The sequence below is a fragment of the Dama dama genome, chromosome 24, assembly GCF_033118175.1.
Source record: "Dama dama isolate Ldn47 chromosome 24, ASM3311817v1, whole genome shotgun sequence".
NCBI classification, from domain to species: Eukaryota; Metazoa; Chordata; class Mammalia; order Artiodactyla; family Cervidae; genus Dama; species Dama dama.
The window spans coordinates 27,711,059-27,783,147 of NC_083704.1; the positions used below are offsets into that span (position 1 = coordinate 27,711,059).

Below are 72,089 nucleotides of genomic sequence, written 5' to 3' on the forward strand. Positions count from 1 at the left end.
ATTCAAGGGATTAGATCTGATAGACAGAGTGCCTGAAAAACTATGGACAGAGGTTCCTGACATTGTACAGGAGGCAGTGAACAAGACCATCCCCAAGAAAAAGAAATGCAAAAAGGCAAAATGCATGTCTGAGGAGGCCTTACAAGTAGCTGTGAAAAGAAGAGAAGTGAAAGGCAAAGGAGAAAAGGAAAGATATGTCTATTTGAATGCAGAGTTCCAAAAAATAGCAAGGAGAGACAAGAAAGCCTTCCTCAGTGATCGATGAAAGAAGTAGAAGAAAACAATAGAATGGGAAAGACGAGAGATCTCTTCAAAAAAATTAGAGCTATCAAGGGAACTTTTCATGCAAAGATGGGCACAAAAAGGACAGAAATGGTATGGACCTAACAGAAGCAGAAGATATTAAGAAGAGGTGACAAGAATACATAGAAGATGTATTATATGTATTATATACTTATTATATAATACATAATTATATTATATATATTATTATATAATATATTACATATATTACTATATGTAATACATATAAAAAATATCTTCATGACCCAGATAATCACGATGGTATGATCACTCACCTAGAGTCAGACATCCTGGAATGCAAAGTCAAGTGGACCTTAGGAAGCATCACTACGAACAAAGCTAGTGGAGGTGATGGAATTCCAGTTGAGCTATCTCAAATCCTGAAAGATGATGCTGTGAAAGTGCTGCACTCAATATGCCAGCAAATTTGGAAAACTCAGCAGTGGCCACAGGACTGGAAAAGGTCAGTTTTCATTCCAATCCCAAGGAAAGGCAATGTCAAAGAACGCTCAAACTACCGCACAATTGCACTCATCTCACACGCTAGTACAGTAATGCTCAAAATTCTCCAAGCCAGGCTTCAGCAATATGTGAACCATGAACTTCCAGATGTTCAAGCTTGTTTTAGAAAAGGCAGAGGAGCCAGAGATCAAATTGCCAACACCCGTTGGATAATTGAAAAGGCAAGAGAGTTTCAGAAAAACATCTATTTCTGCTTTATTGACTATGCCAAAGCCTTTGACTGTGTGGATCACAACAAACTGTGGAAAATTCTTAAAGAGATGGGAATACCAGACCTCCTGACCTGCCTCCTGAGAAATCTGTATGCAGGTCAAGAAGCAACAGTTAGAACTGGACATGGAACAACAGACTGCTTCCAAATAGGAAAAGGAGTATGTCAAGGTTGTATATTGTCACCCTGCTTATTTAACTTATATGCAGAGTACATCATTAGAAACACTGGGCTGGATGTAGCACAAGCTGATATCAAGATTGCTGGGAGAAATATCAATAACCTCAGATACGCAGATGACACCACCCTTATGGCAGAAAGTGAGGAAGAACTAAAGAGCCTCTTGAAAGTGAAAGAGAGTGAAAATGTTGGCTTAAAACTCAACATTCAGAAAAATAAGATCATGGCATATGGTCCCAACACTTCATGGCAAAATAGATGGCGAAACAGTGAGAGACTTTATTTTGGGGGGGCTCCAAAATTACTGGAGATGGTGACTGCAGCCAAGAAAATAAGACACTTGCTACTTGGAAGAAAAGTTGTGACCAACCTAGACTGCATAGTAAAAAGCAGAGACATTACTTTACCAACAAAGGCCTGTCTAATCAAAGCTGGACCTACTCTTCTAGGTCCAAGTAGAAGTTCTCTTCACTCCCCAAGGGAAAACCCAAGTGAAAGAGGGGGTTAGGAGTGATTGTAGAAATGTCAGACCACTTTGCCTAGAGAAAATGAGGAAAATGGGAGGGGAAAGGAGACTGACTCACAAAAGATCCATTTAAAAGGCTCTTTTTTTTCCAGCTAACTTTGTCCTTTGTCTGCTCCTACCATGGTTGCATGGTACAGAGCTTTCAGGGAGGTGGATTGCTCTCTGCTCTCTGTCCTTAGATGCTGTCTGTCCACATTGTCTCTATTTTTTGGCATTTCTACAGTGGCTGCATTACAAGGCTTTTTTTCCATTTCTCCTCTAGTGGCATTATTCTCCCCAAAACTCTTCTCCAGCCCCTTGCTATTGGTAGTTGTGAAACATGAGATACATTGAATATTAATTTCTGTTTGCCTTCAAAGCACAAGGTTTAATGAGAAAAACAAAAACAAAAGGGTGGTTGTGCTATTTTGAATGAAGCTTCCATAACTGCGGAATTAGTAAGGTGTACTCCAGCGAACTAAACAGAATATGTATTCATCTGCATGGAGAGTGTCTGCAGCTCTCAAATCCACGGATAGTTGCTCTATGCCCAGATAGTGTAAGCTGCTGTGTGGTGTGTTCAGGAAATCCCAACAATTCTGGGTCACCACAAGTGGCTCAGTCCAAGCAGGTGTTTTAGGTTGCATGATACCCACAGACTTGAGTTGAAGTTAAGACAAAATTTCCCAGACCTCAATACAGGAAAAAAAAAAACAAACAAACCAGGAAGAGCAGTCTGTTCCCCAAATCAACCAAATGCACAGCTTGCTCCCTCCAGCAGTCCAAAAATGTATTACCAGACAAAAGAAAATCTAACTAGGAAGATGAATCTGTTTCTAGCAAAAACTTATTATTCACTCCAAAGTCAAAGTTGTGAATGAATTCATTCATTCAACAAACCACTATTGACTTCTGGATTGCCCAGTGTTTTTCCTTGTCTTCAAAACTGCTTGTCTCAATTTATATACCTAATAGGAGACTAACTATAACTTATACTGTCTGTCTGGGGAATGAAGATGATTCCCAATGATTGGAATGAAGATATCTGTAGAATGGTTATTTGAATCTTTCTCCAGAGAGAGACCAATACTTCAGAGACTGAGTTGATGGGAAGGTATAAACAGTCTTGGACAGATCTCCCAATAGGGGGGAAAAAAACCTACTAAATATTATAGCCACTAATATCCTTTTTAAGAGCAGAATTAGGAAAAAGAAACTTCTCTCCCAGTCTCTTCTTGCTGCCATGAATTTCTATTCTCAGGAATTAATCAAATTAAGAATCCAAAGGAGATTTTGTAAGAATAGATTCTAGATTCAGAAGTATTTTATATTAGGTTACACTACAGTGTCTCTGATCTGTTTTACTTTGGGGATCAAAGAGTGGTGCAGTGTGTGAGTTTGGAGGTAGATGTGCCAAGGTACAGCTTGTTCTTTATTGCTATTGCCAGCCCAAGGCCTAGTTTATTACATTTAAAAAAATCAGATTTTTTTGGAACCAGAAATGTTTGTATTTAGTGGGTTAAGAGCAAGTCGAACAGAGAATTTTTGTGCTTTATAATCCCACATAATCCGTTTCCGTTTTCCAAACATGCACTTCCTATTTCCTTGACACCAGGATCACTGAAGGAAACGTGAACTAATTGCAGGCCTCTGATGGTGGCAATTAGGGCAATCTCTCATCTGTGTAATGCTTGGGTTTTACCTATCTCCACAGTTGAGACTCCACGTTGCCAGCCCCAGGGATTGGGAGGTTTATCAGGTTGCTCCTGCAAGCTTCTCTTACCTCCCCAGGAAGGCCCTCCTCCAGGGATTCACACAAAGGCTAAAAGGAATTAAACTGGGGACAAAACTCCTGAAGCCCGTACCCTCCTTGTATTACTCAGCCTCATCTTCTCATCCTTGCACAAAAACTATTCTCCTACCTCAGCTTCCTGTTGAGCTACTCTGTACTTTCAGTAGCCCTTTCCTCATCACCAAAGTGCCTCCAGAACCCCCAGCTTCTCAGAGAAGCCTTCTTCCAGGCCTTGGGACTCTGTGATCATGGAGCTTCGCTCCCTTCACCCAGGCTGCCTCTCTCTGATTGTTGGCTTGTTGAATGCTCACCTCATCTTCTAAATCTGAGCTTAGGTAGTGAGATTTGAAGTCTGAGTTCCTCAGCTGACCTGTGTTCTTTTTTCCTGAGCTTTCATGCCACCATTTGACCCTTTTGGTGGTCGAGCTCATACTGGGTAGTCGCGTGTGTGGATGTTCGTCTTCCTTTGTGACTGTGCCCTGGAGAGCATGGGCACAGGATGCTTATTTCTACGCCCCTCGTGCTTGAGAGAGGCGAAATGCTCCCAAGAGAAGGAATGCTTCAGTCACCGGATATCCGTAATCACTGGGTGATACAGACTTTAACAAGAGGCTTTCCATGAGAATTTAATAAATAATATGAGAAGATGCTCATTGTTTTTGCATGAAGGGAAAAAATATACAAGACCATATATACCAGGATTCCAAATTCTATATTCATAAAGATGTATATTTTTATAGTTGTTGTATATATACATATATAAATATACACACAGAGGGGAAAAAAGACTAGAAGAAAGTATACCAAAATCTCACTTGGTTATTTTGATGAACACTATTTTTTATTACTATTTTTCTCCAGATACTCTATAATGAATGTATTTATATGTTACTGTATGTTACTGTTATAATTGAAGGAAAAAAATTACCATTAAAAATGAATGGCAAGTAGGACTATCTTAAGATGTGGGCACACCTAAGCCAGTTAGAATAAAATTTGGTGAAACAGAACATTGTTATGTGTCATATTCTAATCAGAGGAAAAATAATACAGGAGCATACATTTTTAGTTACTGTTCATAGTGGCCCTTTTTTTATAGTTTCATCAGTAGAACAGAAGGTATTTAAACCAATTTGCTTTCTATAAGATAGAAAGTAATGTATTTTTAAATTAAAGGCTGTTGAGATCACAAAGATACGGGATTTAGTATAGAACGCTTCACTTAACAGGTCCCCTGGGAGTTTATCTTCCCTTTCCTCCCCCTATGGTCTCCCTTCCCCCACGCCCTGAATGATTTACAAGAAAGTTAAGATTAGATTATGCAAGCACCTCTGTGCTGTGAATGATGTGGTGTAGCTTTAAAAGGCAGATCAGAGAAATGATTAAACTGTGAGACTAACCTTAACGGTTACAAAAGAAAAAGAATGAGGCAGCGTTTTTCTTCTTACCAGAAGTCTGTGGCATTAATCCATACCTTTTGTGGGAAGGTCCTTTCAAGATCCTCACAAGGTCATGAAACCTACCCCTTTTCTTGCTCCTCACTCTCAGAGAAGAACCAAATCAAGCAAAGGAGCTGGCCAGCCCAGTCTTCTGGGTGTGTTTTAGCTACAAAAACAGTTCAGGGGTCAGTCTTGGCTGAAATCAGCCAGGGCTGAAATCTTCGCTTCAGATCTAATTTCAAATTAAGACTGATGAACTGAGGCTCAGTTTCTCCATGTGAAAAATAAGGATATATGCATTTCAAAAAAAAATAACCACTTCATCAAACTGTTAAAGATTACATGAGATAATATGGGTCAAGTGATTAATACAACATCTGGAGCATAAGTGCTCAAGTATATGGCAAAATATGGCATCTACTCCAAGTTCTACCCCTACCCATCGCCCCCTGCCTTTCTTTTTTTTCACTGTTTTTTTCTTCTTCGGCTTCAGTGTCTTCCATCTGATTGTATGGATTTACTATCACAAATAGTCCTTTCCTTTTTCCTCTCTCTGGCTTACTGTTATTTCTGTACACTGATCTCAAGTTTGGGTCTTCAATTAGATCCCTGCACTCTGAGGCCTCACTGCTGGGCAGTGCCTCCTTTTGCTACATTTCCCTTCTGTCTCAAGTGCCAAATTGGCTTTTGGGCTCAGTGTTCTACACTCCTGGTCCAGATTTAGCTTGCAGACCATTTTATAATGGAAACACTGCAAGTTTTATTTATATACATCTTGAGTTTAAGTTCTCCTTCTTAGAAGCTGTATGATTTCAGGTAAATTGCTTGCATCTTTGAGGTTGAGTATTCATTTTTCTCCTCTCTAGTGGAGGGACAATGCTACCTGCCCTGTACCCACTCCCTGGGGGAGGAGGGTCAATTAAAAGGATTAAACGTAAATAATCCACGTGAAGCTCCTAGCAGAGGGCTACATACAGAGAAAAAAATGTTTTTCCTTCCTTCTTTCTTTGTAAGTCACCACTGTAAGTTTGGTTTTCTTCCCTCCAGGACCATCCTGTCTTGTTTGTATTAGTGAGACATGCTAAGGTGCAGACTGACGCATTAAAATGCTGCTTAATTCAGGGCAGTCCGCTAATTAGGAATTCATTACCATTTTATCAGGGCCCAGGCTGAATTTATTTACCTTGTCAGTTTAATCTTATGGGAGAGAGAAAGGAAGGCCAAGGTGGAAAGAGGAGGACTACATGGTCTGACCCACTCTGTACCCAGAGCTACTTTCATGAAGGGAGTGAAAAAATATGAAGGCTTTGCTTCATATTAAGTAGTATACCACTGACAAAACTCAAGTATGTCAAGAGTGCTATCACATTTATTAAAAATAAGAAATCAAGACATCCTTTTAATGTCTTTCAGCCTCTGGATACTTGTTTTCCCTGGGGAACAGAGAGATTCCCTGAATAAAAAGATCTCACCAACTCCATAAACTTGGTGGTTATACAAAACCCATTTTTTTCCAAGTATGTCAGACACACCCTTCTAGTTATAGGAATTCCACATTTCCCTCTTTAAGCTTCAGAGCTAAAGACTGAGTTTGTTACTAACTTTACATACACCTTCCATGATCTTCTGCTAAAGAAAGGAGGAGCTTGGAATTTCCTCCACAAAATCTTTAAAATTTTCTGAGCATGTAACAGATTATAGGAGAATTGAAGGTTAGAATTAAAGTTAAGCCTCATGTGAACATAGTTTTGATGGGTATCTCAGAAATTCCTAGCACAAAGCTTTAAAGGGGAAGAGAGAAGAACTTTAAGATACAAAGTTTGCAGAGTCATCTCCCGTGAATTCTCCAGCATGTGCTTTCTCTGCCTCCTCCACATGCTTGTGACCTCCAGCCTCTCACCTTTGGTAGATGCTCCCCCCTCCACCTTAGAAGGGTGCCAGGTGGATGTGGAGGAGACTGGAAGTGAAGGGCCCCATCCTGGTCACCCACTTACAGAACTGGATAGCGTCAGGCAAAAGGGGAAGGCAACAGCAGAGGAGGAGCTGGTTAGACAGCATCACCAGATCAATGGATATGAATCTGCGCAAACTCCAGGAGATAGTGGCGGACAGAGGAGCCTGGCATTCTGCAGTCCATGGGGTTGCAAAGACTTGGACACGAGTTAGTGACTGAACAATAGCAACAAATGAGCCTTGACTGTCTTTTCTATAAAATTGTGAAGAATAAATACCCAGTTTATCAGGACTATTTTGGAGATTAAATTAAATCCTCAAATTCTCAGGATCTGTAATGCAGAATAATAGTAGCCTGAAATATCCTAATGGTGAAATGACAGGGAAATGCTATGTACTTCATATTAGTACCATCAAGTGTCTGAGGAACTCTACAATACTAGACATCCATTTAGTTCTCTTAACCTGTGCTGGGCAATGCTGAATAAGCAGGTACAAAAATAAAGCATCTTATTCTTACCATGTACCCTAAGTTCCTGACTTGGAGTACAGAGTGAAGGAGCTGGTATCACTGCAAGGGAGGCAGGGCAGAGAGATCTTGCCCACACCAGATTAGATCAAGTCCTGCAGGGATTCTAGGTCAAAATCATTCCAGAGCTCTGGATGAATGGTGATTGTCAAAGTCTTTTAAGAAACGTTTTCCCTGTAGGTAATCCCTTATGAATAACAATTTTAAAAAGTCTATTTGCCAGCAGGGTGAGAGTGACGGAATTTAGGTGAAGAAAGCATTTTTCAGTTGTATTTAGAATGCATTAGAAGTAGTTAAACTCCTCTTTTCAGTGAATAGAAAGTCAGAAAGTACGGTTTTCCTGGGAAAATGTTAGGGATGTGAAAAATTTTCCCCTAGTAATGAAGAAAAGAAAATGCCCTGGAACATGACTATACAGATAGAAAGCAAACACCAAGTAAAGGACTGATCATGGTGTCCTTAGCAAATAAATGAATGAATAAATAGAAAACCACATGAGAGAAGATAATAGACTTCAGTATTGTTTGTTTGTGAAAGAATGGATATAATTCCTTTTGGCCAATCACACAGGCAAATTAGAAAATTTGATAATCAAGCATTGCATTTGTTTTTATATTCATGGCATCAGTTCAATTAGGCAAATTTGGGAATGCCTGTTTTAAGAAACTGATCCAAAAATAACCTTGTGAAATAAAGTTAGAGATACATTATATGCCCTGAGGGCAGCAGGAAGTGGAAGGGAAAAATATGAATTAGAAAATGACCTATAATAGTCCCTTCATTGGTAAAGGTGATATAACTTCCATTACCAATCAGGACCTCGTTTGAGGTCTAATTTCACTGGCTGTCTAACGGATCAAATTAAATTAAGTACAAATGAGAAAATACTTGGTTGGGTAAAAAAAAAAATACTATGCCGTTTTGCTTTCTCTCGACTGAAAACCAAACCAAGTGGCATGGACAAGGAACAAGAAGCTCGAATATTTTATTGGAGAAGGAGTTAAAGGGTTTTACCCCCAAACTGACCTGGCAGAAGATAGTTGGCAAAAAAAACACTGGATTTCCTGCTGCTTGGTGGTGGTGGTGGTGGTTTAGTCGCTAAGTCGCGTCCGACTCTTGCGATCCCTTATTACATACCCAGAATAGGAAAGTGGTTTCGTTGTTGTTGTTTTCGTTTATGCCACTAATAGTTGAGTGCTGATTATGTGCCAGGTTCAGGTCAGTGCTGTATGGGATAAACAATGCCTCCTCCCTGCTCTGGGCCTAATGCTTTGGCATCATTCTCCTTTCACAGTTTGCAGAATTAGCGGAAGAGTTTGTTGGATAGTCCATTACTCTCTGTAGATATTTGAAGACAAGAGTCCCCGGCAGGAAACCCTCCCCCACCAAGGCTGCATCCAAAGCATCTCTAGTCCCCGGTGTATCCCACATGTAACTGGCAAATAACCATGAGGCAGAAGCTTTCCAGACCCTTTGGTTTGCCCTTGTGCTAAAATATGTCCTGAATAAATGAGAACTTGAAGATACAAGGCAGTTGTGAAGCAAGGGCACCAGAGGTTGTGAGAACCGTAAAAGAGAAGCTCTGCACCGCAGTCTAGAAGGCTGCTGGTCCCAGAGCAACAGATGGAGGCAGCCTTCTCCATGGATAAAAGTCTGACCAGGGCAAGTTACAATCCTTCTCTGGGCCCCAGTTTTTCTGCCAACAAATGAAGGCTGTGGAGAGAGATGCTTCTTATTCGGATGCTCTTTGTTTTTCTATGCAGCTCACTTGCTTCAGCTTTCAAACTTCTCTTCTACACAGTAGACACTATGGGAAGGAAGGTGATGATTTTTTCCCAAGAGATTCACACACACAGAAAAGGAATTTTACAAAGAAATCCTTCATCCTTCCTCACTTGCACTTCGTTCTCCCTTTCCTTTGCTTTTGCTCAGCTGGCACCCGCTTGCTCTCAATTTCTTTTTACAATCTCATCGTTCCTGGTGTGACAGCATGTCTCTGGGAGCAGGTGCCAGCTGGAACAGTCTTTTAAAAACATTTCTCTGCTGTATCAGTCTTCATCTTCAAGTGGGTCCTCTTTCCTCTAACTATACCTTTAAATCTTCCCCCTCCCCTACTTTGTGGATTTGGCCTCACACCTAAATCTGGGTCCTTCTGTTCTAAATTTCACACACATTATTCGGGAAACACATTATTCTGCAAAACTGCTTCTATATCTTATTTGGATGTAAAATGCTAGTTGTAGAGAAGTTGTTCTCTCTTCTATTAATCATTTACTTTTCTTAGTAGATATCTCCCCACTGATATGTGGATTATTATGTATCTAGGCATAATGACAGCTGTTAGAGGAATAACATGTAATACATTTCGGAACTTATGTTTTAGACTGATGGGGAATATGGATACTACTTTAAAAAAATCAGATTTTAACAAGACCCTTACAGAGAAGGAATGTGACACATCCAATGTATCTATGTCTTTTGCTACATTTAGCTCTACATGGGATACAGTAATACACCTTTTTTCTTCATATGAACTTTTCCTTCCATTAGGTCTTATCAGTAATATTTAAAATATAGAAATCCTCTTCATTAAAATATTCATTTCTTCCCTTAGAAAAAGAAATCAAAAATTTTTAGGCCTAGTTTTAAAAAGCAACATGCTCTCGGTAATTTATTTTGGTGGTTGTTTTTAGGGATGTGAAAAATATCACCACTGCAACTAGCAAGAACTATAAATGATACATTATTGCAAGTGTTCTAAAAAATCAGAACAAAACTAATTTATTATAGTTCTGTCTTCATTATACACCACATGTTGGTGAGTTAAACACAACAAAATTATTGTCTTTTTTTTAAAAGTGTCTACTAAAGATAAAAAGAATAAGGTATCAATTAACATGTAGTCTGTTACATAAAAAATCTGATATACATATTTCTATTGCCTGTTAGCTTGTTCTAAGCCTTTTAACTATTACAAAAAGAAAAGTTGTTGTTCAAAAGCAAACATTCAATTCAGTTGATACAACATTACAGTACAGTCAACTAACATCATTCAACAAAGGTAACAAGTCTAGCCTTAGCTTCTTGAGTTAAAAGTCTATAGACCAGATTGCTACAAAAGTTTCAATGCTGCTTCACAACCAGTGTTAGCTTTTTGGAGGACATGGTACTGTCTGCTGATGGCTTCAGAAGAAGGGGTCATGCTACTGGTAAAAGCACATGGGAACCCCAACCTGTCATTAGTCATTTTATTGAGCATTGTAGTTAGAACAGCATTATTGAGTTTAGCACAACAACTAAAACAAAATAATAATAATAATAATATAATAATAATAATCATAATAATGATAAGAATAAAAACCAAACACAAACCGGAAGCCTAGAGACGCTGCCAGTTGTGTCAAACCCTTGCGATACGCTATACTAAAAAAATCTGAAATATCCACCCGTCCTCTCCACTCTGCCACAAACTAGCAAAGTCAAAAATACAAAAGTCTTCAACTTGTTACTTTTGCAGAATAAAGCAAAAACGTCTTTGTGCTCCTTACTACCAGAAGCAAAATATCCACTGAGTTACCACATGTAATAGCTTCTGGATGTGTCAACTTGGGTTGGCTTGGAATCTGCAATAACATCTTTGTCTTTCTCGCTGTCACCTTCCCAGAGATTAATGAGCGGTGGGTACAGCTCATTTAGTGGGATGGAAGAGGTTTTTTGCATATACTTTTTTAACGAATGATGGTAGTTTTTCCTCTTAAATCTTTTGGCAATATACACAGCAATGGACGCAAGGCTAATGACGGCAAACATGGACCCCATTACTGCAGCAAGGGCTGTACTGGTTTCTTGATCAGAAATGTCCAGCGCGAAGGCAGCATTTTTGGTTGTGACGTTGACACATGACTTTTGAGTCTGCTGATGAATATTGGACACTGTGAGACACACTTCATAATCTGTGGAAGGCTGCAGATGTGTTAGGTTGTATTCGTGAACATCTACCGGGACCCTGGCAGTATATGTTATGTGGGGGTTGTCAATCTTCATGGTGGCAGATGACCATTTTAAGTTTGACGTCATGACATTGGAATTGACTTTCCAGGACACTAAAATGGAATGAGATTCTGTCTGCTTGACATATATTTTCAGCACCTGGGTACCATCCAGAAGGGTTCCATTAACCTTAATCATCACCACTCGAGTGTCTGCCCCTTCCACATTCTGGGCAACACAAGTGTATCTTCCTGAGTCTTCAATCTGTATTTTAGATATTTCCAATGTACCTTCACTACTTAGCTTATATTTATCTGAAAGGGTTTCCACAGTTATCTTATCCCCGAGGGGAGTGACCCAGTATATTTCAGGTTCCGGCTCAGCCATGGCCCGACAGTCTAGGAAAACCGTTGTGCCGATGTCCATGTTTAAATGATTTGGAAATGTGTCATGAGATATCATTGGGAGGCACTGCTCACTGGAATCCTGGATTAACACTTCCTTTACCTGTTGCCCTCTGTATTCAGGCGGCATGGCGCAGAACATAGACAAGGGCTCCATGAAGCGGATGTTTGTCTTGTTGGAGTTAATCCAGTGGATGACACAGTCACACCTCAGGGGATTGCTGTGAATACTGATCTCACGCAGATTAGGAAGCGACTCGACCGTCTTTTGATAAACGGCATTCAGAGCATTGTTGTTCAACATCAAGCTCTCTAGGGCAGGAACACTTCGAAAAGCCAAGCGGTGGATGTAAGATAATTTGGGGTTATTGGTAGCTTCTAACTTTGTGAGTTCAGGCAAGTTATCCAGGGCATAGCGATCCACAGAAACGAGCTCCCCCATATTGTTGATCCCCAGTTCTTTTAACCGAAGCATATTTTTGAAGTCCCCTTCCTGGATTTTGTGGATGGGGTTTTTGTTGAGGTCTAAGAATTTCAAGTTAGGAACTTTTTGCAGGGCAAGTTGAGGGACTTTGACCAGTTTGTTATCATAAAACGACAGACTCTCGAGGCTATCCAAGCCCACCAAGGCGTTTCCAGGAATATCAGTGAGATACATTCCGGCCAAAACTAAGCTTCTCAAATTTGAGAGAGGTTTGAAGTTCATATCCAGAATTCCAATCACGGGGTTTTCCCCAATCATGAGAATTTCCAGGTTGGGTGTGGAATCAAACCAGCGGCTATCGATCACTTTCAATTTGTTGGAGTTCAGGTGGAGCCTTAAAAGATTTTTTAAGCCTGAAAAAGCATTAGCAGAAATAGTGCTAATCTGGTTATGGTTGATGTAGAGTTCTTGAAGGTTGCTGAGGTCTTGTAGACAATAATCATTCATTTCCGTAATCTGATTTTCCTCCAGATGTAGAGTGGTGAGCTGGGTCAGGTTTGCCAGCCCAACTTCCTTAATGTTTGTAAAGTTGTTTTGGGAGAAATCTAGCTCCGTCAGGTTGAAAAGCTGCTGTAGCTCGTCCACAGTCTTGGCGATGTTATTGCTCTGTAAGAGAAGCACCTGAGTGTCACTGGAAAGGTTGCTGGGGATCCTTGTTAAGCGGAGATCATTACAGTCAACAGTGGTGGCTTCTCTGTACGTTGACTGAGGGGTAAACCAGGGCCTAATTTCACACACACAAAGTTGTGGACACTCACTACTTTGCAGGGGAGACCCAGTTAATGAAGTCATGAGCAAGCTCAGCACCACCTGGTAAGCTGCTAAAACAAAGCTCATCCTAGCCATGCTGGCTTGCCAAGCAAGTTGAACTCCTGACAATTGTTAAGTTTTAACAAAACACAAGCACTATATAGTGGTATGAAAGACAGCAAGCAAAAAATGTAAACATTTAAGCAAAGTCTCTGTTGAAAGCTGTAGAATTCCAGAGTCTGAAGGGATGATTTCCTGGCGTTTCAGAAGGCAGGACGCAATCTGGAGTCTCTTTACCTGTGTCTCTCAATTCCAGGCATATGCACAGCTCTATGGCATAAGTTATTTCAGCCCAATCAGAGTCTGGAGATGTGCCTGAAAATCAGATTAGGACAAATGTTATGTTTACTCCACATACATTCCACATTATAGCTTTTCTTTGTCTACTAAAAAGACAATCACTTATAAATCTAATAGTGTTCAAAGTAATGAATTAAGCTTTTAATTTATAGAATACTTTTAATATATTATTACACTTACTAAACTAGTTTTAGTGTTCCTTCACTTTTACAATTAAGTTGGGACTTCTTGTATTATTGAGTGAAATCATTAAACACACAGGTACACACATATACACACACACTTAATAAAAACACTTGGAAAAGCCCACAAATGTCATTTCTTTCAAGATGAAGGTGACTTTAGAAACTACACATATTTATGACTCAAAAAAAAATTGAAAGATCATTCCTCATAAAAGCAAAGCATGAAAGTCAAAGTTCATTTTTAGTTATTTGTATTTTAATTGATTCTTCATTTGTTCTCATGAATTCTTTCTTTTCCAAATGGTAGACATATTCAGCCACAGCTGATCTAGCTCAATTATTCTTACACAAAAAATTAATTTAACAGAACTACAAAAGAAAAATATCAGTTTTTCTTGTATTCTCATAGACACAGCTGATTTTGACTGAATGAAATTGTATAAGGACTCTAGTCCATCACACTACTGGTCTTCATTAAAAATCCAAATACACTTATACATGTATATATATAATTTCACATGCATGATTTCATCCATCTCATAGGAAATGACACAGTCATTTAATAGCTATATAAGGGTATGTTATTAAACCTTATTTAACATGTTAAATAACAAGGGCATGTTATTTAACCCCTTAAAGCCTCAGCTTCTTCAACCATAAAGCAGGATTGGTCATAAAAGTATCTCTCTCATAGGATTATTGAGAGAACTAAAAGAATCTATGTAAAGCTCTTAGTGTAGTGCCTGGCAGATATTAAATGCTTATAAAAGTTAATTATATTTGTTATCTTATTATAGCTCTCATCTATTTAATTTTAGCTATGCAGTGGTTATTGGAGGATAAATAAGAGAAGGAAAGCTGGAGATATTTGATTTTATTTAGCCATGTATCATCTACTGATTTTGATAAGGTCTTCTAGAGTCAAATATGCATTGCTCACCTGCTTGTAAAGATCATACAGTAGCTAATGCCGCTGATTTTTTAGATTACAGCATGTGTAAAAGTCATTATGGATTCAGTGTCTGTCCTGCTCTCCCAAGACCAGTCTAGTCATTTGCTAAGATATTAAAAGTAGAGATATATATTTCCTTACACTTGCTATAATGCAATTCAGCTTTGAGTACTGAAGGTACTTCAGTGACTAGTGTTTTCTTTATCTTCAGAAGATTACTGTCAGGATTCAATAAAGTAGAGCATATAACATGTTTGAAGCCTAGTGTTGTATACACAGCAAGCTCTCAATTCATATTAGCTACTATTACTACCCTCATTCTTTACAAAACACAGTTATCCTTGTGAGGGACCAAGAAGCATAATGCTACAAATAGTCAGTCCTGCAGTTCCCTATTTGTGTTATATATATATATATATATATATATATATATGTAGAAAGAATGAAAAATTGTATGTAGAAAGAATGAAAGGTTGTTTTATAAAATACACAAACCAAGTTACTGGTCTAACAAGATGGAATTTTAAAAAACCATTCAGTACAGATCTGGCAAATCAGAAGTGGGAGAAAGGAGGCCATGTGCTGTGTGATGCTAGATGCTCACTCTCCTCAGTGGGGTGAAACATACGGACATCCTCCTCCCTTGATGTGGATACTTGACTACATATCATGGATATGCAAAACTTCAATGTTTAACACTACCCGATTGTGACTTTTATCAAGAAATCCCATAAAATAAAAACATACCTCAGAGATACATTTTCCAAATATCATTAACTCCACAAGTTTATCCTACTCTTGTTTCCATTTACAGTAATCTTAAAACAGGGACAGTGGTCACAATAGGTGTTCAGTTAAGAACACTTTTGCCACAGGCTTTTTCTTAATTTTAATTCATAGTAGAAAAACCAGGAGAATAAATATACCTTTAATAACTCTGAGATAGAATTTCAACTAATTTTTAAATTCTGACTGAACTGAAGAAAACATGGCAGAAAGTAAAACGTATATTTAAGTTGTGTGAGACTCCCAAAACAGTTTGTTACCGTTGAAGAGTATCTTTTATGGGGCTATCCTTTGAATATTGTCATGCGGAATCCCTCCATTTTAGTTTATATGATGAAGTTATTATACTGAAATACTCAAAATTCTCCTTGACACATACACAAACCTCTTTATTTTTTTTTCCCAAACCTCTTTAAACAAACACACCACACAAGCTCAGAATGTCAGCTATCATATCAAACATAGAGGGAAGATAATATATTCTCTCAAATTAGCATTCAGCTCCGTTGGGAACTGAGAATAAAACTTCCTTAATACAAAAGGAGGTGTTTAAGATGTTTCTATTTGTATACCGTTGTAAATTCTCTTTATTGTATTCTCCCAGACTTATTTTTGCACATTATACATAGAAAAAAGCTTCATAGAGTCCCTATACCATTTTAAAACATGGGTTATGTCTCAGGAACTATTCATTAACAGTGTTTAAAAGTAAAGCCATTATTGCAACAAGAGAAGAAAACTACAGACCAGTATCTGATGAATATTGATCCAAAAATCCTGAACAAAATACTAGCAAACTGAATTCAGTGGCACTTTGAAAGGATTATACACTATGATTAAGTTGGATTCATACATAGAATGCAAAGATGATTCAATATATGAAAATCAATCACTGGACACCATATTAACATAACGAATGACGAAACCCACATGATTATCTCAGTTGATTCAGAAAAAGCACCTGACAAAATCCAGCACCCTTTCATGATAAAAACACTCAACAAACTAAGAGTAAAAGAAAACTCCTCAACATAATAAAACCTCTATATGAGAAGCCCACAGCTAAAATCAGCCTCAATGGTGAAAGAGTGTACTTTTTTCATCTAAAATCAGAAACAATGCAAGGATTGTCACTCCTGTTTACCTTGGTACTAGAACTAAGCCACTGCTATTTACCTTAGTACTAGAACTCCTAGGCAGAGCAATTAGACAAGAGAAAGAAATAAGAGCCATTCAAACAGGAAAGGAAGATGTAAAACTGTCCCTGTTTGCCAATGATGTGATCTTCTATGTAGAAAGCCCTAAAGAGGTCATGCAAAAAACCTCCAAACTGTTAACACTAATGAACAATTTAAACAATACTGCAGGACACAAATCAGTTGTGTTGCTATACATGTTGATGACCCATCCAAAAAGGAAATTAAGGAAAGAATCCCACCTATAATAGCATCAAAAATAATAAAACACTTAGGGATAAACTAACTCAACCAAGGAGGTGAAAAACTTGTACACTGAAAATTTCAAAATACTGCTAAGAGAAATAAAATAAGATGAAAATAAATGGAAAGAAATTCCATGTTCATAGACTGGAAGACTTACTACTGTTAAGATATCTATCTACCCCAAATGATCTATAGATTCAATGCAATCCCTATCAAAATCTCAATGACAATATTTGAAGATAATTAAAGAAGAAAATCTTAAAATGTACATGGAATCTCAAGGAACCCTGACTAGCCAAAACAATCTTGAAAACAAAGAACAAAGACGGAGGCATCACATTTCCTGATTTTAAAACATACATACTACAAAGTAATAATGACCAAAGATAGACATACAAACCAATGGAACAGACAGCCCAGAAATAAGCTCTTCCATATATCATCAGAAGATCTTTGACAAGAGTGCCAAGACTATATAATGTGGAAAAGATGGTCTGTTCAACAAATGGTGTGGGTATCCAGATGCAAAAGAATGAAGTTGGGCCCCAAGAGGATAGCCACTGTCAAAAGAACAGAAAAGAACAATCTTTCGATGAGGATGTGAAGAAATTAAAACTCTTGTGCACTACGAGTTGGAATGTAAAATGGTGTAGCCATTATGGAAAACAGTATAGAGGGCTCCTCAAAAAATTAGAAATAGAATAACAATATGATCCAGCAACCCCAGTTCTGGGTATTTATCCCAAAGAATTCAAAGCATGATCTCAAACAGGTATGTGCACACCAAAGTAAACCGCAGTGTCAATTATAATGGCAAGAAGTGGAAGCAACCCAGATGTCCACTGATGGATGAATGGAAAAAGAAAACATGGCATATACATAAAGTGGGATCTTACACAGCTTTAAAAAAGCTTTAACAAAGAAGGAAATCCTGTCACATCTACAATATGGATGGCCCCTGGGGACATTTACACTAGATGAAACGTTAGTCACAAAACACAAATACTGTAAGATTCCACTCATATGAATTATTTAAATAATCAAAATCACAGAATCAGAAAGTAGAGAGGTGGTTGCTAAGGACTATAGGGAGGGGAAAGAGATAATTAGATTTAAAAAATTTTAAAACTTCATCTTAGAAGTATCAGTTTTCCAAGATGAAGAAGTTTTGAGAGCTCTGTACAACAGTGTGACTATACACTTAGAAAATGGAAGATAGTAAGTTTAAGTGAAGGACAGGGAAGCCTGCATACTGCAGTCAGTGGGGTTGCAAAGAGTTGTACATGACTTAGCGACTGAACAACAACAACATTTAATGTTAGGGCTTTTTAATATAATAAAGTAAGGTAATCATAATACAGGCCAACTTTTATCACCCACACACAAATTGAGATCTTGAATTCTGCAACAAATAACAAATGGCTAGCACAGATTATTTGAAAAAGTAAAACTGATTTGTTCTAGGGCTGATTGGACCAAAGTTGGTCAAATGTGAGAAGACAGTGTCTTCCATAAACAACTGTGGCAGTTTAAAGGAACAGTCCCTTAAATAATAACAAACCATAGCTCTAAAAGCCCAGAATTGGCCAGTGATGCCTTTCAAAGAGTCCATGAACAATTATATAATTAAATTTGATGCTTCTTTTATATATGTTTGGAACACTCTGCTCTGCATATAAAATTTCAAAGGAAATGGACTGCATGGTCATCACCATCAGTGAAATTGGCACTGATTCCCATTTCCTCCATTGAATCAAGCAGACGGGATGTTAGTTTAACAAAATCACAATAGCTGATAGGAATTTGGGCTAGACTCTTTATGCATTAAGTTCTTAGGGAGTTGGGCAAAAGAAATAAGCAAGTCACAGTCACATGACGGCTGTGCAAATTCTAGTTATGCTAAACCCAGATAGCTCTCAAATTACAGAAAGGACTCTGTCCTGGGGGAATCAAGTGATCTGGGTTCAGAATCAGACTTCTTCACTCACTTACTAGAAGTGTTACCTTATACAAACTACATACATTTTTTTGTGTCTCAGTTTCCATGGTTTAAAGTAAGACTAATTATACATACTTCATATGTGGAGACTAAATAAAATAATCTATGTGAAAGTATTCAGCCCAGAATCTGGGAAAGAGTCCAGCACAGACTGAGATCGCAAATCCTTATTTGAATCTCTGGAACCTCATCAAATTTACCCATTAAATTTCATTCTCACCCTGCAGTGCGATTGGGAGGTAATGAATAAGCAAATCTCTTTTAGACTCTTGGGTATGACAGGTATTTAGAAAAGAGTTATTTTTTCTAATTATTTCAAAAATTATTATTGCTTACCATTTCCATTATATTTTTACCCAGTATTATTGGAATTAATAATGTTAGAAACCCAGAGAGCAAATATTGCACTGGGGCTAAATTAAAACTTGTTTCAGACAAGCAAATTGTGAAACACAAACCTCTCACCTGGAAATTAACATCATCTCATAGACACTATTAGTCACATCAATGAAGAACTAAAACTTTGACCTCCTAAAAGCTGAAGAAAATGCCTTCAGCAGACATATACTTTTATGCAAAGTTTCTTTGGTGGCCAAATTCACACCATGTACATAATATTCAGAAAAATCAGTCTTTTAGCCCACATAGATCCAGGGCTAACATAGAATTCAGGTTTGATTGTCTTCTTTTGGGAATGGCTTGAATAATGGAGAGAAGGGATTTGTATTCAAGCAAACTTTCCTTCTGGTTAGAAACAAAAATTGTCTCCATACACAGTCTCTCTATCCACTCTCCTGGTATGGGAGCGGAAGTGGGGGTGGTACAGTAGAGCCAACCTCACTCTATGGATTAACCTCCCATAGGGAACTCCCCTATGTCTGAAGGCCACCCTGACTTTTGCTCCAGGTACAAGTGGCTGATGATTAGATTCACAAAGTCTTTAAGCTTTTTGAAACAGGAATTTAGCACAGAGTCAAGAGTGCAGTTTCTGGAGAAGCAGACCTGGTGTCAAATTCAGCTCTGTAACCTTGAGCAAGTTATTGAAGTTTTCTAAGTCTGGTTCCTTTTTTAAGAAAATGGCTATCATGAAACCTTCTTTGGTAAGAGAATTAGAGTGAGATGTTAAATATGGAACTTTTGGGAGAGGACCTGGCACATGGCAAGCACTCAACAGATGTTAGCTATCATTATTTACAGGTTTGATGTCTCATATTGAATCTGAGTCTCTTAATGGGCATTGAGGATGAAAGGGTGGTAGAAATCAGTAGAGTGCCATTTTGGTATCAGCAACTGCAAGTTCTGAAAAGGACTTGGCCAGAGGGCTTCTAACAAGGCAGATGGCTACAGCCAGTAGAACCAGAGAGAGAGAGAGAGAGAGAGATTGCAGGGGTTGCTTTATGAAGGGTGTATTTTATTTCCCTTGAGAAAGAAAGAAGGTCTTGCTAATGCATTCTGAACTCTGAATCTGCAAGAACTGTTTTTAAAGGCATTGGTTTCTTGCACTTTCTTCTGGCCCTTGACCCTTTCTGACTTTTGGATTTCTTTCTCCAACCATTTTCCAAAATTACGCTCCTTGTTCGCACATTATCCAAAGTGAAGCACCCTGTAGCGTGTGTTAGTGATCGCAGATGGAGGGTGCGTATGGGAGGAAGAGCTATAATCGTCTCCATAATGCATTAAGGCAACAATAAAGTGTATCCCCTTGCAAGGATGTAATGGAGCTCACAGAGACACTTTTGCATAAGGAACTGTTCCTGAGAGCCCACATTATTCATCAGCAAAGAGTGCAGCAGTGTGTGTGAATGGGCTGAGCAACAGAACGAGGACACCAGGGAAATGCTTCTTCATTTTGGCTTCACCACAAACTTTTCAGGTGACCTTGAGCAAGTCCAGTACTCTGTGTCCTATTTTATTTATCTCACAGTAAGTGGGTCAAGAGGAAACACAGTCACAGCTTCCAAGACCAACATAATCCTCAGGAAGTCATCTCATCAGCCCATTCTCCAGTGTCATGAAAACTACACTTCTCGCCATTCCAGAAAGGTAATCCTTCTTCCTGCCCTTCCGTCTTTACTTTGTTTCTCTTTTTTGGTTATTAAATTGTTACAGAGGCATGGCGTTTGATGATTATGCCAAGGATCTCAAACTGCAGTGCCTTCAGGGGTCAAGGGGGTAAAGTCAGCTGAGTAGAACACAGAAGGAAATAATGGTCATGTAAAAAGCTGGAGAGTGCATGCACTCCCAAAGGCATCCACAGATATTTATATCCGTACAAGCTAAAACAAAACAAAACTATCTGCTTTATGAGGCCTTTAATGGCATGTGGCCAGTTTGAAATCTCTGAACTATTTAAATATCACCATAGGTAACAATATCACCAGTAATGCTGAGCTAATGGGAGTATCTGATAATTAGATGTCAGTTTTCAAATATTATCGGCAAATACTTCCTACATGAAAATCTATAATTAGAGGCTCAGCATATTAAGGTGTGGATGTCACTCTTTGCTCTGAAGAAAACTTCTTTTGTTGTTGTTCAGTCGCTCAGTTATGTCCACTCTTTGCAACCCCATGGACTACAGTATGCCAGGCTTCCCTATCCCTCACCATCTCCCGGAGTTTGCCCAAGTTCATGTTCGTTGCATTGGTGACGCCATCCAGCAGTCTCATCCTCTGCCACCCTCTTCTCCTCTGCCCTCAGGCTTTCCCAGCATCAGGGTCTTTTCTAACGAGTCAGCTCTTGACATCAGGTGGCCAGAGTATTGGAGCTTCAACATCAGCATCAGTCCTTCCAGTGAATATTCAGGGTTGATTTCCTTTAGGATTGACTTGTTTCATCTCCTTGCAGTCCAAGAGACTCTCAAGATTCTTATTCGACACTTTAGTGCTTTTTAAAAGAGCATTACATTTACAGAAATTCATTTTACACCCCTTTCTTTTGGAACACCTACTTTAAAAGGCAGGACCTTAGAGATACCCTAGGTGATCCAGCATGACCCAGTTAATTGGCAGAGGAACAAAATAAAACACAAGTGCCTTGATCCTCAATTCAGCAGTTTCTGATCTGACCACTTTAAAATTCAGTGTTGGTTCTTCTGGCTCCTAGAGAAAATTGTGATCATCCCTTCCCTAATTTTATTTTCTTCCTGTATTTGTTGTTCTTAACTAATAAGGACTCAAAAATCCCCTGGCATGCTTAGGCAGTACAAATGCAGGAGGGTGTAAAGCAGAGGATGATCACACGTGATCTTTTAATTACCCCAAATTTTCCTTCCTGTTCTGGGCTGAGGCAAATCCATTACACAGCAGACAAAGCATCAGCCAGCACCTCTGGGAAAAGCTCAGAGGTGCAGCTGGTCTCCAAGTTGAGGGTATAAGCTGGAGCCACAATTCATTAGGCTCCTGAGAAGAACTGGGCATGGACAACACATCAGCCCTCGTGGGAGGGTTGGCCAGGCATGGTAAACAGAACAGGCTAGGATGCATGGACTGAAGAGTTACAAAAGAAAAAATGTAAAAGGCCAAAAGAAAACAAAACTCAGAAACCCAGAGCCAGTTGGGATGAACCCAAATCTAAGTAGGTGACTTGGCATGGTTGGGAAGGGACTTGTGGAAGAGCCCTGGGGAAAAACATCTACTTCAGAATCTGATTTGGTTTCAACCGATCAAAGGCAAACAGGCTCATCTCCCTTTGAAATATGAGAAATACAAACTATGAAAGTTGGATAAGGCCTTGGAGATTAATTACCTGGCACATCTAAAACAAGCTCTCATTTCATAGAGGACACCTCAGAGAGGTGAGATGACATATTTGGAAGCCAAGCTTGACTGCATTCCTACCCTCCAAATACAGGGCTGTTTATGGAACCCCACACTGCTTCGCTTAGTCTTGGGTTAGTTGAAATTCATATTCTGGCAGGGTCTAAATGGTCAGGGTCCAAAACTCTCTGAAGAATGTTGGCCTCCAGCACTCCATTAATCAGTTACCATTTATTTGAAGCATAGGAAAATGTCATTAAATTTAGGAAGAGTGCAGTGGCTTGTTTAGTAACCTCCATCTTAACCTTCACTTAGGTGGATCACAGACAGGATAGATCAATTAATCATGCTGATGGCCAGTTTATTCCAAAAAATTAAGTCAGGTCAGCTAGACAATGTCTACTGATTTTTTTAAAACATGCTATTGAATTGATTATAACAGTTGATCTGTTCTACATAAGCACAACCAAATCACAAGTTTAATTTGTAAAATGCATAAATTAAACTTTTTAAAATTTGATGATGGACTGTGTATGTTACAAACTTTGTTAAGTAAGGGCACAGATATTCAAATATAATAAGTGTAAAGTGGATTTGAAAAATTAGTAGGAGTTGGAACTGAGCATTCAAGGTAGGAGAAGCCTCATGAATAATATAATAATAATATGAATACAGCTAACTTTATTAATAGACTTACTTTAATAGAAGACTTACTATGGACTAACCACTATAGTGAGTGCCTTACATGTATATGCTATAATGTATGATCATCCCTATGTGTTATAGAGAGGTCAAGTAACTTGTCTAAGATCTCAAATAAGACTGAGTCAAGGACATAAAGCTCAGGCCAAAATGTTATCTAGTTGTGAATCTTTTCTGGTTTGGAGGCAGTTTGAAAATCAGAGTGGTACCAGGATTGGTGCATTAGACCAACAGTTAGGTGACCTGAGTCCTTAGCTCTTGTTTTACCTCCAACTCAGATCATGCTGGCCATCTTTCCTGCCTGTAAGGGATGAGTTGGGGCCAAATATAGATGATGTCTTAGGACTCTGGTAGCTCCAGGATTTTAGGTACTTGACCCTTCTTTTCTGAGTTTCTACTCATAGTAGCACCCATGTAAGCAGCCCTTCCTATGACTGACAGCAAAACACTACTTAATCCTGGCTTTTTAAGAGAAATTATGTTTAGCAATTTTGTTTGTTTTTTTTAAAGAAATGGTCTAAAGAGGCAGACAGAGCTAGGTCCATATCCTGCCACTATCTATATCACCTTGGACAAATTAGTCCAACTCTCTGAGCCATGGTTTCCTCATCTGTTGGAAGGGGATCTTTATCTATCTGCCTCACATGGGTGCTGTGAAGATTTAATGAAAGAGCATGTCTTGAGCAGTGCCTGGGAATCTCAATAATCACACATTTACTCTGGAGTTCTCAACTTAGAAAATACAGTCAGGTGCTGACTGTAGAGTAGAGTTGATATCTACTCTTCCAACAAGGAAATGAACACATTTTCTGAAAATTATTTGGAACACCTTTCTCTTCTTTCCTTTCCTTTCCTTTTCTTTCCTTTCTCCTCTCTCTCTCAAGCCCAATCTTTATGTAGTGTTTACTTTTGCCTCACATCATCTTTGGGAGATAGGAACTATGGTTGTCCCTTTTCACACAGTAGAAACCAATGCAGAGATATTCAGTAGTATGCTCAATATATACAGCTAGAAAGTGATGCAACAGGATTTGAACAGAGGCAGCAGGGCTCCATAGCCCATGGCCTAAACACCCACATGTAACACGTGACCTCCCACATGATCATCCCAAAGAAGCCCAGATTTTGAATCAGAGGAGTATGACTATCAATGAAGTATCAAAAGTATAGTATTCTATACTAGCTGGCTGGGAGTATTTATTGCTCTTAAAGGCAATACAGATTCTTCCCAAATGACTGGAGCTTAATAGATCTAGGCATGGATCATCTTTTTGCCAAAATGCTCGTGTACCACTGAGACATCCTCTATTCCTCAGTTAAGGATAAAACAGTTTTCTAGAATTCTAGAAAGATGTTAGAACAAAGGCACAAGAATAGTTCTGCAGTTTGGTTTGGACTGAATCTTTACAGGAGACTTTGGTAGGTACCACGATTTTTATTCTATTTTACTTTAATGTGAAATACAAGTATACACTTGTACACTTGTGTACACGTGTATACATTTATACAAGCAGCTGTCTTTCTCCTTCAGACAAAACAATGGACAGGACTCAGAAAAAGCTCAATCTGCAAACTCTCCAATTATCTCATTACTGCCTTCAAAATGCAATGCTCATTTCCAGAACATACCTTCAAAGGCAATATCATTTTTAGAAGAAAATATTATATTTATTTTAATGAGACAATGCTAATTAAATCCTTGCATGCTAGTGAAGTAGGATGTCAATTTTGCAGTTTAATGATAAACCTCTTGAAAGAATTCTCCTTTGGAAGAACTAGGTTTAAAAGTGCATATACCTCTCTATACTGAGAGGTTGAATGACCTCTCAGAATATTTCCATTTCTAATTGTCTTAGAAATGTTCCAAATGAATTAAATCCTTTGCCAAACAAAGAAACAAAAAATGAAGCAAAGGATGGGCATTTACCAACATACTTACTTACTGATCTTGGTTACTCTGGGTGCAGAGATGTAAATAAGAAGCAAAGAGAACTAAATTGTTAGCCCAAGAAAGAAGCATCTTTTCTAAAAAAATAAATCATTCTCTAACCTTGTAGACACTTCTCATTTTTACACCTAGTGGTTGTTTTGGGTTCATGTTGACCGAGGAGTAGTCGTAATAATAATATCAGTCCGTACTTACGAATAGCAGTCAGCTGTTATAATGCCACAGGCACTGCACTAAGCACTTTACACAAGCTATTTCATTTAGTGTTCACAACCCTATGAGGTAGGAAACATTAATTTATCTATTTTTATGGATGATGAAATGGAGACTCAGAAAAATGAAAGAAGCTGCCAAAGATCTTGGAGCCAGCAGAGTGATAGAGGATCTGTGTGAATCCAGCCACCTGAGGCCAGAGCCCAAATCATGCTCCTCTACTGTCCCAGCCTGTCTGGGCAGAGCAAGTCCTTGGCAATGATTTATCTGCCAGGGCTAAAGTGAGCTTCACAGTAGAGACCCTGTTTCCGTCTTGTTCATGATGACACTGGCCTGGCATCTACATAGTGGGCACTTACTAAATAAAGAAAATATCTGAATCAACTAAAACATGCTTTCCAAGTGCCCAAATACGACAATGACATTAAGCCAGCAATTTTCACAGTCCTACTGGGTCTCTTCTAATTTGGGCTGATAGAAATCCTATGCTTTTATTTTATTTTTTTGGCTGTGCTGGGTCTTCACTGCTGTGTGCAGCCTTTCTCTAGCTGTGGCGAGTGGGGGCTCCTCTCCACTGCAGTGCTCACTGCAGCTTCTCATTGTGGTGGCTTCTCTTGTTGTGGAAGGAGCACGGGCTCTCGGTGCCTGGGCTCCGTAGTTGTGATGAATGGGCATGTGGGATCTTCCTGGACCAGGGATAGAACCCATGTTCCCTGCATTGTCAGGAGGATTCTTAACCACTGGACCACCAGGGCAGCCCAACCTTGTGCTTTTAAAAGTCATACTTTTATTTAAATTAACAAAGAAGAAGAAAAAGCTTTCAATTTAGCACATAAACTTCTTCCCATCCATCCTAATGCCTGTGATTTAGGAAAATCCTGCTCTCTGATTGATCTATTTTCCAGACTCTGATGAAATCAGGATTTAGTCTAAATGCAAAAGAGGTCTAATAAACTGATGCCTAATTTAATTAGATTAATTTAATTACACAAATACTCATTGGGTGTTGACTGTGTCACAGAGCCAGAAAGACCAGACCCTGGGCTTAAATAATTTATAATCCTGTGGGGGAGAAGAAGACAAAATATACAAATGACTCTGTAAAATAAGATACAAGTCAGAAGGAAGGAAGTAATGAAGAGATATGTAGATCCTTGGGAAGGACAGATGAGAGTTGCCAGCCTGCGACAGATCCATCAGCAACATCCAGTCCAGCCCTCTGATGACAGAAGTGTTCTGCGTTGGCTCTTCCCAACTGAGTAGCTACTGAGTACTTGAAATGTAGTTGGCATGACTGGGGAATGGAATTTAAAACTTTTATTTAAACTTATATCAATTGCACTTAAACAGCCAGATGTGGCCAGCAGCTACTATATTGGGCAGCAGAGCCCTAGATTTATAGACTTAGTTGTTTATTGCCCAGGGTTCTCTTTAAGAATGCAGATTCTCATGCCTTAAGGAAATTTTGATGAAGTTGGTCTGGGACAGGGTTTGGGTATATAAAGCTCCACAGGGTGCTCTAAAGCACACCGAGTTAAAAAATTCCAGCCTCAGGCTATCCTGGGCTCTGCCCTGTCAGCAAGCACAAGCTCAGAGTGTCTGGCAGGCATGTGAGCCAGATGATCTCTTTACATGGTAACTGTAAAGATGTCGCTTGGCTTGGCTTTGCTCTAAGTCACTCTGTTTCCTTCCTTTATCTACTCATCCAGGTGTTTTTGGAGGTGACCCAAGCTCCAAGCTAATATTTAACTGAAGTCCAAAGTTGTGTTTTATTCCTCTAGGTAGTTGCTGTGCCTAACACAGTGCCTGGCCTATGAGTCTTCTATAAATGTTGACTGAAACAACCAAAATACATTTTCAACAATCTTCCACTTGAGGAGACTGCCACTCCAGAGAACAAAGTCCACTTGAAAGAGGTGTATGTATGGATGGTGAACTGCAAAAAGCAAACACAAGAAAGCCAATGCACTCTTTAAAATATTCATAATTTGACTACAGAAGGAAAGTTATGAAAAAAGAATTCGTTTGTCCAAAAGCTCAGGATAAGGCAAGTAAGACTCCTGCCTTCAAATTAAGTATCAGAGTGCACCATTGTTCTCCTTACCATCTTTGAAAATAGCAGTTATCCGAGACCATTCTGTATAGAAAATAATAGAAAATAACCTAAACAAAAAATGTCTAACCCTGTAACAAATGCTATAATTCTTTGTCTGTTTCTTACAGATAAGGCTGAGTGTAGGAAACTTTCAGAAATTAAGAACTTTTGATGGCGTTTGCTACACAGGGCCTAGTAGAGTGCCCAGCATTGAGGGGGCACTCAACATTGGCTGTTGAATGAATAAGCTTTTAGGTGCTATTGTGCTTTAACTAGTTTGTGTTTTAGGCAGTTGGCTCTCATCAAAAACATTTGTCATTTCTGGATCACACCCTTGGGTCAGATAATACTAGAAGATATAAAATAACTTCAACTTTAAAAACCAGCAAAGCAAATTCATATTATGGTAGGAAAGGTGGAAATTGTTTTTGAGAACTCAGGAAATTATATTTCCCACCTAGAAGAAAGGGGAGGGAAAACATGTCAACTGATAAGGCAACTCTTTAGAAGATAAGAGTAAACTCAGGCTTTGGAGCCAACAGATTGAATGAAAATCTAGTTCTGCATACAGGAGTCATGTAAGCCTCCTTTCTTCATGGGGTTGTTAAAAGGCTCAAATGAACTGTCCTCCCTCAAAAAGGTATGTGTAAGTCCTAACTCCCAGGGCCTCAGAAAGTGACCTTTTTTGGAAGTCAGGTTGTTGGAGATGTTAATTAGTTAAGAGGGGGTCATATTGGTGCAGGGTGGGCCCCTAATCCAGTGGAACTTGTGTCTTTATAAGAGAGAAGATGATGTGAACACAGGGACACACATGAAGAGTACGGTTGTTGTTCAGTCGCTCAGTTGTGTCTGACTCTTTGCGACCCCATGGACTGCAGTACACCAGGCTCCCCGTCCTTCACCGTCTCCCAGAGTTTGCTTAAATTCATGACTATTGAGTCGATGATGCTTTCTAAACGTCTCATCCTCTGCTGCCCCCTTCTCCTTTTGCCTTCAATCTTTCCTAGCATCATGATTTTCCCAATGAGTCAGCTCTTCGCATCAGGTGGCCAAAGTATTACAGCGTAAGCATCAGTCCTTCCAGTGAATATTCAGGGTTGATTTCCTTTAGGATTGACTGACGTGATCTCCTTACAGTCCAAGGGACTCTCCAGAGGCTTCTCCAGCACCACAATTTGCAAGCATCAATTCTTCGGCACTCAGTTTTCTTTATGGTTCAACTCAAATCCATACACAACTACTAGAAAAAACCACAGCTTTAACTATAGACACCTTTGTCAGCAAAGTGATGTCTCTGCTTTTTAATACACTATCTGGGTTTGTCATAGCTTAACTTCCAAGGAGCAAGTGTTTCTGAATTTCATGGATGCAGTCACAGTCTGCAGTGATTTTGTAGCCCAAGAAAATAAAATCTATCACTGCTTCCACTTTTCCCCCTTCTATTTGTCATGAGCATGATTTCAGTCTTTTTAATGTTGAGTTTTAAGCCAGATTTTTCACTCTCCTTTCACCTTCATCAAGAGGCTCTTTGGTTCCTCTTCGCTTTTTGCCATAAGGGTGGTATCATCTGCATATCTGAGGTCGTTGGTATTTCTCCTAGCAATCTTGATTCCAACTTGTGCTTCATCCAGCCCAGCATTTCTCATGATGTACTCTGCATATAAGTTGAATAAGCAAAGTGACAGTGCAGGGAGAATGCCTTTTGTCAATGAAGGCAGAGATTTGAGTACACAGCTGCAAGGCAAGGAACACCGTTTGCCAGCAAACCCCTGGATGCTAGGGAGGGGCCAAGTAAAGGGATCCTTTGCAGGTTTCAGAGGGAGCATGACGCCGCTGCCTCCTGGGTACCTTAGTTTCAGACTACCAACCTCCCGAACTGTGAGACAGTAGGCTTCTGGTGTTTCAGCCACCCAGGCCTTGATCCTTTATTATGACAGTCTTGAAAATAATACAGTGTTCTTGCCTGGGAAATGCCATGAACAGAGGAGCCTGGTGGGCTACAGTCCATGGGGTCACAAAAAGGTTGGACACAACTTAGTGACTAAACAATAAATATGTGTATTAGCTACTTTCCTAATTATTTTTCCATGAATCCTTATTTTATTTAAGGTGCTGACTCTCTTTACCCTCCTTCTCCCCACTACATACGTAGGACACAGAAACTAATTATGAAAAAAAGTGGTTTTCTACCATTGCCTGTACATCTTATGGATAGGGAAGTACTCATTCTTAAATGCTCTGGTAAACTTGATGATCTTTACAGCTTCTTCTCTAGGACTTAGCAAGCAAGACTAATGGTTATTCATGAACTCAGCTCTATGCCAAAATAATTTTTCCTCCAGTGTTTTGAAAGTCATAAAGCAGATACAGTTTGAAGAATTCTTGAACCTATCGTCTTTCTAATCCCCTTTAAACCTGAGATTCTAAGACAGGCAAAGGAAGCTGGACCAGGATTTTTTTTTTTTCCTGTTTATATCACTTGCAGGATCAAGAAAGTTTTTTTCTTTTTTCCTTTCTTTGTAAGAAATGAGCTATTTGCATAACTGGAATCATAAAGTAGCAATTTAACATTATTGAATTGAGAAACCGACAGAAGGCTAAACAGAACAAAACATGAACCAACAACTGGGCTATTTTTATTGCTCCTTTTTAGTATCAGCAAGTGCAGTGACATAAAAACTACCATGAAATCAATTAATTTTAGTCTTTTTACAAGTTATTTTAATTCTCCTCCCATAATATGTCTATATAAAATAATTGCTTTGTAATTACCGACATGATTAAATGTTAAATAAATGCAAAATTCTTAGTTTGGCAGCCTTTATATGCCCAGAAGGCTGTTTCATTACTTCTTTTTAAGAACTTCACAGTATATTGCTTAATATTTTCACTGCACCCATAGATTTTACCATGCCATGTTAATAAATGTTGCATAAGGAGCCACCTGCTATAATGGCTCTTGATTATACTTTCAAAACTACAGATAGACCAATGAAAAAAACAGACTCATCACGGTTGATGAGTTGGTTGGTTTTGAAAGTGGCAATATGTCGGCTGCTAATACCAACACTGTAGACTGCTGGATGCCAACCAAGTCAAGCAACTCCATTAGACTGTATCAGATTTTCTTTTGCTTCCAGCCTGAATGAGAATTTAGTCTGTAGTAACTTCTCATCAAAAAAATGGCAAACATTTTCACATACACGTCAGAATATTTTTTGCATTCTTCTTTGCTCAAAGAGAATTCTGTACCACCTTTTGTTATATTTTTATATCCAGTAGTAATCTTTATTAGCTAACAGACATCTTCACAAAATTCTTATTTAAAAAATGAAAATACCCAGTGTTGTTCCAAGGGGAGTCTATGCTTTTAGATCTCATCTTGAGGTATTTCTCTAAGGAATCTGACTGCTTAGAATTTGCCAACTACAGGAGTAAGTGCTATTAAACTTTATATTGAGAAAATGTCAAACAACATATCCCTTTCACATTGAAATGTTCCTGTAGAATTTGGAGCCCGATATACAGAGGTATATATATCTTCAGTGTAAAAGTTCCTGCTACTCAAGGTTAAAGATTGCAGTGTTTGGGTGAGTGACAGTATTTGCCCTTCAATTTGATAGACCTTAAGCACAATGTATTTCTACAGACTGCAATATTTTTAAAAGAAGCAAAATAAAGCCATCTGTCCCTGAACTCTTAAAATAAATGTGGTTTCAAGTTCTTTCTCTTAAACTATTTTTATATGACTATTTGTTCTAATAAGGACTCAAAGAACTTGATTTTCTTCATCACTGGGAGAGGACAGATACAGTAAAAAGGGTGCCTGTCCATTCAAATGTTCCCTCTGAAGGGTGGGGGTGGCATGGCTCTCTACGGAAGAGTGTCAAGATGGCCAAAGACCAGGGATGGGAGCAGGATATGCAACAAGAGGGCAGTACTGGGGAGAATGCTTTACCTACTTTCTCACAGCTGAGATGGAGGCAAATGTGATCATTCTCATTTTATAAACGAACTTTTAGGGCCCAGAGACTAAGTGACTTGCTAGAATTCCCACAGCTAACTGGTGAAAGAGCTGGTATTATACCCAAGTTTGTTAACATTCTCTTTTTTTTAAGAAAAGATGTCATTTTTAAAAGTACATTTATTGTGATTTATTTTTAAATATGTATTTATTATTTATTTTGGCTGAACCGGTTCCTAGCTGTGGCTCACGAGATCTTCACTGTGGCATGCGGGCTTAGTAGTTATAGCACGCAGACTCTTAATTTGTAGCTGCAGACATAAGCTGTAGCTTGTGTGTGGGCTCTAGTTCCCCAACCAGGGATCGAACCCAGGCCCCCTGCATTGGGAGCAAGCAGTCTTACCCACTGGACCACTGGGGAAGTCCCCCAAGTTTGTTACATTCTGAAGTCAGAATCCATTCTGTGAACCCACTTGCCTCAGTGATCTTATTGGACCTCCAATAAGAATTGTGAATGCACTGCAGTAAATGGCAGATACACAGAAGAAAACTAACTTATAAAGTAAAACCTTGGTTAACCAGAAGATTAAGCTCAGGGAATTGGCAGATTTAAACCTTTATTAGAAAGCTTTCAGTTTTGATTTTTAATACCCACTTTCTTGCCTTAGATAAGGGTAGTTAATTTTTTGTTTTAAAGACTTCTTTTTCCTTCAAGGCCCTGAAAATGAACTCATATTAGAAAACTGTTTTAAAAAATCTAGACCCCTGGTTATTAACTTCTTTTCTTCCAATTTCCCATTTTCTCCTAAAAGTGGACTCTGGAGGAAAAAATTTCTAGTTAATTAGGATTTCTGGTAATCAGGTTTTTAAATTGTTTTGGTAAATTAAAATCAGGTGAAAGCTACCTCCCTGAATTTGAAATAGCTTCTTATTATAGATTCTCCTTAATGCCAATGTGTTTGCCTATGTTAGTATGCATTTGAAATTAATGGTCCAATACACAAAGTGCTCACATCGTCGATGACCTGAGCACCATAAATCCACCAGAACACATTAGTGGGACAGTCCCTTAATTACACAGTTTAGGCTTTACGTAATCAATGGTGCAAAGGAACAGCTGAGAACATTAAAATGCCAGCAGGCATTGTAAATCATAATGCATTCCATAATCTCCTCAATTCATGTGTCTTATTAAATTAAAAGTAAAAAAGAATAGTTTTAGTTAAATATCTATAATATATTGCCATCATAACCATTAAAATATAAAATAATTCAATGCTATTATAAGATCATCTTTATTACTTTAGTAGTTACTTTTTGAACTTTAGATATAGGGATGATATTTTTAATGACTCAAAATGAAAGTTATCTCTTAGAAAGGTTGACTAAATAAGAAGGTTCTTTTTAAGTAAAATACATTTTAGAATAAAATGCAGTACAAGCTCATCTATCTAGGACTAACATACATCGTACAAGCTTTCTATAGGGTTTTAAGTTTAAGAGTACACTATTTGCTCAACTGGTTATAACAGAGATGAAATAGATTAATGTTGGCTTATTATTACTTCACATTACATTTAAATGAGGATAATGAAGACATAATTTGAACACAAGACCAGAAAATGAGAATTACTTTCCTGGAGAATTAGGCAATTTTAAATAGTAAGCTTCAGCAACTTGGGCTAAAACATGGACAGGTAGCTTAATCTTGCTTCAGGACTTTTAAGTCTCAGAAATCTAACAAGCACCCATGTTACAGCACTCATGAAAAAACTGTGGGTTCAGAAGGATCACCATCAATATGTGACTGGCCATTAGGTTACTGTACATGTCAAAGGAACAACAGAATGAATGAAAATAATTGATTGGGAAGCTCTCCTGTGTAAGGCACTGTTAGGGGGCAGGCAGTGGGGGTGCTGGGCATCCTAGGTTGAGGTGAAACTGTAAGCAAAGCGTAGTATCTTGAGTCAGTTGTGAGCACTTCTTTTCAAATCCAAATTTAGAGACAGTGTGTTGTTAGCTTGAAACTGGTCATGCTAAGTGTACACCACAGAAATTGGCAAACCCTAAGAATCAGGATTATCTTATTGGAGAGATGTTAAACATTTACCAGCACACTACTGGTGTTAAGGCACCAAAGTAGCAGAGTTGGAATTGGTACATGGAATCAGAACTACTTCATTATGAATGAGATTCAACGTCTGCTAAGATAGGATGGTGACTGTAGCCATGAAATTAAAAGACACTTGCTCCTTGGAAAAAAAAAAGCTATGGCAGACCTAGATGGCATATCAAAAAGCAGAGACATCACTTTGCCAACAAAAGTCCATACAAAGCTATGGTTTTTCCAATAGTCATGTACGGATATGAGAGTTGGACCATAAAGAAGGCTGAGTGCTGAAGAATTGATGCTTTCAAACTGCAGTGCTGGAGAAGCCTCTTGAGAGTCCCTTGGACAGCATGGAAATCAAACCAGTCAATCCTAAGAGAAACTGACCTTCAATATTCACTGGAAGGAGTGATGCTGCAGCTGAAGCTTCAATACTTCAGCCACCTGATACAAAAAGTTGACTCATTGGAAAAGACCCTGATACTACGAAAGATTGAGGGCAGGAGGAGAAGGGGATGACAGAGGATGAGATGATTGGATGGCATCACTGACTCAATGGACATGAGTTTGAGCAAATTCCAGGAGATAGTGAAAGACAGGGAAGCCTGGCGTGCTGCAGTTCATGGGGTCACAAAGAGTCAGACATGACTTAGCGACTGAACAACAACAAGATAAGAGTGGAAAGATCAAGACAGAAAAGAAGGATGGTGCCTATCTATGGAGGGCTTTTAATGCTTCATTCAGAAGTATTCTCTCAATTTACTATCCTTGTCAGAGACCTAGCAAAAAACAGAAGGTACATAAAAAATGGAGTGAATTTTTAAAAAAAATCCTAAAAGGGGACCATTTACAGGGCATGGAGAAGGTTCAGATAAACTCACAAAAGATGACCAAACAGCCCTGGGCTAGCTACTGCAAGAAGCAGATGCCAACAAGAAACCAAACAGCCAGGGACCTACTGGGACAGTCCATATAATCCAATTCCCAGGTTACAAGCAAAGCGGAAAGGGTAGGGTGGATCCAGAGGCATACAGAGAATATCCAGCACAATCTCAGTATCAGTGAGGACAACTAAGTGTCCTTGCAGGGAACTATGGGATTATTTCTATAAATTCAGAAAGACTGATGCACCAGCTGTGTATGACAGGAGAGGGAACATGATGGATATGGGGAAACCCACCAAGAAGCACTTTGAATAAGCTAAATGAGAGGTAATGAGAACTGGCATTGGGGTTGTGGTGATAGGAACAGAGAAGAAAGACCATATGTAGGAGGCATCAGAGAGCTATAAGTAGAGAGGTATTTATCGGATATTATTACATTGACCAGATATGGAGAAAGGGGAGAGAAGAGTTACAAGTAATACCAAAGTATTGAGCCTGGATGACTTTGAGATCCTGGCTGCAAACAAGACAGGGTATGCAGGAGCTTATTTTGAAAGTGGGCTAAGTTTCCATTTGTGTGGTTAGAAGGTGGGAAGAGGGAAAGGTCGGAGTACTTCTCCCTCTGGTCCCCTCGCTGCTGGGCCAGTGTGTAGTGACTATGTTCCTCTGCAGAACACTACGGTATCCTCTCAAACAACCACAGCTCATTTTGGATCCAAACCATTGCCTCCTCTTGACCCTTTGATGATGTTGTGATTCTTTAGGGGTGAAAATATCCAGCAGATATTTGAAAATATAAAAAGATAGGACAGGAGTTTGCAAGTGAGGTCATGGTCAGAGAGAAACTTGAACGTTTTTTTCATAAAGGTCTAGTATAGAAGACTTGAGATCTCAAGAGGCATGGAGAGAAAAGTAGAATAATAAAAGGGTTCAGGGAAGCCAGAGATGTTCTGCCATAAAGCACAGTACAAATACAAAGGATAATGGCATCTTGCTGAAAAACAACTGACTCTACCTCCATCATCTCCTTTGATAACTGTTTAGTGATAGTGTTGGAATTAAGTTATATGTCAATACAAAGATGGAGCTAAGACAAATTATTACTAGGCAGCACTCTAACTCAGTATTGAGGTGATCTCTGTATTATGAACCATAATAATTGAGATCAGGCAGAAAAGTATATCTCTCCATGGAGGATAAATCAATAACAACTAGGTTTTATGGTCATTAGCACCCTAATGAAATTACTCACCATCTAAATATCTCAGAGGATCTTGCACATTCAACATCAGTCACCTCTTTCACGTTAACACCGGCCAAATGTAGCTAAGTGCAACTTTTATAATGGAGACCATGAACAAGAATGATATTCTACACCTAAAACATTTGCAAACCAAGCAAAAGGAGTTATTTAAATGATACTCCTAAACCAGTACTTAAAATTTTATAACTATGGGCAACACAGTCGATATGTTGTTAGTTAGCCAGTGTCTTAATCAGAGGTTCATCTACAATAAAGGGACATGTATTACACCTACAGTAAAGGGGGAAAACAGGCAATGGAAAGCAGAAAATAAAAGAGGGTATATTAGTTTACTGGGCGTCCCAAGTGGCTCAGTGGTGAAGAATCCACCTGCCAAGGAGGATATGATATGCAGGTTCAATCTCTGGACTGGGAAGATCCACTAGAGAAGGAAATGGCAACCCACTCCAGTATTCTTGCCTGGGAAATCCCATGGACAGAGGAGCCTGGCAGGCTACTGTCCATAGCGTTGAGAAAGAGGTGGATGTGACCAAGCAACCAAAAGGCAACACTATGGCCCACTCTCACATGCATTATATCTTTAACCAAAAGGTGGAGAAGTTAAGTAACATGCCCAAGACCACTCAGAAAGGAAGGAGAACCTTTCTTGCCTTGTGCCTTTTTAGCTCTTAGTCTGGGCATGTCTTTTCCAATGAGTCAACTCTTCACATCAGGTGGCCAAAGTATTGAAGTTTCAGCTTTAGGATCAGTCCTTCCAATGAACACCCAGGACTGATCTCCTTTAGGATGGACTGGTTGGATCTCCTTGCAGTCCAAGGGACTCTCAAGTCTTCTCCAACACCACAGTTCAAAAGCTTCAATTCTTCAGTGCTCAGCTTTCTTCACAGTCCAACTCTCACATCCATACATGACCACTGGAAAAACCATAGCCTTGACTAGACGGACCTTTGTTGGCCAAGTAATGTCTCTGCTTTTTTAATATGCTGTCTAGGTTGGTCATAACTTTCCTTCCAAGGAGTAAGCGTCTTTTAATTTCATGGCTGTAATCACCATCTGCAGTGATTTTGGAGCCCCAAAATTAAAGTCAGCCACTGTTTCTACTGTTTCCCCATCTATTTCCCATGAAGTGATGGGACCAGATTGGAAAAGACCCTGATGCTGGGAGGGATTGGGGGCAGGAGGAGAAGGGGATGACAGAGGATGAGATGGGTGGATGGCATCACTGACTCAATGGACATGAGTTTGAGTAATCTCCGGGAGTTGGTGATAGACAGGGAGGCCTGGCGTGCTGCGATTCATGGGGTCACAAAGAGTCAGACATGACTGAGCGACTGAACTGAACTGAACTGGGCACGTCAGTCCAATATGTCAGGCACCGGCATACCACTCAACTGTCGTTCCTGCAGTTCATCTCTCCAGGAATTCAAGCCTTCTGCTGTCTTCTTCTTTTCGTGACTAAACTCAACACATCCCATTCCTTCTGTACATAATGCTAACTCTTCCTTTGCAGAACTTCATAATAGCCTGCCTTGTCTGAACTCCAGCGTACTTTAGAGGAAGGACTAAATTCCCTCAATATTTTGTTCTATTCTAAGCCTCACTGGTCTTCTCTCTTGTTTCTCAAACCCAACATGCTTCTTCCAACCTCCAGGTCCTAGCTTACAAAGATCTCCCCTGCACCCCCAGGTGATTTTCACTTACCCTTGAATTTTTGGTTGAAATGTCACTTCTTTAGGGAGGTCCTCTCTTAGAAGCCTCCATGGCATGTCCTATTCTGGCCTCTTGAACTTCTCTTTCACTGGACTTGACAGAGCCATACTTTTACATTTCCTTGTGTGATAACTGGATTAATGCTTTTATCCCCTATCAGAAGCCGAGCCTGACATGGGAAGGGACCACATTTCATTTGTTCTGTTCACCACTATATCCCCAGATACAATGCATGTGAGAGTGGGCCATCGTGTTGTCGTTTACTTGCTCAGTTGCGTCCAAATCTTTTGTGACCCTGTGGATTATAGCCCGCAAGGCTCCTCAGTCCACACAGAGAGATCTGCACCGAGACAGAGGTGGTGCTGTTAGTGTCTGTCAAGTGACTGAAGTAAATGACTGTCATGTTCTAAGCATTTCAGCAAGAGCTTGCCCACGCATCCTCATAGCAACCTTGTGAGATCACATCATTCCTCTATTCCACAGATGAGAGAACTTGGGGCGGGGGTGGGATGGTGGTGGGGAGCAAATAAATTCAGTCTTTTAACCAAGATCACTCAGCTAGTATGGGATAGAGTTGAAATTCAAACCTAGACCCATCTCATCCAAGCCCCTTTTTCTGTTGTTATGGAATTTCCACAGATGATCACTTAATTATTTTGTCTTGTTTCTATTCATTCTATCTCCCCAATGAGTCTCAAAGCTTATTTGGGATGGAAATAGCACCTTGTACATTATTTTCATCCCCCCACATCACCCTGCTAATAGCATTTGATATTCTACATGCATTTAATGAATACTTTTTGATTAATAGTACTTTCTTGGCATTAATAACATAAAAGCATCCCCAAATGAGTTCAGCTTTCTATAACAACCTGTCTAAAATAGTAATGTACTAACATGTGTGAGTACAATACAGGTTTAAGAGCTACTAATTTCTACCAAACTTTAGGAAATAATTTTTTAAAAATTATTTGAAAGAGACAGCATGGCAAAATGAAATGGACATATGATACGGAAATCCCTTTCCTCTTTCATTCGCTGAATATTTGTGTGTTTCCTTGTACTCTTCTGGGTGCCAGGGACGTAAAGCTGAGGCAGTCATAGTCTTTCCCTTAAGGAGCTGTTGGATGGAGGGGGTGGTATCACAGTGATGTAAATAAATAATCTTAAATTAAGATAATCTATGCTTGAAGAGAGGACAAGGAAATGTGGGAAAAGCAAAGACAATGTGACTAGCTCAGCCTGGAGGAAAACCAGAGTTAAAAGCACCTGGTCCTAAACACCAACTGGCTGTGAGATACTGGACAGATTCTGTGCGTCAGGTTGTTCCTTGTCTTTAAACTGGGGATAATACCTATGTCCCAGAGTTGCCATGCCCTCCTCTCAACACACTTAGGAAAAGCTATTTGTTGGTAAGAGTAACTAGCGGTGACTAACTGGGTGGCACTGGCTGTCTGTCCCCAGTGGCTAAAAGTTGCATCTCCATTTACCTGTAAATACACCCACCTACCAGTTGGGAAGCTCTGATTAGAAGGATGAGACAGACAGTAAAAGTTCTCTGTGTATAGTTATTACTTCCAGCCCTCATAGAATTCAGAGAAAATGAGGCACTTAATAGTATTCCAACCCTCCCCTTCACGTGTAAAGTAGAATCTGCTAGCTGAAACATGGCAGAGCAGCTTAAATCATAGCAGCTTTTTCCTATGTCAGCCAGACCAAGCGTCTCCTTAAGAGTCACCTGATTTGGCTATACTGGTACTTCCTCTTGCTTTGTGACTGACCTGCTCCCAGGAGGACTTTTGGTTACATTGCACTGGATTTTAATCTGGTCCCAACCAGGAGTTTTGCAGTTTTGTCAAGAAGCAAGAAGGTAAATATTACAAAGATGGTGATTCAAAGAATCAACAATAGTAATGGTAGTAGCATGATTTATTATCTTAACAGTGGATCCTACAGTGTTAGAGTTGAAGCTTTTGGGTCTGTTAATTGTAAGAAAATTTTGAATTCAGCTCCTCTTTGGGGGAATGATAGCTCTGAACTGTACCTTTTCTCTCTGGTTAGAAAATCTGATTCTAGGAATCACAGCTTAGGGGAATTATAATATTTTCAAAGAGAGAAAAGGCAGAATGGATACAAAGCACAATCTAGAAACAAAAAAAGGCTCTAATGTATTCATCTGTTTGCCAGTTCTTTCAAAATATTGTACATCCACTGACTCAAGATTTCTTGCATGTCTGGACAAATATAAGCTCTCTTGGGGTTCACCACAAAAGGTGACAATTGTGTGTACAATCAGCTTCTCAAACATCTAGTCTGGATCTTCTTGTCTCTTAAAATACCTCCACTTGACTAAAAAAGAGCATCCAGACACTATAGCAGTCAGAATGCCGGGTTTCTATATAATAATACCAGTATGACCTACTACTGCTATTTACTATGTACTTACGTTGGTCTAAGAACTGTGCAAAAGCCTTTAGATGCATGATCTCATTGAATGAGTCCAGTGATTCTGTAAGGCAGGCCTATTATTATCCCCATTTCACTGAAGAGGATACTGAGGCTCACTGACTTCACTCCAGGTCACAGAGCTAGGATGCAGTTTTGAAACCAGTTCTTCCCAACTCTAATGCCTGCCTGGTTCTCCACTCTCTTAGCCCAGTCTTGGGTTGCACCTCCTGTAACAATATGACAGGGACTCACATTGTTTTTGATGCATCACTTGCACACCAGAAGGATCTCTTAAAAGCACTCTTTAGGAGCAAATCTATGCTATTGAAACTGTGTATTTTGTTTTTACCTTGAGGAGCTTGTCTGAGAAGCAGCAAAAATAAACACCTAGCCTTCCATGAAAATAAAAAAAGAAGCAAATCTCAAGTAGTTTCTAATTTGGATAGCAAACTCAATACTTTTCATAATATTCAGCAATCTACTTATCTCTGCAAATATCAAATAACTTTTTTCACAACTAATCATTGTACTTCTTTTTTATGTGTACCATAAAGATGTTTTTCAACTTTTAGAAACCTTCTAAATTTAAACAGATGAAATAACTCAATATGCCATGTCACGGTAATGGTTAGGAGAATGCAGTCTTTAAGTATGCATTTTCATCCACTTAAAATTACTTATCTTAAATACAATTTAGAAACATGCTGTTAATAATTGCAATAATTTTAAAGGATAATTCAATGATGATTGGTTAAATAAAAACATCGTATTTTAAAATTTAAAGTAATAAATAAACACATCATTTTATTTTACATAAACCCTTAATAATGGAATTATAGAATTTTTAGAGCCAGATGGCCTATGAAAGCTAGTTTAGTCCAATCCTTTAGTTTTTCAGCTACAATTAAAGAGAAAGAAACACAGCCAAGGACTTTTACAGTGCAGTTTAAAGTCAGACCCAAGTTCATATCCCTGCCCTGCCACTTACCAGCTCTAAGACTTCATTTGTCATCCAGAGCCAGTTCTTGAAAGTGCCCTGCTTAGAAAGCCGGACTGCTATAAAACTGAGAGTTCACCTAAAGGACTCTCTCCTCTAAAACACACATATTCTATTCATTCATTCGACATATCTATTGAGTATACACTAGTTTGTGGCCTTGGGCAAGTTACTTAATTGCTTTGTCCCTTAGTTTCCTGAGTTGTAAAGCAGGTATCTACATTATAGAGTAATTAATTGCAAGAATTAAATGAATGAATGCAGGTAAGGTATGTGGGATGGTTCTGGGCACACCAGAAAGGCACAAGAATGTTGGACATGTTTCTCCTACTGCTTCTACATTTTATATTAGGTAACATGGTAGGCCCTGGGGATATAACTTGGGAGTCCTATATAATATCTTCTTCCTAAAAACTAAAGTATCTCACTTGCATGGACTGAATCTCTCATTCCATTGCTCTATCTTGAGGGTGAAATCATTTGGAAACTTCTTCAGTAGGGTTTATTTGGACAGTGTTATCCTTCAGTGCACGAAGAGAACACTGTCCCACCAGCATTTGCCCATGTACTTTCTGTTTTTCCTTTAGATGGCTTTGAAGGGACCCAAGTTTTCCACCTGGTTTCCCAGGTGAGAAATGATGGGTTTGTGAGTATGTGCAGAAGTTGCCTGGGATTCCAGAGATAGACTATCCCTGTAGGGCACAGCAAAGCTAACTGGTCCTTTGGGAATTTAAACCTGACGTGAAGTTCTCTCTGCAAAGAACCATAATCAGCTGGAAGAACAAGCAGAGAAATCCAGTTAATTGCCACTCCAGCGTCTCCAGCGGTTCCATCGTGGTTGGATAAGTTAATATAAATTCCATTAGTGTCTTGGAAACTCTCAGGTCATGGCTGAAGCCCTACATAACTCTCACTCATGATCTTGGAAATCACAGAATTACAAAGATGAGAAAACCCTGAACAGTCAGGCAGTTCCTCAGTCTTCCTTCTCACAAGAAAACATTACACCATTCCAGAGAAGTGAGAAGTAGTTATAGATTTAAAACCTTGAGAGAAGGCTCTCCCCAAACTCATTTTTAATGTGCGAGTCTTTTGGTGGCTCAGACTGTAAAGAATCTGCCTGCAATGCAGGGCACCCGGGTTTGATCCCTGGGTCGGGAAGATTCCCTGAAGAAGGGAATGGCTACCAACTCCAGTATTCTTGCCTGAGGAATTCCATGGAATTCTCCGTGTAGCTCTCCTGGTGGGCTGCAGTCCATGGGGTCACAAAGAGTAGACACAACTGAGCGACTAACACTTTCGCGTTCTTTTTGCTTTTATTAAAAGCAAATACAGAAACATTTCGGTATGAAATCTAATATGTCATCCCTGTTGTATGTGGGTGTGCAAGTGTATCTATGTGTACACTGGTCATTATTCTCAGAGAGAAAAGTTAAAATAATCCTGCCAAAGAAAAAAAGCAAAAGCAAAGGCAGAGAGCCATACTACTACTGCATCTCTTTTCCTAGGGAGAACATCCTCAATTCTGTCCACATATTCTGGGTTATGTCATTTTCTTACCCTGGCATCACTCTTCTATGAATCTTTCTTCCGAGCCTGTCACAGTCGTTTTTTAAGCTTTTAAGGTCAGCTTGAAATAAAATATTAGAAAAAGAAATATCAGTCCCTAGGTGTCTGGGAAACCCAGCTTAAATTTCTCTGCATGATACATTATAATTAAAGCATCCCAGATCTTTGCTCTCTTTGGTAACCCAAGAGCTAGATGCTGAGTCACTGTCATATTATTACCTGTTCTGACTTCATAGTCCAGGAAGTAGCTTCAGTGTGAACCAGAAAGGCACTGGGTCTGAAAGAGGCAGGGAGGCGGGTCTTACCCCAGCTCTGTTGTTTCCTTAGGTGTGTGACCTTAGACAAACTGAACTTGCATTACAAAGAAGAGCCTTGCAACCCTACTTCTTTTATAGATAAACCTTAGAGAAATATTAAGTGACTTGTCCAAGGTCACACTGCATCTTTCCGTGGCTCTGGTTCATTAGTTATTTAAAAAAAAAAAAAAAAGGAGAAGGAATGATAGTATTTGGTGTCTCAGAATGTTGCAGGTCAAATGAGATACATATTTAAGGACTCTGCTGAATTTGAGGCTCTGAAACATGAGGCATTATTCGCTTTGTCAGCCACATCTCCTCTTTAAGTTCTTTAAGCAGCTTGTACAGCCCTATGTTTCTTGTCACTGACACTCATTCTGTTTCCAGCCTCCTCTCCTGATGACTCAAGACACTCTGAATTCTGAATTCTACAAGGAATTAACAGCTCTGTCCGCAGTGTAGACTTCTTGAAAATTTAAGACTTGTACCCTCTTTCAACCAACCGTCCAACTCATTTATGTTCAGTGAGGTTAGGTCTAAAATTGTCTCCTGCTGAGTATTGGTGTTCCAGGTGATAGCCTGTTCACGGAATGAATCAGAATGTTTCTTAAAGCATTTGCTGGCAGTCAAAATTTGAATGAAAGCATCTACTTCTGTACAGATTCTGTAGCTCATACTTTTACCATCACAGAATGCTTTATTGCACTTGCCAGTCTCTTTTCTGTCACCTGTACTAGACGTAAACTCACCAGAGCAGGATTCCTCACCCTCAGCCTGACTGACACGTGGAACAGATACTGTTCTGCTATGGAGGGCCCATCTGTTCATTTTAGGATATTTAACATCATCCCTGACTTCTGGCCAGTAGTGGCCCCATCCTCAGTTGTGACAATACCTGACAAAAGTGTCTTCAAATGTCCCTTGGGGGTGAAGGGGCAAAGTCACCCCTGGTTGAAAACTTCCATGCTAGATCTAGCCAAGTGTCTTTCCATACTGGGTATTCAATAAATCCCTGAAGATTACGTGACTGATGGCAACAAAATGCTTATGATGATTTAGTGTACAAGCTGCAGAAAAATCAAGCTAATTTCTTTTGGTTTTAGTGCCTGGCACACGTCTGGTGCTCAGTATATATTTACTGGGTGAACAAGTGTTCTATAATCCTAAGCAGCTCCCTGTATCCCAAGTAAAATTCTTTCCCTCAAAAGAATCCAAGTGAGGTGCTGGGAAATTGTCCTGTGGTGGGAGGGGTGGGGGGGATTTTTAAAGAACAAAACAATCTCTTAAACTGTGGTATTAGGAACCAGGAAGATAACCTTCCTGTGTCCCCCAGACCTTAAGCTCTCTGTTTCATCATGACATACATGACAGAAATCACATTCTTTGCAGTGGAAAAAACTAGAAACATCTACTAGTGTGCTTGGATCCTTTAAAACACAGCTTGGCTAGGGACGCAAAGCACCAGGAGGGATGCAGGACACCCAGAAGGTCACACATTCAGTCATTAGTGTCAGAGCTGGGAAACGAGCCTGCGCCTTCCTGACTCCCTGTCCAGTACTTGATTACAGTGATTATTATAGATGCAAATTAAGACTTATTACTATTGTGAAATAACAATGCAGGTTAATGATATTCTTTATTGCCATGCTAACATTTTTTTCTAGAGGGGAAAATTATAGGCATGAAACCAATTAAGCAAGCTTTCTTTCTTTGTAAAGCTTTCTTAGTTTTCCTAAACGAAGATTCTCTCGTTGTGCTTCCTACTTAATACTGCACGCTGACTGGTTTTTTTTTTTTTTGTCTCCTGGGCCTTCCTGAGATGGATGCTAATACTCGTGCTGTCCATTTTCCCCTATGTGAATCAAAAATGACTATGCTAATACATTATCTCAAAGGGCAGTCATAAATAGGAGTAGCAAATATTTTGAAATGAATACTTAACAGACATCCTTCAGTAGAGGTTAAGCATTGTTGGAAATGCCTCCCTTAGAAATCTTTGTTAGTCAAAGGCTTGCAGTTGCCTCTTGCTGGATCTCACTGTAGAATGGCTGCCCTGCCATGAGTGAAACGATGGCTCCAGAAATGGACAACAGATTAATCTATGTATTCCTCAAACTTTACGCAGTTGTCCTTTACCCCCAGGTCTACATAATATTTGCCACAAAAACCTTTCATGTAGAAGAATGTCATGTCACATGTATATTGTTAGTGTAACTATGGTGACCAAAAAATGCCACCAGTGTGTCTGTTTCATACACAAATGAGGGGGCAGCTGTGGAGTCCACATGTCTGCCAGTGGTATAATAGATGTGAGCGAGGATGGCCTGGGTCAGAAAATTACCAGTCATTTATATTAATCAGAGCTTTCAAATAACATTTCAACCCCTGAGCTATGAAGAGTGTAAATGGAAGGCAATAAGCCACTGTAAAAGCAGTTTTCACTCCTCAGTTTTTGAAACTAAATGTCATAAATAAAGGCAGCAATATCTTTGGAGGGTACCCCCAAGTCAAAGTTGACAGACCTCCAGTAATGTATCAGTGCAAGTTTAAGCCTAGTTTCTTTGCATCTCAGGATGATTTTCAGTGTATCAAGTGTAAAGGTTCCATCCAAGTTAAACGTTTATGTTAGTTGTGGTATTGAGGGCACAACTTCCACAAAGCTTTTAGCAATCTTACTTATTAGGGCAGTCAGTCCTTCCAGCCCTATTCACCTAACCTTGTCAGATACAAATGAGGGAGCTGAGAGTTTGTGGGGTTAAGAAACTGATCTAAGATCACCTGGCTAAGATTAGATAGCTGAGTTACCAACCAAATAACTGATAAAACTGCTAATAATATTCTACTTTTGTTAGACCTTTTGAAAATATTCAAAAAGTTAAAAAAAAAAATATATATATATATATATATATAAGCCTGCATATTGTTTCTTAAAAAATAACTCTGAACATAAAAGGGCATAAATTTTAATTATTGAATAAAATGCTTAACACTTCTGTTGGCATGGCATTGTTTAGTCACTAAGTCATGTCTGACTCTTTTGCAACCCCATGGACTGTAGACTATAGCCTGCCAGGTTCCTCTGTCCATGGGATTTCCCAGGCAAGAATACTAGCATGGCTTGCCATTTCCTACTCCAGGGGATCTTCTAGACTCAGGGATCAAACCCACATCTCCTGCATTAGCCGGCGGGTTCTTTACTACTGAGCCACCAGGGAAGCCGAAGGGTGTCCATAAAGTCTGAAAATATATGCTATATGATTGTATCATGTATTATAATTATAATGTCAGTAAATAATTTATTATGCATTTGTCTGTTTTGAGACTTGGATACTACATCCAGTGATGGATCCATAAAGTAGGCAAATGTGAGTGAAAGAAACTCAGTTGTGTCCGACTCTTTGTGACCCCATGGACTATAGATTCCGTGGAATTCTCTAGGCCAGAATACTGGAGTGGGTAGTTGTTTCCTTTTCCAGGGCATCTTCCCAACCCAGGGATCAAACCCAGGTCTCCCGCATTGTGGGTGGATTCTTTACCAGCTGAGCCACCAGGAAAGCCCAAGAATACTGGAGTGGGTAGCTTATCCCTTCTCCAGTAGATCTGCCTGACCCAGGAATTAAACTGGGGTCTCCTGCATTGCAGGTGGATTCTTCACCATCTGAGCTATAACAGAAGCAAGTAGGCAAATAGTACTATGATAAAACAAGAAAATTTTAAAAGCAAATATTTTTTAAGACTTATAGAATGAATGGTTCCCTTGGTCACTAAAGTACTGAATTTTACATATAGGGTTTAACTTTTGTCTCTATTCTGCACTTTGAGCCAAAACAAGAGAGAATACATGTTTTTCTGACTTTATCTATATAATTATAATTTCATCCTGAATAAAATATTAATCAAAACTCTATTCATGAGTTAAAGATACTTCCATTGTTCCCAGAAACCAAAATATGGTTATGATTCTGAAATAGAATTTGCTTTATCTCCAGATTGCCTTAACCCAAAATAGATGTTCAGCATAATAATTTTGAAAAGTTAAATACAATATTTGAGCAACCTTACATTAGTGCGCAAGTGAATCATTCAAAAACTATTATTTTGTATCTTAAAAATAAATTACAAGAAAGTATTATGAAAGTCTAGTAAAAAATGACATCCTGGTCCTATAATTTACCACATTTTACTCATGGTTTATAGTTTGTTTATGGTGATGTAAAAAGGTCTACCATTCTGATTATTTAAAATCATGCCCAACTGCCTTGGGAAGTAGCAGTATAATTCTGTAAAGGCAGATTTTCTTTAGTACCTACTGGGTTCATTCCCATGAGTATAACTGCTTTAGAATATGTGATAATTGTTCTAACAGTTCAGGTCAAAAAGCTAGCTTTAACAGGTTCTAACCAAAGAGAAATCAGTGGTTGTATTTACCCCGGCTTTTTGGGAATCGCAGACACTGTACAGAACTACCTGTGTTACTGTTCAGAACCAGAGTAGGCAGTTGGATCTGGTCTAAGATTTTATTTAGCAGAGTGATACTTTTCTAATAATAGGTACTTTATTGCTTTTATTTACCAGGGAATAAGCCCTAATTTTCCCTTTCATTAGACTTGTGGAACAAAAATCTCACACAGCCAGGATAACAGCCAAAGAAATTCTCACAAAAGGTGAAGCTTTGGTCATTTTAAAGTTACCACATTTGTTTCAAAAATATCTAGATGATAACTTTACAATAAAATGACTTATTGCCTAGTTTAGAAATGCCAACTGCATTTTATAGGTACCCTTCAAGTCCATAATACACACACAATCCCAGGCTTAAGTCACTTAAGAGTTTATTATAATGATTTGTAACTTTCTGACTTCTAGATAGCTCTAAGACAGAAAAATGTAATCTTGGCTATAATCTTTTCTTACTTAAATTTGACTCAGTTCAATTTTCCCCTTCTGGGAAAGTACTGTGTTATGTGTTTAAAAGAAGTCACTGAACCAGCTTAACTGGTTCAGAAAAATAACTTAAGAAAACAGGTAAAATAGCAAACTAATATCTGTTACCCATCCCCTAAACCCATCCCACCCCACTGAGCTTCAAAACAGTATTGTCTCTCTCTCTCTCTTTTTTTTTCTAACTTGTATTTTAATGTCCTTTTCAGTGAATATATAGAGTACAGAGGCAAATGCTGTTCAGTGAATAGGTTCTTCTTCCCTCCAACAGTGATTGAGGCTGACAAAAGACGAGGCCACTGGTTGGCTTGTCAGTAGGTATGATCCCTGGGACTCACGTGCAGACCACACTGCCTGCCTTTTGTTCAGCGGTTGATCAATGCCAGGAGGTGAGCAGTGCAGTGGTCTGTTGGCTACTCTTAGACAAGGCAGACATTTCTCTGTTTGAGGGTCCATTACATGAGTGCCTCGCTATTCACTGTTCTGTCCTGTGGCCCTAAAGCCCCTCGGGTGACTAGGAGTGTGATGGTTTCATCACCTGCAATTCTACAAGTTTGGTGCGTGCTACTAAAATGATTTTGACTGGACTACGAAGATCTTCTAGTGAGATCTTCCTGTCAGTCATCTACAACTATCTTCAACTATATTGTATATCCCTGAGGATGGAGAACCTATGTGAGCAGGAGGTGGGGTTACTAAAAGGAAAAGAGAAGAAACTCTAAATAAAAGTTAAGGGGTCAATTCAGAAATTACTTCAAACCACCAGAAGTGGAATTAAGTTACCTTCTGCTTCATTTAACACTTTTCCTCACTAGCTCAGAACATCCAGCTTGAATATTGCACAAAAACACACAGCCAGGTAAAGAGCAAGCAGTGCTTGGAGCTTTCAGTACAATCACACTCAGAGATTTTGGCTCTTGAATAAAGGTGTCAGCAAGCCTTGGAATTCCCAAAGAGAAAAACTCACTGAGCCTTTATTCCATTTTCTTAAGGTCTATTGTTAACTAAAGACTCCTTGTCTTTTCAAATTCCTTCATGTGAATGGATGAGGCCAGACATCTGCCAGGATTTGCTCACATTTGCATGCAAATCAGAGACTTAGGGACACACATGGCCCCAGAGCCAACAACACCACTTTTTAACTGTAGACTTATACTAATCAAAGTACCTTCCTGAACTTTCCAGTCCTCTAGTGCTGGCTTTCAAAAATAATTGGCATATTCGAGTAGTGTTAATGCTTTTTAGGCCATGGTGGCAGAGCAAATTGCAAAATAAAACAACATACTGTATTTCCCAAATATCCTACAAGCAAAAAGCTCTCAAGTCAGCAATACCTGTCCCCTCAATGAATTCAATTTTCTTTATTATCTGGGTCTGGGAATGAAGATGCTAATAGCGGTGTGCTATTTAGAGAAGGGTCTATTTTCCTCAACTCTCGGCCTGTGGGGTTCGAGAATTGAGTGAATGTCTCAAAACCTTCACACCCCGATAATTCATTCATTCAGTTCCAGGCGCTATGGCTACAGGGGTGAACTCAGCAGGCAAGGTCCCCCTCTCTCTCCCGAAGGCGGTACTACTGCCCAATCTCCCAGCGCCAGTATCCAGGCCGGCTTCCTCACAACCGTCCTGGGACGGGTTTTCCCACCAGTCCCGGGTCAGCCGAGCCCCTGCAGCTACTCGATCTTTCCACCCTACCTTGGCCTACCAGGCAGCGGCTCCCCTCGGTGCAGGCAGTCACTGCCGGGCCCTGGGAAGTGCCGGGCCGGCGGCTGCCCACACCCCTCAGCACGCAGCACAAAAGACACCCGCTGGCAAACTTTCCGCTATCCGCCCCAGCCTAGCCTGGAACCAGCACCGGCTCCATGCCTGGAGCGGACCGAGGTTTCCCAGACATTTCTGCATCCCTGGCAAACCTCCTGAGGCTGCCACCCTTTCTGGACTCAAAACGCGACGCAGGGTGAGGTCTTTCCCCACTTAGACCGCGCGACAGCTGAGTTGATTCTTTCGAATGCTTTCACCTCAGTACACTCAAGTGCTTTGTGAATTACGCCCCTTACCCTTTTGCCAAAAAGGCCACCGCCAAGACATCTTCTCTCTTTTCTCTTTCCACAGCTTGCCACCTTCTTTCCCCTTTTCTTAGCCCTCTTTCCAACTCCCCGGGCCCCTTCCGACTCTGGCAGCATTTCTCAGTTCAGATTCCAGCAGCCCTCCTTCTTCCGGATCCCTGGGCATCACCCTCCCCGCCGTCGGTCCCGGGAATCTAGCGGGTTCGTCTCCTGTCACTGCCTTCTGCTCATTTCTGTTCGGCCTTCCTTCCGAATTACCGTTCTCCCCGACCCCAGTGATTTTTTGTTTGTTTGTTTTTTCAAAACCCAGTAAAGAGGTTACTAGATTCCCGCTCCTCCAGATCCGTCATTTTCCCCAGCTCCCTGAGCCGCGCCCCCTCGTACCTCTTAGGCCCGCGATCTTGTCCCACGGTTCCCCAGACCGTTCTCTGGCCCTCCAAGCCGCCAAGTTTGTCTTGACTTCCCCTCTCTGCCGCCCACATCTCCCGCCGCTGCCCGGCTGAGCGAGCGCACTTACCCCGAGGCCCGGCGGGCAGGGGTGTCGGGGTGCGCACGGACCAGGCACCGGAGGCGGCAGCAGGAGGAAGAGGAGAAGGAGGAGGACCGGCTGAGCCGCACCTCCCTCCAAACCCACAGGCACGGGCTCCTTAGGGGGCTCGCGGCAGAGCACCAAGACGCGAAGCGAGGCAGTAACACGAGCAACAGCTGCTGCGCGGGCCTGGGCTCAATCCGGCTCTCGGGGGCCGGGCACAGGCAGGCAGGATTGGGGTAAAGGATGGAAGCGGGATGCCGACAGCGGGGCAGCGAGTGTCCAGGTCCAAAGGAGGGCGTCCGGAGCGCCTAGGGATGCCACCGCGCGGATGCTGCTGCCCGCGCTGACGCCGGCGGCCCCTCTCCCCGCCCGGAGGGCGCTGCAGGCGCGGGCGCACGGGCCTCGCTTAGCTCGCCTGCTGGCTGCCGGCGCCCTCGGTGCGCCCCGCTTTGTGCTCCCCGCAGCCGGCGTGCACCTGGTGTAAGCAAAAGCGGTCAGCTGATGGGCTGCACGCCCATTGGCTGCTCCACGGTCTCCGCCCCTCCCGCCCGACCCCCTTCCCGGCCTCCCCCTCCGGTCCTCCTGCCCCCGCCACACCACCCCCGACTCAGCGCGGTGCTGGGGCACCATCTGTAGCCGGCCCAAGGAGAACGTAACGCCGTGGGTCCGGGTGGCTCGGCCTCCCCGAGTCGCGGCCGCGGCCGCTGCAGGGAGCAGCGGGCCACCGCTTTTTGTCTAGGGAACGACAGGCTGCGGCTGGGTTAGGCAGGCAGAGCACATTGCCGTTTCTTAGCAGAAAAGGTACCAAAAAAAAAAAAAAAAAAAAAAAAGAAGAAGGAGGAAAAAAACCCTTTCCACCAGGCCACCTAGGCACAATGGAGCCAGATTTCTGTGCAACATAGAACTTGGGCTTCTGGGACTGAGAAGCAGACAAATTCCACCCAGAAGACAGCTAAGTCTCGGTGTGAAACCTGACCCTTCCTCTTAAAATGAATGGAGATTCATTGGGCTGTGTATACACACCTGGACTTATATGCACACGGAACTGGTCTGTGTCCTTGCCGCAGAAAGAGACTATTAGGACACTTAAATAGATGGCGAAACAGCTTCTTATTTAGGGACGCTTTCAGGAAACGTTTCTGAAACTTTGTGACTATAGCTCTCTGATTTGTTAGGTGTGAAAGTTGTGTTCAAATAAGCGGAGGATTGAGAATGCAGTCTGTTTGAAGTGGGGGCTGTCAGAGAGCAAGGTGGAAACGGGTTTTTGGGAACCGCACATGAACCTGAGTTTCATCCTCCAAGCACCTTGCAACCAGACTTCAGAGAAGCCCTTAGTACTTGTTACTGATTTAAGCTAGAGCTTTATTAACCCCTCAGTGCCAAGTGACTCTGGCAAGAGAATATGACAACATTTCTTTGTGATGTCTAAGTTTAGAACTTCTGGGGAATTTGGAAGAATAAATTCATTATTACAGTATCATCTTTTAAATTCCTTGAAAATATAGTATGCATTTAATCATAGTAATGTTTTATCTTGATTCCTATAACATTCCTTGATGTCTTTCATAGTTGCCTGATAAATATTTGATGCTCTCAAACGTCCATTTACTTTCTTTTATCCTGAAACTGTCATATAGATATCAGTGGGTCTTAGTGTGCCTTAAAAGGCTCGAGGGAAAGAAGATATTTTGACTTAGGGAAAGAGGTAAAATGAAGTGTAGAAGGACAGCCACACAAAAAGGCCCATTGCAAATAGAATGGGAGAGTGCTGCCTATAAAAGATTTTAAAACTTTCAAAGTAAGGTGAATCTAGAACCTTTCCCAAGAGTCAAACTTTCTCATGCTGATTACATGTAGCTTGGAAGTAGCATGTCTGAAAGGAGGTGGGCACCTAGCAGAAACACAGAACTTGAATGATAAGGGAAAGACAGAACACAGGTTTCTTAGGAAGTCTCCTTTAGGTTTTTCTGATTGTCTTTCTGGGAGAGGAAGGGAAACAATGTTGTACTTTGCACAGTGGTGTTTGACAGAGGTAAGTCCTGGGGAGAAGTTGAAGCAATTAATGGTGGTTAGGAATTACTGTTACTAGGAGGCAAGATAGCTAACAGCCTCCAGATTTTGGAAGAGGCTTCATGAGAATGGTGTGAAGCCCAGCTAAGAAGAAACCAAGTCAGACACCAGTGTATGAACTTTGAAACTAGGCTGACACTGCTTTAAACCCCAGCACTGCAAGTTATGAGCTGTGTCCCTCTGGGATAAGTCACTTTACCTCTTTAAACCTTAGTTTCCTTGCCTATAAAGTGGGATTAATAGCAGTACCTATCCCAGGGGGTTGTGCTGTTTAAGTAAGAATAAGCTTGTAAAATGCTTGGTGCAGTTCTTGGTGTCTAGTCGGGAAGCACAAGCTGGAATCAAGATTGCTGGGAGAAATATCAATAATTTCAGATATGCAGATGACACCACCCTTATGGCAGAAAGCAAAGAACTAAAGAGCCTCTTGATGAACGTGGAAGAGGAGAGTGAAAAAGTTGGCTTAAAACTCAACATTCAGAAAATTAAGATCATGGCATCTGGTCCCATCACTTCATGGCAAATAGATGAGGAAACAATGGAAACAGTGACAGACTTTATTTTCGGGGGCTTCAAAATAATTGCAGATGGTGACTGCAGCCATGAAATTAAAAGACAGTTGCTCCTTGGAAGAAAAGTTATGACCAACCTAGACAGCTTAGTAAAAAGCAGAGAAATTACTTTGCCAACAAAGGTCCATCTAGTCAAGTCTATGGTTTTTCCAGTAGTCATGTATGAATGTGAGAGTTGCACTAGAAAGAAAGCTGAGCGCTGAAGAATTGATGCTTTTTAACTGTGGTATTGGAGGAGACTCTAGAGAGTCCCTTGGACTGCAAGGAGATCCAACCAGTCCATCCTAAAGGAAATCAGTCCTGAATATTCATTGGAAGGACTGACACTGAAGCTGAAACTCCAATAATTTGGCCACCTGGTGTGAAGAACTGACTCATTTGAAAAGACCCTGATGCTGGGAAAGATTGAGGGCAGGAGGAGAAGGAGATGACAGAGGATGAGATGGTTGGATGGCATCACTGACTCAATGGACATGAGTTTGAGTAAACTCTGTGAATTGGTGATGGACAGGGACGCCTGGTGTGTTGCAGTCCATGGGGTCACAAAGAATCCAACACGACTGAGCGACTGAACTGAACTGAACTGAAGTAGGCTTTCAGCACAAGGAAGAATTAGGTATTATTAGCCCAGTAGTGAGGACTAATTAGGTTCTCATTAGGTTATTAGGTCAGACAAGTGGGATGATAATTTCACAGAGCTGATACAGATGACAGATATTTTAAAAGCACTAGCAGCTCCAATGAGAGAAACAGACTGTCTCTCCACTATTCATTTCTTTATAAACCCCCATATCATTTATTTAAACTACTTTCCTTCTTCCCCAAAGCAAGAATGAGAAAGGAAGCTCTGCCTATTTCTACTTGACCACTGCATGTATTTGGCTTCTGACAGAAGGAGCATTACCATTAGGAAGAAAGATATGTGCCAGATGTGGGAAGGGAGCCTGGTTGGTGGTTTGCTATTTGTTGGAAAGATGGCTATGAGACAGAGGAAGACAGATGTAGACAGAGTATTTATAAAGGAATCACAAGTTTGATGCAGTCATTGGAAATGTGATGAACTGCCTAAATGGTTAATGGGTCCAAATTTTAGAAACTGCCATTTTGTAACTCTGCAAAGGAGTGCCAGGATTATTTTATCAACTGACTTTTAAAAACCCCTTGTCACTGGAATGAATAAAGAGGAAATAGTCAACAGACAAGGATAACTAAACCAAACTCATTTGTTTCTTTTGTAGAATCCTCAAATCTATCTGAATTTCTCCTCCTGAGCTCACCCATTACTGGGGTCCTAAATTTATTGGTAAACATTTATTTCTTACATTTTGGAAGACCTTGGAGGCCTTGGAGGAGAATGGAAATTGATAGAAGGGCCCCAGAGTTCCCAAGAGAGCCAGGTCTTACTGTTGATGTAGGGAGGCATTCGTGTCCCTGGAGTTGGCCTTGTTGAGACACTACAAATTCCCCTGGGATCCCTCACCATCCCCTTGAGGTTCTTTAGCTTCAGTTTGAAGAAACATTATAATTGGTATTAGCTTAATTGTACTGATATATGTGGTAAAAGAACAGAAAAAAGAAAGATGGAACCTTTATAAGGTAATCATATTAGAATAATCTTTTAAAGGACATCTGTACTTTAAGAATGAAATTATAATATGCCATTTTAAGCCACAACTTTTACAAACTGAAAATATGTCTCTCTCCAAGGGCTTAATTTCCAAAATATACAAACATCTCATACAACTCAACAACAAGACAAATAACCCAATTGAAAAGTAGGAAGAAGACCTGAACAGACATATTCCCAAAGAAGACATACAGATGGCCAATAGGCACATGAAAAGTTGCTCAGCATCTCTAGTTATTAGAAAAATGCAAGTCAAAACTATAATGAGATACCACCTCATACCAGTGATATATTCTTGTCTTCATTAAAATGTTTACAAATAACAAATGCCAGAGAGGTTGTGAAGAAAAGGGAAGCTTCCTACACTGACTATTAGGGGGAATATAAGCTGGAAAAGCCACTATGAAAAACAATATGGCGGTTCCTCAAAAAACTAATAATAGACTTGCCATATGATCTAACAGTCCTATGCCTGGATGTATATTTAGACAAAACAGTAACTCAAAAAGTTACATGCATTCCTATGTTCATAGCAGCACTATTTACAATAACCAAAACATGCAAACAACCTAAACATCTATCAGCTGATGGAAAGATAAAGAAGATGTGGTATGTAGATAGATAGATAGACAGATAGATAGATAGATAGATAGATAAACAACAGTGTCCTACTGTATAATACAGGGAGTTATGTTCAAAACCTTGTGATAAGCCATAATGGAAAAGAATACTGAAAAGTATATTACGCATATAGGTAAAACTGAGGGCTTCCCTGATAGCTCAGTTGGTAAAGAATTCACCTGCAATGCAGGAGATCCCATTTTGATTCCTGGGTTGGGAAGATCCCCTGGAGAAGGGAAAGACTACCCACTCCAGTATTTTGGCCTGGAGAATTCCATGGAACAGTCCATGGGGTCGCAAGGAGTCGGACACCACTGAGCGACTTTCACTTTCATTTTCATAAAATTGAATCAGTTTGCTGTACAGCAAAAATTAACACAACATTGTAAGTCAACTATATGGTTAGAGAGCATCACCGACTAAGTGGACCTGAATTTGAGCAAACTCTGGGACATAGTGGAAGATAGAGGAGCCTGGAGTGCTACAGTCAATGAGGTCATAAAGAATCCAACATGACATAGTGACTGAACAAAAACTTCAGTAAAAAATAATAATAATAAAGAAATGTCTCTCTGAATAAAATATTGTTTAATATAGTAAATATTAATATCATATGTACTAATATATATTAATGTATCTTAAGAGTAAATGTATATTTCAATTAGAGAGAGACAGTGTGGTCTCTCTCTGATGGTCAGTGTTTTTTACAGCCTCTGAATTAAGATTATAGTTTTAAAACAATCATTACCAAGCTTTTAGAGGATGATGACTGTAAAACTCGTGTGATTGTGATCATTGTTAACTTGCACACCAAACGTATTATTTCTCTGAAAATTTCTGACAATGGAGTGAGTTTACTGCATGTCCATGGTCTCTGTTCTTTCAGTTTTGTACTGCATATAAAATCATTTCAACACAGAAAAGGTATTCATTAAGGTTTCTGTAATAATTTTTATTAATTATTTTAGCAAAATAATTTTACTAATTATTAATGTAAATTATTTCTGCAATTATGTTAATAAGTTGACATGAAACTAAGGTGTTCAACTATCTTGGTTTGCCTAGGACATTGGAGGTTTTATTCCTAAAGTTTCACATCTGAGAAATTCCTCAGTCTGGAACAAATCAAGATGGTTCATAGTTCTAAACAGCTCACATTCCTAAGTTTATGGTACTTTTGCAATTTTAGTCCTGCTATAACCTTGCACATATGCCAAATAACGTCTTTATGCCTAACTGGATCAAGAATCCCATTTCGCCTTAATTTAATTGCTGCGTAGCCCTTATCAGTCATCTAGCCCAATCTCCTTATTTTACACATAAGAAAACTGAGTCTTATAAAAGGATTGTGCCAGGCTATTGACAAAGCTTACTCTATAAAGCTAGACTATATACTGTTTGAAGGCAGAGACCAGATGGCCATCTCCTAGCCCAGCACTCAGCATGTAATAGGTACTCAGTAAACATTTTTTGAATGGATGAATTGACTCAATTAATAAGTTAATGTCTTTATATAATTAGAGCAGATTAGATCATGAGCTTATTCTTCATATTATTAAAATGTCTTTGAAACTGTAATGCTTTATGGCTGTGTAATTCTACCAATCTTCTATTGGTGAGAAATAAGGCCTTATCAGTTATTTGCTACAGCAGATGTTGTAATAAACTTACTCTTTAGAAATGCCTGTTTTGGTTATTGAACTATGGATGCATAAACTATAGTTTGAAGCATCAATTTAATATATTCAATTTTTTTCTATTTCCATAGCTATTTATTTTTAGGCAGCCAGACCTTGCTAATAAATAAAAGTTTATTTAGGTTTTTGGCTCTTATATTATAAAGATTTTAGTTTATATGTTTGTTTTTAATTATTTGCTCTCCATTCTGATTTCTCTTTTGCCTATATGATAATAGATAACTTAAGTAACGTAAATTAACTACTTACTTTGTGCCCAGTAATACACCTACTAACGAGGCAATATACTGTAATAGTTACAAGTTAGAGCCCTTTATTTATGTTACTAAGGTTTATATTCCAGCACAGCATAGCTGTGTGGATTTGAACAAGTTATTTAAGTTCTCTTTGTTTGTCCTTGCATCTGTATAGTGGGGTTTGTGAGGATTAAAAAATGTTTATGTTCCTAACATACGTTGTTACTCTTGTTCAGTCTCTATGTCATGTCCGACTCTGCGACACCGTGAACTGCAGCATACCAGGCTTCCCTCTCCTTCACTGTCTCCCTGAGTTTGCTCAAACTCATGTCCATTGAGTCAGTGATGCCATCTAACCATCTCATCCTCTGTTGCTCCTTCTCCTCTTGCTTTCAGTCTTCCCCAGCATCAGGGTCTTTTCTACTAAGTTGATTCTTTGCATCAGGTGGCCAGCATATTAGAGCTTCAGCAATAACCCTTCCAATGGACATTCAGGGTTGATTTCCTTTAGGACTGACTGCTTTGATCTCCTTGCTGTTCAAGGGACTCTCAAGAGTCTTCTCCAACACCACAGTTCAAAAGCATCAATTCTTCAGTGCTCAGCCTTCTTTATGGTCCAACTCTCACATTCATACATGATTACTGGTAAAACCATAGCTTTGGCAATACAGATCTTTGTCAACAAAGTGCTGTCTCTGCTTTTTAATACATTGTCTAGGTTTGTCATAGACTTTCTTCCTATGGACAGTCAGTCAGGACATGACTGACTCAGGGTCATGCAGCAAGGACAAGGCCATCATTATAGTAAACAAAATACACTATAATACAGCTGTTAGGGCTTTCCAATTCTCACTTCCTCTTTTTCTATTATAAATTATTTTAATTGAAGTATAATTGATGTGTAATAGTCTATGTTACAGATACACAATATAGTGATTCACAATTTTTCAGGGTTACATTCCATTTATGGTTAGTATAAAATATTGTCCACAGTCTCCTCTCTTCTTATGCTTCCTGCTAGGTGACTCAGTGGTAAAGAATGCAGGAGACATAAGAGGTGCAGGTTTGATCCCTGAGTTGGGAAGATTCCCTGGAGGACGAAATGGTAACCCACTCCATTACTCTTGCTTGGAAAATCCTATGGACAGAGGAACCTTGCAGGCTACAGTCCATAAGGTTGCAAAGAGTTGGACACGACTGATATTATAAAATATTGGCTGTATTCTGCTCTCACTTCCTCTTAAAACGGTTCTTGGGGGATGGTTAACCTGATTACCATCACTCTGTTGCCTTCTGAAAGTTCCCAGAGACTTAAAGCAGGGAGGGGTGACTGTCAGCTGCCCCCACAGCAGCTTGTATTCCTGCTTTCATTAATATCCTTTTTCTTTCAGTAACCATAAGACTTGAAAGAAGTTCAGAATATTTCCTCATAGGAAAACTGCATGGGAATTCAGTGCCCCATTACCATAAATTTAGTATCTACATTTACTTTTAGTCCTAGGGGTCTACCAGGCTATAAAAGAAAGATCATCAGGCAAAGGAGACCAAAAGTTTTATACATATCCTGCAGAAATACAGAAGCTCTTGGAATTTCCCTCCACTTCATTCAGTACTTTCCTCTGTCAAGTTTGTCTGCATTTATGACTGCACTTCATTTTATAATAAAGATGCTCACATTTTACATCTCTGAGCATGTTAACAGTTTCTTCTGAGTAAAGGATTGCCCATATTCCATTTTCATGGATAACTGAGTACTTGCCTACCAGACTAATCATCTGTTGAAATCATTATCCTCTGAAATTTGATTCACATTGTACCCTTGAGTCTGTATCTAGCCCAAGCCTTGCACCATACACTGTCTTTTGGAAAAGGGCCTTAGCTTTTAAGCTTTGTGAGTTTGGGAGAAGAAAAAGCCACAGAGAGACATGTGATATATAAGTGGTGACTTAGGCTGGTCACTTGAATTGAGTCTATATTGAAGTTCTGTTCAGCAAGTACCATAGGATTGAAGGTTGAAAAGAACCTTAGAGATAATCTGGCTTAACCCTTTCATTTCACAGATGAGCAAGCTCATGTCTTAAGAATGCTAACATTTCCATGTACTTCAGCACATCTGGGAAGTTTGGGTAGATTTAAATCCTTGTCCAAGGTCACACTGCTGGTTAATAGGCACGCTTAAGCCTAAAATCTGTCTCTTTGAATTTTAGATCAGGAATCTTTCTCTAGTATAAATAGTAATATAACTTTAACTGGGATCCTCAGGCTTCCCAGCATTTTGTGGTTATACGCTCAGTAGTCCACTAGGTTGCTGTAAGAAATTTTTATTTGTTCGCATTCTAGTAATAATCTGAAAAATTACTGTCAATATAAGCATATTCTGAATCATTGAATGGCATCCTTATAACTGAATGAAGAAAAATGCCATCGAGTGCCAGTATCTGTTTTTGTGTTTATGACCATGTTGATTACAGTACCACTTTGTATTGGAACTGATGAGAGAAAATGGGTGGTTTTGGTGTATAAATGATGTCTTTTGACTAGGTAAAGGCCACATAATGTCTCAGCACATTCCAAGAAAGAAGATTCCTGAGAGATTTCATGAGTTAAAAGTGAAGGGAAAGGAAAAAATGGGATAAGAGAACTGAATCACCCCACAACATGGAGCAGTCTAAACTAGAGAGAGAGAGAGAGACAGAATGAGTACCATATTCACACATTAAGAGGTGACTTAATTTTAGGGAAAAAATGGGAAAAGTCCAACTCTTACATAAAATTGATGGTTGAATTTAACCAGTTTAACCATTTTAACTGGTTTGGTAAGGTTTTTTTTGTTTTTTTTATAAACAGCTTTATTCAGTTATAATTGCTTGTATGAGTTGAATTGCATCTCTTCTCGTATGTTGAAGTTCTAATCCAGGACCTCAGAAAGTGACTTTCTTTGGAAATAAGATCACTGCAGATGTAATTAGCTAAGATTAATTATGCTGGAGCAGGGTAGACCTCTAATCCAAAATCCAAAATTTATAATCCTATAAAATGGAGAAATTTGGACATCCATGCCCATGAGGAGAGCACCGAATGAAAACAATGGCAGAGATTAGGGTGAGGCTTCTGCAAGCCAAGAGACACCAGCGTTTGCCAGCGAGCCACAGAAGGTAGTAGAGAGTCACACAACAGTTTCTCCCTCACAGACCTCAGAAGAAACTAGCCCTACTGACACCGTGATCATGAACTTTTAGCTTTCAGAACTACCAGAAAATAAATTTCTGTTGTTTAAACCAGTTTATGGTACTTAGTTATAACAACCCTAGCAAACTGAAACAATTGCCATATGATAAATTCACTTATTTATTTTGTTGAATTTTTACCTCTGTTTACACCTATGAAACCATCATCACAATGGAGATAATGAAGAGATTCATCACCCACAAGGGGTTCTTTGTGTCTTCCTGTATTTTATTCCTTCCCACCCTCTGTGCCCCTTCTTGCTGCCCAAATCTAGATTCAGTAAACTCACCTCCTTTCTCTAAGTTCATTTATACTTTCCAGAATTTCTTTCACTCAGCATAATTATTTTGAGATTCATCCATGTTGTTTTGTGTTTTAATAGTCTGTTATTTATTGCTGAGTAGAACTCCATTGTGTTTATATCACAATATGTTTATTCACTCACCTGTTGATGGACATTTAAATTGTTTCCAGTTTTTGCCTCTTACATATAACACTACTCTGAGTATTTATGTTCAAGTCTTTATCTGGATATATGCTTTTATTTCTCTGAGTAAATACCCAAGCATGAAATGACTATGTCATATGGTACATGGGCTTTTTTTTCTTACTTTTTAAGAAAGTGCTAAACTGTTTTCTAAAGTGGTGGTACCATTTTTTATTCCCAGAACAGTGTCTAAGAGCAGCAGTAAGCCTACACATTAATAAATCTTGAAGGTGATTGTTTTCAAGGAGTAGGGACTTTTAGATGATCTCAGAAGAAGCACCCTGCCTATTACCTTACACCAGCCTTGAGTCACATACTTAGACCTATTTGGTTTTGAAATGTACAATCTATGATTTATAAATTGGTTTAGAACTGGCTATTCAAATATATGAACAGATACATTACTTTGTCAACCAAAGTCCCTCTAGTCAAGGCTATGGTTTTTCCAGTAGTCATGTACGGATGTGAGAGTTGGACTATAAAGAAGCTGAGCACTGAAGAATTGGTGCTTTTGCTCTGTGAACTCTTGAGAGTCCCTTGGACTGCAAGGAGATCCAACCAGTCCATCCTAAAGGAGATCAGTCCTGGGTGTTCATTGGAAGGACTGATGTTGAAGCTGAAACGTCAATACTTTGGCCACCTGATGTGAACAGCTGACTCATTTGAAAAGACCCTCATGCTGGGAAAGATTGAAGGTGGGAGGAGAAGGGGACGACAGAGGATGAGATGGTTGGATAGCACCACTGACTCGATGGACATGAGTTGGGTAAACTCCATGAGTTGGTGAGGGACAGGGAGGCCTGGTGTGCTGCAGTCCATGGAGTCATCAAGAGTCGGACACGACTGAGTGACTGAACTGAGCTAAACTGATTCAAATATATTAGTCAAATGTTACTTGTACAGAGATCTCCCGAGTCCTGGACTACAGTCAGAAGATGTGAGTGTGCCATTGACCAGTCACATCCCTCTCAGTGGGCCAACCACTAGTTTAAATATGCCGCCTGAAAAGTCCAGCCTGAGTGCTGTTTTTCTGAATCAAGTCAAACTGTTCAATGAAGCACTTTGCAATCTGTGGAATATGTCAGCCATTTTTTTCTTGGTGCCAGGAGATTGGAAGATTCTCTGAGACATGGGCTTCTAGCATGAGGTTCCCATAGACCATGACCTCAGGCACAAGCATGAGGTTTTGTTCATTGTTCTGCTAAGTTGTGTCCAACCCTTTGCGACCCCATGAACTGCAGCGTGCCAGGTTTCCCTGTCCTTCACTATCTCCCGGAGTTTGCTCAAACTCGTGTCCATTGAGTAAGTGATGCCATCCAACCATCTCATCCTCTGTTGTCCCCTTTTCCTCATGTTCTCAATCTTTCCCAGCATCAGACTCTTTTTCAGTGAGTTGGCTCTTTGCATCAGGAGGCCAAAGTATTGGAGCTTCAGCATCAGTCCTTCCAATGAATATTCAGGGTTGACTTCCTTTAGGATGGACTGCTTTGATCTCCTTGCAGTCCAAGGGACTCTCAAGAGTCTTCTCCAGCACCACATTTTGAAAGCATCAATTCTTTGGCGTCAGCCTTTTTTACTATCCAACTGTCACATCCATACGTGACTACTGGAAAAATGATAAATTTGACTAGAAGGACCTTTGTCAGCAAAGGAACAAAGCAGCTAGAGAATATTCCAAAATGCCCCTCTTCTGGTGGAAGCAACGTTGTCGTTTGCCCGTCACTTGGTACCTACCACCCTGTAGACTGGAGGCCAGAAACTGTACACAGCTCTGCTGAATGATATGCCATTGTCCTTGCCAGAAGATCTGAGCCCCCAGCGTCTGCGCTGCCCTTTCCTGCAGCTCACTTTTATGTGTGTGTGTTGCTGACTGAGCCCAGGCCCTGTACAGGGCAGGAGGACAGCTAGAAAGGGGTTGGAGTAGGTGCTGGGTGGGCCAACTCATAATACATGCCATCAGTACACACTGAAGATGAGCAGGACCCCTATTTAACCTTTTCCTGTCACTGTTCCTTGATGTTGATGGGTCCCTGTTGAACAGTCACTCATCAAACAGGCTCCCATGGCTCTGTAAACCAAAGCTAGAAAACCACCAAATTAGAATATTTCTAAGATCTCTCCAGCTGTAAAATTCCTTGATGCTATGCATTTCCAAGGTTAAAGCGGAGAATTTTAAAGTATTTTCCTAGAGGACTCAGCTAGTTCCAATATATTCTCTGCAATTATCAGTAGTTAAGGATATTAAAGCCATGGAGTATGGCTTCATTTACATTTACATTTGGTTGATTCCCTCAGTTAGATATATCTGTACAAGAACATCCAATTTACACAAAAAGGAAAGGAAAAGGAGTGCAAGGGAAAGGTGAATATTTGATGAAGATGTATAGTTTGTTTGTTTGTTTTTCAGAAGGACATATTTTGGGCTTTTCAAGGGAAGAATTTTTACTTTGCTAGTACTTGCAGATGCAGTCATAGGAAAACTGCTTATAGTGGTTAGGCACAGGTTCAGACCTACAGATTCCAAGTACAAAGTTCCAAAAACCAGAAGAAAGAACAAGCAAAGTTAAACCACCTTAAATTATACAAAGTTCTGTTTAATAATCTTTTATTCCCTAATATCTTTCAATTACCAGAAAATAACTATTCTGATTATTTTCAAGACACTCAAAGACAATAGATGTTGATGAGGTACCGAGTGATTAGGCATGACATGTCCATCAACTGTATGATAACGTAGAATGTTCTTTGTCTTTGTGTCTAAGGGCTTGGTTTCTGATTCAGCCCCCTTAAGAAGCTTTAGTCAATTTATCCATAAGATGGGAATAATAATAGTAATGGTGTCATGTTGTTGCAAGCATTAGATGGGCTAATTATGAGCACATTGCCTGAGTCTTGAGGAATGTTGTCTAGACAGTCAATGGGGCACTTACTTTGACCTTTGCTCCTTTGGAAGCCCAGCTGGTGTTGGCAGTCAAGCAGCAATTTGGGGAGGTTGCCGGTCAGGAGAGGAAATGTAGCTCTACCAATTGATCTTCTAGAGGAGAGAGATGTTATATTCATAAATGTGCAATCAAGCCCCAAGTCCTACACCATCATCAAGATGAAAAGACAGATCTCTTCCTTCCTTGGAACCTTCTTTACCTCTTTAAGATTGCCCTTAATGTTTATTTCAGACTGATTTCATCTGTACATGATGCAGCAAACATTGATGAACAATGACTGGAGGCAAAACACTGTGGCCCATGAACTGGGGAACTTGACAAACATGGACACTAATTCACAAATATTTGTTGAGTTTCTCCTATGTTAGGGCTTCCCTGGTGGCTCAGACAGTAAAGCGTCTGCCTACAATGCAGGAGACCTGGGTTCAAACCCTGGGATGGGAAGATCTCCTGGAGAAGGAAATGGCAACCCACTCCAGTATTCTTGCCTGGAAAATCCCATGGATGGAGGGGCCTGGTAGTCTACAGTACATGGGGTCGCAGAGTCGGACATGACTGAGCTACTTTACTTTTCTCCTATGTTTAGGGGTTGTTTTTGGCTCTGAGCTTTAGGTAGGCCCTAAGGGATTGGATGTAGGCTGTGGTGGTGACTTGGGAGAATGATGCTAGGATTGACTCTACCCCTATATATGTGGGAAAACCAGGGGTAAAGTGGCCAACTGTCAAGTTTGCCTGCAACTAAGGGGTTTACTGGTGCAGAAAACTTTTCTTTTTTAAAGGGAGACTGATTTCCCAGGATATAATATTTTGATGCCTAAAATCAGTAAAGACAGGCTAGACCAGAGTAAGCTGATCATTCTAGCAGGTTTTATATCCACTATTAGGCAGCCTCTCTACATTTGAGGACTTTAACTCCCTGAGTTTAAAATGAAAAACTGCATTGGGATGTAGCTGTGATGTGGTCCAAAGTGGTCTGGAATAGGATTCAAAAGGATAACTGAGATTCTGGTACTAGCTGTTGGTATTGTGATGACCCTTGACAAATTAATTATCTCTCCAAACCTTAGCTCCCTCATCTATATAAGCAATTGTCATTTAGATATCTATCCTATATGTGTTTGAATAGGTTAAATGAGATAGTACACATGTATTGCACAGAAAGGAAATAAAATATTTTAGGAATTTTCTATCTTCAATTAAGGAAACATACTGTACTGGCTTAAAAATAAGAAGTTTCATATATATGTACTTGTCTTCCATCATCCATGCTTGTGTATTGCTCTGGAAATTCTCTTTAAATGTTTTCACTAGTTGAATTCCAAGTTACTAACAAAACTATAACCTTCCCAAGTGCAAGTGTGATCTTTTTATGTCTTGGGTATCTCCTGAAAGCTTCTAGAACTTAACATGGTAAAATTTGGGGAACACAAAATACTGAGGTTAGTTTGTTATGCCCTAGGGATAAAATAAGTAGCAAATACTCTAATTATTTTTTATAATCTACTTTTTAAAATGTAGATCTACCATGATGAATGTTATTTTTATACAGATCATAGGAGGTAGCTCAGATCATATGCTTTTGAAGCCTCCTCCCTTACCTAAATTATTGCATCTTAATCCCATTATCTGCATGCACATTAATCCCATTTCCATGCCATGAGCAAATTTAGTGGAAAGGAAAGGTGACAAAGACAGGATAGATATATACATTTTGCCATGAAAACTAGGCAGGAATCTTTCTGTGCCATGAGCCTGAGAAAACACAGTTAAAATGTCAAAAATAAAAGAAAAAAGGAAAGAAAAGAAACAGCAGATCCAAAATGGAGTTGCTTGTGTTAAGCCCCATGTCAGCAAACCAATACGTCATCAGTCAGTTCAGTTCAGTTGCTCAGTCGTGTCTGACTCTTTGACGACATGGCGACGCCATGATTTGCAGCACGCCAGGCCTCCCTGTCCATCACCAACTCCCGGAGTTTACTCAAACTCATGCCCATCGAGTCGGTGATGCCATCCAGCCATCTCATCCTCTGTTGTCCCCTCCTCCTCCTGCCCCCAATCCCTCCAAGCATCAGGGTCTTTTCCAATGAGTCAACTCTTCGCATGAGGTGGCCAAAGTACTGGAGTTTCAGCTTCAGCATCAGTCCTTCCAATGAACACCCAGGACTGATCTCCTTCAGGATGGACTGGTTGGATCTCCTTGTAGTCCAAGGGACTCTCAAGAGTCTTCTCCAACACCACAGTTTAAAAGCATCAATTTTTTGGTGCTCAGCTTTCTTTCTAGTCCAACTCTCACATCCATACATGACTACTGGAAAAACCATAGCCTTGACCAGATGGACCTTTGTTGGCAAAGTAACGTCTCTGCTTTTTAATATGCTATCTAGGTTGGTCATAACTTTCCTTCCAAGGAGTAAGCATCTTTTAATTTCATGGCTGCAGTCACCATCTGCAGTGATTTTGGATCCCCCAAAAATAAAGTCTGACACTGTTTCCACTGTCTCCCCCTCTATTTCCCCATGAGGTGATGGGACCAGATGCCATGATCTTAGTTTTCTGAATGTTAAGCTTTAAGCCAACTTTTTCACTCTCCTCTTTCACTTTCATCAACAGGCTGTTTAGTACGTCATACTTAACCAAATTGCAATTTTGACCTCTCCCAGGAATGTGACCTTTAATCAGTCAATCTGAAATTACCTGGTCAGTATTACTGAGGTAGTCTGCCTGAAAGACCCCTGCCTTTCCCCAAAGGAAGTGACTTCACCTGAAACAATCCATGCTTTGCTAGAATAGCTTCCTTGTCCTGCCTCCTTCTGTCTATAAATTTTCCATTTTGTACAGATCTTCGGAGCCCTTTCTATTGGCTGAGATGGGATGTTGCCCAATTCATGAATCATGAAATAAAGCAAATTAGGTCTTCAGATTTACTCAGTTGAATTTTTTTTTTTTTTTTTAACAAATTTAGTGGCCATGGTGGAATTGAAGGAGACTTCCAATGGGGCTTCTCTGGTGGCTCAGATGGTAAAGAATCTGCCTGCAATGTGGGAGACCCAGGTTCAATCCCTGGGACAGGAAGATCCTTGGAGAAGGGAATGGCAACCCACTCCAGTATTCTTGCCTGGAGAATCCCATGGACAGAGGAGCCTGGTGGGCCACAGTCCATGGGGTTGCAAAAAGTCAGACATGACTGAGCAGCTAACGCTTCCAATGGTTTCAGGAAAAATGAGAAACAGAGGCCTGGTACCTGGAAAATCTTCTGAGTTCTCTTTTTCACCATTTCTGAGGGCTGAGGGTAAGTTCCTTGTGGTTCTGAACTCTGTTCTCTTTGTGTTGAGCTCCTTCCTGATCTAATTGGCTTTCCAGTCCAGGGTAGGTCAGCATGAGCGAGCAGATGGCTCCATCTAGAACCCAAGCCTTTCGTTCAGTTCACAATTCCCCCTTTGATTGGAACACCTCAGCCTTTGCTTCTGTCTCTAGATCCACACTGGGAACTGCTGGCAGTTTAGTCTGCAGCCCCCCCCCCCCCACCACCCCAGCCACCACCACCGCCAGCATTTGCTGTGCAAACCCATCCTGCAGCCCCCGTTCTTTGGGACTCACTGGTTCACTTCTTTATTTAGCCCCCAGTTTCATGGGAATTGCTGCTGATGTAGACAGGACTTCCTGGTGGCCGTTCCACAGTAACATTGATAATGCTGGTGTGTTAATGTGCACATGAGGTAGAAACTATTGCTAATCAGGATCTCAGAAAGTCATAGAAATGTACATAAGCCAAGCATTTAAAAGCCTTTAGAGTGCTCATCACCTAACACCTGTGTTACATTAAGTTGGTCACGGGATGGGTTAGGTTGACACTAACCTGTCAATCTCAAGAAAATTTCTGTGCAGCAAGGTACACTGAAAAACATTACACAATTCCCAACCCAGAGGCACATCCCTGTTAGGTACAGTTTGGCTCCAAAAGACTCAGAAGTTTAGCTAGAATAAGCAAGTAGATTAACAGTAATAAAATGGGATACTTAAATTCCAAAAAATTTGAGCATGCTGTCTCTGTTACACCTGTTTATTTTATGTCTAAGAACTATGGTCCCAGAAGTTATAAATATCGACAAAAATGGCAAAATCTTGCTAAAAACAGTCTATAATTACAATGGCCATTGTGGCAAATGTTCCAATTAGATAAGATCGGTCATTTAAAAAGTGTAGTTGAAAGTAAGCATTCCTGAATTAAACAGAATGGAATACCTATTTAAGTTGGTGTGCACAAGCATCCGAAAGTCTTCAAGATTCCAAAATAGCCTCACCAAAAAATGTGCTGCGAAACCCTAGTAGAAAATTAAAGACCCAAGAGGTACCTAAAATAGAGAAAATAAATCTGACATGACTCCTATTGCTCCCCTCTCTCCTTTACCAAAGTGCTCTGCTGGTGCACATATTGGTAGGATGCCAATCCACACCAAAAAGTGGATATGGGAAGCAGAAAGACATAATCCTGAGAATGAGATCCTCAGCCATCAACATGGTTCCCTCAGGAATCAAAAAATAAAGCTCATGAAATAGCAACCAATCTTTTAAAAGCCATTCCTAGAGTCTTCTCTGCCCATGTAGGTTGGTGTATTATTCAAAGATGCAAACAAAACAAAAATGATTCTGTTGCAATTTTTAAAACCTGTCTGGAAGTGCTTTACCTAAAGCATTCCAGGTTTCATTCAATAAATGAAGTCACTCCATCTGCTCTGGGCTTCCCAGGTGGTGCTAGTGATAAAGAATCTGCCTGCCAGTGCAGGAGATGCAGCTGACGCTGGTTCGATCCCTGGTCAGGAAGATCCCCTGGAGAGGGGAATGCCCACCCACTTCAGTATTCTTGCTTGGAAAATCCCATAGACAGAGGAGCCTGGTGGACTACAGTCCATAGGTCCACAAAGAGTCAGACCTGACCGACTGCCTGAGCATAACCTGCTCTAGCTGCGCTGTTTGTAAATAAATTATCTCCTAACATAAATGGACTGATAAAAGGGCAGAAGATAGGGTGGGAGACTATTGGTTTGACTGAATTCATGACCATTGCTGTGCACTTTGAAAGTGTTTTGGAACAAGACCACAAGCAAAAGTCGGCTAAGCTATTGACCTTACAACTACAACAGCTTCAAGTCCTGGCAGCTAAAATAACACCCGGGTCTTCTACATCACACCCTCACAAGCATCATCAAAATACTGGCCCAGGGATTGATGTCTCACTTGTAATCAACTAGGACACTGGAAAAAACAGATTGTCTTTATAGGCTCTATGAAAAATCTTCAAAGTCATCTCCAATTCTGCTGTTTATGTTACAGGAAGGGGGACCCCTTCCAGGGCCCGAAACTGGGCTGTTGTCTAACACTCAGAAATGAATTGTCTGAGGAGACACACGTGCTGACAAAGCAAGAGATTTTATTGGGAAGGGGCGCCCGGGCAGAGAGCAGGAGGGTAAGGGAACCCAGGAGACCTGCTCTGCCATGTGGCTCTGAGGTCTCAGGGTTTTATGGTGATGGGATTAGTTTCCAGGTTGTCTCTAGCCAATCATTCTGACTCAGTGTCCTTCCTGGTGGTGCACGCCTTGTTCAGCCAAGATGGATGCTAGAGAGAAGGATTCTGGGAGGTGGTCGGACATGCGGTGTCTCCTTTTGACCTTTCCCAAACTCTTCGGGTTGGTGGAGGCTTATTAGTTCCATGTTCCTTACAAGGACCTCCTGTCATAAAACAACTTATGCAAATAGTTACTATGGTGTCTGGCCAGGGTGAAAGGTTTCAATCAGTGTCCTTCCTCTAACACTTATACCCTCAAAGGACAGGCCCTGTGTGGGCCCCTTCAAGAGCTCATGGGGTTCTCTGGGACTAGTAAACTGCTACCAGTAATATTTTTAAACCACCAAAAGAAAACTAAAATTAAAATTAAAAAATCTTGCCAAATTCTGGTGATATCATAGCTACACTCTGCTTTAAACCCCAGTCATAGCCTGCAAGTAGGATCCTGCAGAAGTCAGTAAAGGTTGAGAATTCTTACCAGAATCTGCTCTCTTGAATCTCTGTCTGTAATACCAGGTACAGAAAGGAAAAGAAAATCTCTCTTGCATCCTTTTTGGGGATATCTCTTTAATCCAAAAAGGATTACTCTATGTCACCAAAATTATTTACTGTTTGTCCTGGCTAAAAAGTTACAAGATATTTGAAAGGATGTCTTTCTTTTTCTTTTCTTTTTTTTAAAAAGTATCTCTCACATTAGAATTTGGCTAAATTTGAAGCTGATATTCATAGCCTGATAGGAAATTTTTTCTTTTAAGGCCTTCAGAGAAGGGGACAACAGAGGATGAGATGGTTGGATGGCATCACTGACTCAATGGACATGGCTTTGGGTAGACTCCAGGAGTTGGTGATGGACAGGGAGGCCTGGCATACTGCAGTTCATGAAGTCGCAAAGAGTCGGACATGACATAGCGACTGAACTGAACTGAACCCCTAAGCTAAAATGAAACCACGTGCCCAGATGGAAGGAAAAACCTGAAGCTTTTGTGAAAAGATTCAGTAAAACATTACAGAGACTAACAAATTGTAGGTACTGTAAAAATTTTGGCTTTAGGGAACAGAAGTCCTTGGAGGAACCACATTCTTTCTCTGTGCCTTTGAGATGTAAATAATCTACCTGGTCTTCTCCTAGAACGCTTATCTAGGCCATCTTCTTGAAATGAAAACTTAAGGGAGGTAATTCTTATTAGAAGAAAAACTAAAAAGGGAAAGGTTATTTTGACACTTAGGCAAATGAAAAATCTTAAGTGTCTTCTCCACTAATATTAATAAAGGCCTTTAGCCATCTGAGGAGGTAACTTTAAATTATTCCATCTGTCAGAAATGTAGTTTGAATCCCACCATTTTTATAACTAGTGAGTTTTGTATTATTGTATTTAATTCATGGCTAAACTTTTTAAACAGAAGCTATAAGGTATCTATCTGTGTCTGTACATTTCTGTATCTATGTGTATATGTTGTAGATGTATATTAATTTCTACCTCTGGATGATATGATGGTATTGCTGTACATTGATTTGTAAAAGAGCTCCATTTCGTTGGCTTGAAGAAAATCAAGTTCTTATATGGGTGAAAGTTTCTTAAAACTCTTCAAAATGCAAAAGTATAATTCAGAAGTTTTTCAAGTTCACCTTGAGAAATGGAGTACTTCCTGCCATATCAGTAAACAAGGATGTCACAGTCATCAGCAATTCGGACCCTCCAAATGTAAATTTCTAGCCCCAAGGACAACCAGGAAGGAGAACAATACCTGCGATCAGGCTACCATCAGGCTGCAGTCATTCCCTACAGTGAGAACTGAGGAACTTAGGATGTGAAAGATCACTGGATGCTGGCACCAGATAGCTGAGATACACATGAAAGGAATGATTTCAGTGAGCCCAGACTATTACATCTTCCCATACATGAAAGTGAAAATGAACATTGCTCAATTGTGTCCAACTCTTTGTGACCCAGAACAGAATAATGGAGTGGGTAGCCACTCCCTTCTCCAAGGGATTTTCCCAACCTAGGGATCAAACCCAGGTCTCCCACATTGCAGCAGATTCTTTACTGTCTGAGCCACCAGGGAAGCCCAAGAATACTGGAGTGGGTAGCCTATCCCTTCTCCAGTGGATCTTCCTGACCCAGGAATCAAACTGGGGTCTCCTGCATTGCAGGCCGATTCTTTACCAGCTGAGCTACCAGAGAAGCCCCATACATAGAAAAGCACTAAATTCTTTAACTTGAGAGATCGGGTTTTCTTTAATTCACAAAAATACTTTTCATGTTTGGAGCACTTACCCTTTGTTACAAAATTCTGTATAACCTGATCACACACAGTCCCCCTTACCCCCCTCCCTTCGGAGCAGTTCTTTCAGGGTCACTTGAGATGCTGTCGCCTGGGGCTTGAAGTCCTAAAAATTCCCATCGAATAAAATGTAATTCTTAACTTTTAGGTTGTGACTATTTTTTAGTTGACAACCTGATAATAGGATCTTTAGAAAATAAAGGTTAGTATAAGGTTGTTGGTTTAATTAAAACAGGTATGTCTTTAGAGTTATTAGCATTAAATATAATACTTTCATTCTACCTAGGTTTTCTAATTAAATAAATTCATGTTACCTCCAGCATCATTTGTTGGCAAGAAAAATAGCTTAAGAAGATGATTACCTTTGTCTAATGTCCAATGAAGTTTTCATAGATATTCAAAACATGATTAAGAACAAGTGGTTTAAAGATGTAATGAATATAATAGATCTAAATGGGATTAAAGTTTCTAGGTTAA

The 72,089-nt window shown here is 40.0% G+C and overlaps 1 protein-coding gene across 1 annotated transcript; it reads right to left on the reverse strand.

Moving 5' to 3' along the window:
- Window positions 1–10,090: 10,090 nt before the first annotated feature.
- LRRN1 (leucine rich repeat neuronal 1) lies at window positions 10,091–50,667 on the reverse strand. Its single transcript, XM_061129160.1, has 2 exons — window positions 50,269–50,667; window positions 10,091–13,437 (listed from the first exon to the last, which is right to left on the reverse strand). The coding sequence occupies exon 2, from the start codon at window positions 13,156–13,158 to the stop codon at window positions 11,008–11,010; it is 2,151 nt and encodes a 716-aa protein (XP_060985143.1). The 5' UTR covers window positions 13,159–13,437; window positions 50,269–50,667; the 3' UTR covers window positions 10,091–11,007.
- Window positions 50,668–72,089: the final 21,422 nt, after the last annotated feature.

Bases quoted from the DNA above. Each gene is read 5' to 3' on its own strand.
- LRRN1 (XM_061129160.1), bottom strand. From the start codon at position 13,158: ATGGCTAGGATGAGCTTTGTTTTAGCAGCTTACCAGGTGGTGCTGAGC.